General features: G+C 36.3%; 2 protein-coding genes and 2 long non-coding RNA genes across 4 annotated transcripts; all 4 read left to right on the top strand.

Moving 5' to 3' along the window:
• The first annotated feature begins 19,801 nt into the window (after window positions 1-19,801).
• Window positions 19,802-20,865, top strand: LOC141656790 (jasmonate-induced protein homolog). The gene is made up of 3 exons (XM_074463843.1): window positions 19,802-19,856; window positions 20,006-20,335; window positions 20,480-20,865. The coding sequence occupies exons 2-3, from the start codon at window positions 20,012-20,014 to the stop codon at window positions 20,669-20,671; spliced, it is 516 nt and encodes a 171-aa protein (XP_074319944.1). The 5' UTR covers window positions 19,802-19,856; window positions 20,006-20,011; the 3' UTR covers window positions 20,672-20,865.
• A 5,176-nt stretch (window positions 20,866-26,041) lies between these two features.
• LOC141655918 (uncharacterized) lies at window positions 26,042-26,804 on the top strand. The gene is made up of 2 exons (XR_012548241.1): window positions 26,042-26,233; window positions 26,369-26,804. It is a non-coding gene; the product is annotated as an uncharacterized LOC141655918 (long non-coding RNA).
• Window positions 26,805-31,583: 4,779 nt separating this feature from the next.
• Window positions 31,584-32,647, top strand: LOC141656789 (jasmonate-induced protein homolog). Its single transcript, XM_074463842.1, has 3 exons — window positions 31,584-31,640; window positions 31,790-32,119; window positions 32,255-32,647. Exons 2-3 carry the CDS (start codon window positions 31,796-31,798, stop codon window positions 32,444-32,446), a joined length of 516 nt encoding a protein of 171 aa, XP_074319943.1. The 5' UTR covers window positions 31,584-31,640; window positions 31,790-31,795; the 3' UTR covers window positions 32,447-32,647.
• An 8,884-nt stretch (window positions 32,648-41,531) lies between these two features.
• LOC141656788 (uncharacterized) lies at window positions 41,532-42,609 on the top strand. The gene is made up of 3 exons (XR_012548566.1): window positions 41,532-41,604; window positions 41,754-42,083; window positions 42,220-42,609. It is a non-coding gene; the product is annotated as an uncharacterized LOC141656788 (long non-coding RNA).
• Window positions 42,610-71,965: the final 29,356 nt, after the last annotated feature.

Here is a 71,965-nt window from a genome sequence, read left to right as displayed (position 1 = left end):
TGAGGGTCTCAGGTTTTACTGAAGGAGTTCTCCCTTTTAAGTACTTGGGAATGCCCATACAAACTACTAGACTTAAAAAAGTAGATTGTGCATGTCTCATTGAGAAAATATGTGGGAGGATCCATCATTATGGAGCAAGAAATTTTCATATGCTGGGAGACTTGTCTTGATCAAATCCGTCCTTAATACTTTGTACTCCTACTGGGCATCTATGTCCATCATACCTAAAGGTATCATTAAGAGTATAGAAGCCATCTGCAGGAATTTTCTTTGGGAAAATGGCACAGAATACAAGAGGGTTCCCCTAGTGGCTTGGGATAAGATATGCAAACCAAAGGAAGATGGAGGTCTAGGGATCAAGGATCAGGGGACGTGGAACAAGGCAATGGTTGGACGTTTGGTAAATTGGATTACTGAGAAAAGGGATTATATTTGGATACAGTGGGTACAATGGAATCATCTCAAAGGTAGGGATTGGATGGAGTATAGCCCCTCTGCAAATTCCAGCTGGGTTTGGAGAAGGATATATAAAGTCAAGCAGGAAATTACTCATGGGTTTGTGGATGGGGTTTGGGTGGTACAGCCGTCTGGATATACACCTGCTCGTTGCTATGAGTGGCTCAGAGAGGCTAGGCCACCTGTCTACTGGAGCAAGGTGATATGGAATAACTGGGCAGTTCAAAAACACCAGTTTATGGGATGGTTAGTGGCTCATGAGGCCCTCAATACAGTTGACAAGCTTGCTAGCTATGGGATTGCTGTAGATGATAGATGCCTACTGTGTGGTCAGTCAGGAGAATGCTTATCACATCTATTTTTTTTCCTGCCAGTACAGTAGGAGGGTGATATTAGCTATGCAGCAGAGTACTGGTTGCCAGCTTCCTCTGGTGACTGACCTGGTTTGGTGGTCAAGTAGGGGAGGTACTTCTGTCCAGAGAGGAGCTCAGATTGCTTTATTTCTAGGAGCACTCTATTTTATCTGGTATCAAAGGAACAGGTGCAGAATTGACAATGTTCTGATGCATCCGGGTAAGCTAGCAATGTAGATTGTTGATGGTGTGAAAAGCAGAATTAGAGGTCGAGAGAAGTTGAGTATGAATGTCAATGACTTAGCCTGGCTTAGTCAGAAAAATCTTATGTAATTAGAGGAGTGCCTGTTTAGGTATTTTTTACCAAGTTGATTGATTCGGGTCAATGCGGTCTTACTCGTTGGTTGGTTGTATGATCGTGCGTATGTTGATATTTAAATAACGAAATAAAGTACTTAATGTAAATTGACACGTAAGATTTGGTGACGCGGAAAACCCAATGTGGGAACAACCGCGGGAGGGATGGTACCCTGCCGAATATAGCACTATACTTTAATAGGAGGTTGATTACAATTGAGACGTAAAGCTAATCCTGCTGGCATGAGGTGTCAGGCCTGCAATATCTTCGGACGGATGTATATTTGTGTATGGGGACGTGCTAATTCTTTGGTGCAAATGTGCGTGTGGATGCGTTGTTGAATGTCCTTCTTGATTTGCTTCCTTGGCTATTTATAGGGTGAGAACCCTAGATATGTCCTACTTTGATTATGGAAAGGGAATATAATTTCCATAAGAACTCTTTCCATATTTGGCCGTCTCCCTCAATTCTCCCTGATCTCCCTAACTTCTCCCTAAATTCTCCCTAACTTCTCCCTGACTCTCCTTTTCTTAATCTGGACATTTTCTCTTATGGGCCCCTGGTCTTCTTTCAGCCCGTTCCCCCTTTTCCTAATCACGGGCTCCCTTCCTCCTTATCACTCCTCCCATAGCCTTTTATTTTATTAAGTGGGCCTTCCTTATCACGCTATTTTTAGCCCAAACAGTTTGCCCCAAATTTCTTGTGAAGTACGCTTCGAGGTGTCGAGCAAGGAATTTACGTAATCAAATGCTTAAACCCTAAGCCGTCATTTGTACTTCTTTTCATGCAGCTCCATCACGTCAGCCGCCCATTTCCTCTTTACTCGCACCCTACTCTTTCTCTCTTCCTTTATAATCTCAACCCCCACTTTGTACTTTCATTTATTCCAAATCATTTCAAAAACACTCCTTCTCTCTAAACCCTCAACCTTCCTTTTCTTCTACCTTGTCGTCTTCACTGTTCCGCTCTCCATCGTCACTTCCAACAGGTATTCTTCCCCTTTCCTCCTTTAATTTCCATTTTCTCTTTCTTCACCATGGGTAAAACCCATCAACCTCTGCACCTACTGACCGTAATCTTGACCCAACCTTTCCTTCTCGGGGACTCTTTAAATATCCCCACGACTGTGATTCTGCTTTGACTGCTGCTGACATTCCCATGATCAAGGGTTTGCTTGGTCTTGGTGACGGGGTGGATATTGTCATCCCTGAACCGGGTCAGAAAGCCGACGCCCTTCGTCCCGGATGGGTTTGTTTTTACTTGTACCCGTTTAAATATGGCCTCCGTTTTCCTTTTCCCAAACTCATCCAAGACTTCATCTTTACCAATAATTTCGCCATGGCACAAATTTTGGCTGCCATCTGGAGGGTTCTTCTTTACTCCCTGGCCGATGGTCAGAACACTGGTAAATCTATCACTCTGGGTGACCTAGCCCATATGTACAACATCAGGTCCCTGGGTTGGAGTCAATTCTCATTCCGGGGTCGTGGAGAGGCTCCCTTCAGGCATGTATCCAATTCCCGTGATGAGAAATGGTTTGAGGACTTCTTCTTCGTGGGGAAGGACACCATCCAGCCGCCTGCTGATTACATCTTTGAGAAATGGGTCATAACTTCGAGTAAGTAGTCTCCCTGTCACCTGGTTTATTTATCTCGCTGCTTACTAGCTTACTTCATCGTCCTCGTGCAGGCCCCTGTGACCTGACTCGCATTGGTGCCAAGATCCTTGCCTGCAGCAAATTATTTAGTATCTCTGAATCTGAGAGAAAGTTCCCAGACCTGCTCCCTGGTTTTTCATCTGCTTCCTCTTCCAACCCACTTCAATCAGCTCACAACATGTCTTCTGGCGAGCTTATCACAATCGTTTCAGCTTGCAACTTTTATTAATGCTTTATTTGTTCTGACGCCTGAGACTACATCTCCTTGCAGGTTCAAAAGTTGATCCTTTAGAAATCATCCTCCAAAGCGCCAACAGGAAGAGACCTTCTGCCAGCCCTGACGTGGCCTCTGCCTCCAAGAGGAGTGCTCCTGCTGCTTCCTTCTAGACTCCTCCTACGTATTCTAGTTCTGCTGTTCCTGAGCCCTTGGAAGTTGATCCGATGTCCCGTCATCCGCCTACTCCTCCTGTCAGTCTCCGTTCCTCATCCAACGGAGGTATTACTGCTCATTTCCAAGAGGGTTTTGGGAATGTAGACAAGGTACCATACTGGCCGGAGATCGACCAGCTGCTCTTCCCTCCTCTGAAGGAGATATTCTCAGAGTTCTCCCCAGAGGAGATGGCTGAGAATGACGTGCACAATGCCTTCATGGTGAATGCTCTTCATCTTCTACTTATTTGTTTTCTTTTGTTTAGATTCTGCCCTTTAACTTCCTTGTTGACTTCTGATTTTTCCTGCCCCAGACCCTCCAGTCTGCACTCTACAACAGGAAGATGATCAACATAGTGCAGACCACCAGCCGTGCCACCAACGCCAAAAACCAGGAGCTGAAGGGGACAATTGCCGATTTGGCGCAGCAGCGGTCTGATCTGAAGGAGCGTGTGGTGGGGTTGAAGACTGAGCTTGCTGTCGCCAAGAAGAAGCTGAAGGAAGGGGCTGATCAGCTGGCTCGCACTCAAGAGGTGTGCAGCACTTTCTCTGACTCCCTCAAGCGCTCTGACGAGAAGATAAGCGGGCTGATCTCCCTGGCCAACAATGTTGTTGCTTATGCTACCTGGCAGAGAAAAATCAGCGGGATGCGTGCTGCTCTTGAGGAGGCTCCCACCCAGCAGGCTGTAGAGGAGGAGGAAAAACAGCTGGTGATGCTCTACCCCACCCAACCTGATCTGAGTGCGCTGATGCCTGAAGTTGGGGAGGTGAATTCTCCTGCATTGGCTGAGCAAGCTGCTGGTGGAGATGCTTTGGAATGTTCCGGATCTTTCGATGGAGCTTTGGATGCTATGTCAGCTGAGGGTATGCAAGCTGGTGCGGTACCTGAAACAGGAGGTCGGCAGGCAGAGGATGTGCCAGAGGTGGAGGTCATCAATGTGACCGATAATTAAGTATTTCTTTTTTATGTTTTGATGAACTTTTGGCAGTCTGGCCCAGAGGTGGCAGACTTGTAAGTTTTAAAACTCTCTTTTTTTTTTGTGGTTGCTCCGCCAAGGTGGCGGTTAAAACTCAGGGACCATATTTTGGAATATCCTTGCCGCAGTTTTGGCAAGGTTTAATTTATATCTTGTGCTTTTTCCCTTAGGTTTCCTTAGTTTAGGAAACTGTCGTATCAGCCTGTTTGGCTGATTTAGGCGAGTCATGTCGTCCTGAGAAGGTCGACTTTCGACTCACTAGGCTGCCGTCGACTGATGGCTGATTTAGGCATATGCCGCAATGTAAGGAGGAGTGGCCGTGTCAACCTGAGAGGCTGATTTAGACCAGCCTTGTCATCCTGAAGAGGTTGATCAAGACTAAGCTAGCTGCCGTGTCAGCCTGATGGCTGATTTAGGCGTATGCCGCAATTTTGGATTACTTAACCTTGTTCATGACACAAGGTGTGTTCATCACGTTTAAAGCCAGCAGGGGCGTAATTTAGGCAAGTTTATCGTCATTCTAGGACCGATGGGACGCTGCAGGATTCTGGTAGCGCAGATATCCCTACGTTCTATGTTTGTGCATGCATGCTGGGGCCCTGATTAATTGTGATTAGTGCGAGCTACGTCCAGGGGTGGCATCAGGGGTAGCTGGATAAGCGTATTTAGCTGTCAACCAGGCTCCCTTTCGTATGTTCGACAGTCCGCCTGGTGAGGGTGCTCCTTGTGGAGAAAATAGGTTAGGCATGTTGGAGTGTCATGTGCCTTGTCACCCCGCGTTGGCAGTTGACAGTCCTGCTAGATATCCTTTCAATGTACCATAGACACTAGGATTCAAAGTGATGTACTTAGAGAAGCCTGAAAATAGGAAAATCTATTAAAATGATGTGAAGTACCTATCGCCATCTCATGGGGTACCAGAGCAATTGTGGTCCCCGGACGCTGTCAGACCACACCATCTAATAGTAGTTTAAAGTCTTAAAAATAACTAGAGACACCAGAAATAAAAGTGAAATTGGTAGTATGCCTACTACCGGATTTTTATCTTAACTTTAAAAATGACTTGACTTTTCATAGTACATCATTCTGAAGGCTAAAGTCTACTTATTATTAAAAGTAATATCTCTTCAGGTGAAGTATGTTCCATGGGCGTTGTATGATTTGACCGTCCATAGTCATCAGTCTGTATGCACCATGGCCAACAACTCCTTCTACCTGGTATGGTCCTTCCCATTTATAGGCAAATTTGCCCGCTTTTCGATTTTTGGTGTTTTGAAACACCTCTCGGAGAACCAGGTCTCCTACCTCCAGGAGCCTGACTTTCACATTCTTGTTGTAACTCCTGGCCACTGACTGTTTGTAGGCAGCCAGACGGATTTTTGCGTTTGCTCGCAGCTCGTCAATTGTGTCTAGGCTTCTGGCCATCTCTGCACTGTTCAGTTCCACTATCATATTTTCATACCTGTGAGTGGGAACTAGAACCTCTGATGGAATGACTGCTTCCGCGCCAAACACCAGGCTGAAGGGTGTTTGACCTGTTGCTATCTTTGGTGTCGTTCCGTCTAACCATAACACTAGTGGCAATTCATCTGCCCACTTTCCTCCTAACTCCTGTAACCTCCTTCTCAGATTGTCCATGATGATTTTGTTGCTGGCCTGGACTCAGCTTGCCCGTTGGACTTCGGGGTCCTGGGTGCTGACTTTTTTAAGGTGATGTTCCACCTGGCACAGTATCCCTCGGTATCGTTGGAGATGAATTGTGAGCCATTGTCACATATGATTTCTGATGAGATACCAAACCTGCAAATGATGTTTCGTTTTATAAACGAAATGACTTGTTTATCTTTTACTTCTGTGAATGCTTCTGCCTCTATCCACTTGGAGAAGTAATCTGTCATGACAAAGACATCCGTGTTCTGTTTCCTGTGGCTCGTGGCAGAGGTCCTACTATGTCCATGCCCCATGCCATGAATGGCCAGGGAGAAATGATAGGGTGCAAGGGTTCTGTTGGCTGATGGATCATTGGTGCGGAGCGCTGGCAGGCGTCACATTTGCGTGCCTACTCTGCTGCGTCTGCCTTAATTGTAGGCCAGTAGTATCCCTGCCTGAGGGCTTTATTTGCCAGACTCCTGCCCTCTGCATGGTTTCCACATTCGCCACTATGAAGAGCATGCAACACAGTCTGCGCTTCTCCCTTTTCCAGGCATCGTAAGTAGGGTCCTGCCAGTGATTTTCTGAATAGTATATCGTCAATAAGTATGAATCTGGAGGCCTTCACTCTGAAAGCTCTCACTTCTTTCTTGTCATCTGGTAGCTTGTTATGACGTGCTTGATCTAGGTAAGGTGTGCGCCGATCCTCTCTCTTTGCCGCTTGTTCGGTTTGTTTGGTCAAAGGCTTGCTGTTGGCGAGAGTTTTCACCTTCCTCTGTAATTGCTTGGACTCCTTCCCCGTTCTGTGAATCCTCCAGTTCCCCCTTATCTACTTCATCTGCCTTCTGGATGGAAGGCTCTAGCATGTGTGCTATTGGAATGCTGGATAGTTCTGTTGGCTTGAATGTTGCCCCCAGAGTTGCTAAGGCATCTGCTTCCACGTTCTGACTCTGGGGATCTGCTTAAGCTTGCAAGTTTCGAATTTCTGTTTTAACTCTTTCGCTACTTTTAGGTATGCAATCATCTTCGAATCTCTGGCTATAAACTCATCATTCGCGTGGTTGACTATTAGTAGAGAGTCACTGGATATGAGCAGATGCCTGGCCCCTAACTCCAGAGCTAGCTTCATTCCTAATATCAAGGCCTCGTACTCTGTTTCATTGTTGGTTGCCTTGAATTCACATCTTACTGCTTGTGCTATCAGGTCTCCCTGTGGTGATCGCAGGATTAACCCTACACCTGCCCCTCTTTGGTTGGAGGCTCCGTCAATGTGCATCTGCCAAACCTCTGTCTCCTTGCCCCCCTCTAAGGTGAGGATTTCCGCATCTGCCAGATTCTGGATGGTTGGGCTGAAGTCTGACGCGAAGTCGGCCAGTGCTTATGATTTGATTGCTGTTCTGGGATCATACTGGATATCGTACCCACTGAGGTGTACAGACCATTTTGACATTCTGCCTGATAGCTCAGGCTTCCTCATGATAGATTTCAGCGGGTAGTTGGTCACGACATGTATGATGTGGGACTCAAAATAGAGGTGCAGTTTGCGAGATGCCACTACCAGTGCTAGTACTAATTTTTCAAGAGATGTGTACCTGGTCTCTGCCGGCAGCAGAGACTTGCTTACGTAGTATATCGCTTCGCTCCTTTTCTTTTCTGCTCTCGACCGAAAAAGACTCACTTGCTACCTCTGTGACGGCCAGGTATAGGAATAGTGGTTCTCCTGGCTTCGACTTCGGCAGCAGCGGAGGGCTGCTGAGGTAGTGTTTCAACTCTCTGAAGGCTTGCTCGTGATTCGAGGTCCATTCAAACTTCTGGCTTTTCCTTAGTACGTTGTAAAACAGCCTGCATTTATCTGAAGATCTTGAAATGAACCTGTTCAGGGCTGCTACCTTTCCAGCTAGTCTTTGAACATCTTTAGGCTTCTCAGGTGACTCTAGTTGTAAGACAGCTTTGATCTGCTCGATGCTGGCCTCTATCCCTCTTTGAGTTACAATGTAGCCTAATAATTTTCCAGAAGATACTCCGAAGGTGCATTTAGATGGGTTTAGCTTCATTTTGTATTCCCTGAGGGTGCTGAATGTTTCTGCCAGATGCCGTATGTGATCTTTGGCTTTTTCTGACTTCACCACCATATCATCAATATACACCTCCATAGTTCTTCCTATCTGCTCTTTGAACATTCGGTTAACCAGCCTTTGATATGTGGAGCATGCGTTCTTTAGACCGAATGGCATGACATTGTAGCAATATATTCCTCTTTCGGACATGAATGTCGTCTTCTCTTGATCTACAGGATCCATCTTAATCTGGTTGTATCCACTCCATGCGTCCAGGAATGTTAACATCTCATGTCCAGCTGTCGCATCTACCATGGCGTCAATATGAGGCAGCGGGAAGGGATCTTTAGGGCATGCCTTGTTGAGGTCGGTGAAGTCCACACATACTCTCCACTTCCCATTCTTCTTAGGCACCACCACTACGTTAGACAGCCATTCTGGATATTTTACTTCTCTTATTTTCTTTGCTGCCAACAGACTATCTACCTCTTGGTTGATCACCTTGTTTCTTTCCGCTGCAAACTTTCTTCTTCTCTGCTGGATGGGTTTACACTTTGGGTCCACACTAAGCTTATGCATTATGATGGACGGATCTATCCCTATCATGTCATCGTGTGACCATGCAAAACAATCCATGTTATCCTGTAAGAACTTGACTAGTTGCTGTCTCAAGCTTCCTGTGCATCCTGCTCCAATGAGCACAGTTCTTTCTGGGTGCAGCTTGTCCAAGTTGATTTGATCCAGCTCTTCTGCTGGGGGTTCGATGTATTCATCCCGGACAGTCATTTGTTTAGAATCGCTATGCGAGAGGGTCGCGTGCACTTAAGTGCCCTCTTATAGCAGCCTCTAGCTTCCTCCTGATCTCCTCTTATTGTTTCTACTCCCCATGGTGTGGGGAACTTTATGCACTGGTGATATGTTGAGGGGACTGATTTTATCTGATGCAGCCATGGTCTTCCCAAGATGACATTGTAGGTGGAGGGGCCGTCTATAACCAGGTACCTGACTTGCTTGTTGGCTCCTCCCACAGGTCGGGATGACTATCTCGCCCAATGAGTTGGCTGTTTCCCCACTGAAGCCTACTAGCGGAATAGTCTTCTTCTGCAAATCCTTCTCGCTGAATCCCATGTTCTCTATGGTTTTCAACATGATCAAGTTGACCGAGCTACCTGTATCTACCAAGACTTTCTTAACTGTGCAATTGGCCATTGATTAGGTGATAATAAGTGCGTCATGATGTTCTCGTTCGTCGTATGTATCTCCTTCATCAAAGCTGACCGCTAGTAGGTCGCTGTGAGAAATTCTGCAAGAATTGGCTGGCCTGTCTCCTTTGGTCTCGGTGGCACGTCTCTTGGCTCGAGTATGTCGGCCCCGCTTAAGTCCGAGCCGCTTGTTATCACGTTTATGATTTTGGTGCATGTGGGTGGGTTTGCAGGCTTGGCGGTGCCTACCTTATCCTGCTGCTTGCCCCCACGTGGTAATAGGTGGCCCAGCTTTCCTTGCTCATACAGGCGCTTGATCTCTCTTTGTAATGTGTAGCAATCCTCAGTGTTGTGCCCAATATCACGGTGGAACTCACACTTCTTGTTGCTATCCTTTCTCCATGCTTACTCTCCCACTGGTGGGTTGGGCCACCTGACTCCATCTCCCATTTCCCTGAGGGCTTTCAGGATTCCTCCGATACCTGTAGTGAATCCATATTCTGCCAGAGTGGGGAGTTGCTGATTTTCCTCGATTCTGTTGACTCCCCTTCCATATGGTCTGTACCTCTCATCCTTCTTGCTGGTAGTTTGTTTTCTTCCTGATTTCTCCACGGCTGAGGTACTAGAAATACTTGGCGTGCTTAGTAAGCTGGCTCTGGCTAGGATATCTTCCTCCAATCTGATTGCGGCACGCCTTCTCTCCGCCTCGAAACTATGGCAGGAATGCATAGTCAGCTGCTTGTATAGGTCGGAGTCGTGGTGGAGGCCTCTTCTGAAGGCTTCTACTGCTGTTGAGACATCGCACTCTTGCACCGCTACCTTCTCATTGTTAAACCTAGTATTGTATTCTCCAATGCTCTCTCCGCCCGGACGATTCTCAGTACGGATCTCTGCGTGCTTCTCGCGGTTTTCTCGCTTTGCGAATCGTTGGGTAAATGCGTTTACCAATTCGGCAAAATGTAGATATCGACTGTTGGCGGGCTCACAAACCATCGAAGTGTCGGTCCTGTTAGGGTTGACCCAAACCCTTTGCACATGCAAGCCTCCTTGACTTGCCCTACAATTTATTCTTGTCATCATCTTCTTCAGTATCTTGGCTTATATGATCAAAGGGATCTGCTGTGCCGTCGAAGAGAGGCACATTTGGATTTTTGAATCCCTTTGGCATGGCCGTGATGGATATGGTGTCCACGAATGGTGAGTCGAATAGGCGTCCGATCTTTGCTTTCTCGAGTGGGGTGGCAACCACAGGACCTGCTTTGTATTTCTTTTAACTCCAATCTGCGATTTGTTATCTTTGCCTAAATCGGGTCCGCCCGTCGCCGCCCGTTGGTTCAATATACGCCTCCGATCCGAGCTCTTGAAGGTTCGATGTGTTTCGACTACTAGAGGAGTTGTTGTAACGACCGCCCTTCTTTGCCGATTCATTTGTTGGTTCGACTCGGATCCTGCTCTAGGTGTCTGATCGACCGTTGCGGGGCTGCTGACAGGGAGGCCACCTGCTCGTGCTTCCACACAGCTGGCCACAGGCCAGTCACCCGGCGTGAGGTATCCCAGCCCTCGTGGGGTTATCCTTCCATCTCGATGGTATTGTGGATGATCCAATCTCGTTATCGATTCGACGGTATCGTCGAAGTGGATTTCTGGCTGATGCTCCTCGCGTCGGATCTACTAGTGGAGACTTTCCTACGTGCCCGCCCGCTTGCCGGGGTGGCAGATCTATTTGTTTCAGATGTCTATCTGCGCCCAGAGCTCTCTGTCCCTCTTCCTTGCTTCGGCTTCAGCTTTCTTCTGGTCCTCTCTCATGTTTTCCATGGCTTTCTGGAGATTCTCTACGCCAGTGAGCAAGATTTGTGTGGGACTAGGTGGCGGGGTGATGCCTGAGCTCGACGTTCCTTTATCTGATCTGGCCTGGGTTGCGACAGCAGGAGTCCTAGGAGGTAGAGAGGTTTTTCTGTAGGTATGACTCTTGAGATGTGTCCGGGAGCCTGTGTAGCCACTGTTGATGTTGGATTTTGAGTAGAGGGCGGTGGTGGCGATGGTTGTCTGCTCCCTGACACGGCGTCCGATGCTTGCTTATCCATTGTGTATTTAGAGTATCAACGATTGACGACCACAATGCCCCACGGTGGGCGCCAAACTGTTTAGGTATTTTTTACCAAGTTGATTGATTCGGGTCAATGCGGTCTTACTCTTTGGTTGGTTGTATGATCGTGCGTATGTTGATATTTAAATAACGAAATTAAATAAAGTACTTAATGTAAATTGACACGTAAGATTTGGTGACGCGGAAAACCCAATGTGGAACAACCGCGGGAGAGACGGTACCCTGCCGAATATAGCACTATACTTTAATAGGAGGTTGATTACAATTGAGACGTAAAGCTAATCCTGCTGGCGTGAGGTGTCAGGCCTGCAAGATCTTCGGACGGATGTATATTTGGGTATGAGGACGTGCTAATGCTTTGGTGCAAATGTGCGTGTGGATGCGTTGTTGAATGTCCTTCTTGATTTGCTTCCTTGGCTATTTATCGGGTGAGAACCCTAGATATGTCCTACTTTGATTATGCAAAGGGAATATAATTTCCATAAGAACTCTTTCCATATTTGGCCGTCTCCCTCAATTCTCCCTGATCTCCCTAACTTCTCCCTAAATTCTCCGTAACTTCTCCCTGACTCTCCTTTCCTTAATCTGGACGTTTCCTCTGATGGGCCCCTGGTCTTCTTTCAGCCCGTTCCCCCTTTTCCTAATCACGGGCTCCCTTCCTCCTTATCACTCCTCCCATAGCCTTTTATTTTATTAAGTGGGCCTTCCTTATCACGCTATTTTTAGCCCAAACAGTGCCTATCTTGTAATTCTTTCTCGTTATGATATATATACTACTCACATTTCACCAAAAAAAAATAATAAAAAAAAGAAAATAAATATTCTTATGAAAAGTCATATTTAAATGAGCTTTGTTATTGTACATTAAATAAAATCAAGCAACATAAGTAAGAATAACTCACTTAGAGAAATCACGGATTTCAACTATTTTGCTAGTATTACACACTAGCTATTATCTTTGTGAATGAAAATAAGGGTATACCTCTTTTGAGAAATCGGTTGTTCTATTTGATAACCGTCAACAAACATGGATGTCTTTATATCTTCAAGACAATAACGAAGGTCCTAAAAATGGTCCACGTCAAATATATGAAGTCCCATATTAATAGTAGACTAAACGTCTTAGAGTAGTATATCATCTTTATATATGTTATTTGGATTTTATATATGAGTTCATATCATACACAACATGATTTAAATAACCTTTCTTAGAGGGGTTACAAAATTACAATGACCCCTTAAACACCCATTAACTCACAATTAAGATGAATGTCAATCTAGTCAACTTTAGACTATTATTAGTCTTATACATTATTATCGGGCAATCCATCCGTGTGAATCAATTTTGTGTCGCTGGGTGATTTAGTTTGTGTTTCGATTGGTTCAAAGAAGATTAATCCAGATATCAGTTTAACCTCGAGTCAGGTCGTTTTGGTTTACTCTACCAAATTTTGAGTTTTACTAGGTGGTTTTAGAATGGTGCAGATCGGATATCCTAAAATCATACAACCTTTTGCTTGTTATAGTCCAAGTAACCAAGACACCAACACAATACTTTTCCCGAGAGTTATGTTTTACTCTTTTTTCTAAAATTCTAGGGTAACTTATCTAAGAAATTTTCAACTATTTTTTTATGAACGTAATTCATTTTATCTTAAAATCGGATTAATACGCCCTCCGTTCTGGTCGTTTGTTTACTTATTTCATTTATGTGTGTTTCATTCATTTGTTTACTTCCCTATTGGAAATATTTCTGATGGGTAATGTGATCATCCTCATAACCTATTGTCCATTTGTCACTCAATAATAATACCCACAAATTATTGGAAATATATCTCCATTATTTTATGAGTTATCCACTCGTATCTTTTTGTATGCTCTAATAATAAATGTCCATATAACATTCCGTAATTTGCTTGTACACAATCTCCATTAATGACTGTATGTTACGGCTAGGTATAGGTCTCTTAGGCTCTTAGCTATGTCAGTTAAGCTTGTATAAATAAAGTCGTTTTTTACAACAAAAAAAATTCAAAAATTATCATTGCATTTCATTAGAAAAGAAATTACATTTGCAAAAACTATGAAACTATGAAACAAAACAAAATATATCCCGTCAAAAACAGGATAAAACCGAGATATATGTTATAACTAGGAACGTAGATGATTTATAAGCCTATGATGATCTTTCTGTTTAGTTTTCATGAACATTCAAATAGCCACCAGATATGGGATTTTCCTTTGGACAACAATTTTGCTTTCATGCATGCATGTTCACTATATTATTTATTCAATTCTTTCTTCTATCACAAATAGTATCCTACTCTTTCCGTTGTCTTTGTGCCAATTTCAAAGGTAGCAAATGCTCGGGATGGAGGGAGTACCACATTTAATGATTGCACAACTCTTTGTATTTGTATTGTACTTACAAAAGTATGTGGAAAATAGTCATTAGCTATTTAACTTGAGTCCCGATTTTTTTACGATTATCATAAGGTAGTCTCTTTAATTTAGATAAAGAAAAGAAATGAAGAATATGATTCTTGTTTTAAAGGAGGTGATAGAAAATTCTTACGCTATTGTGTAAATTAGAATATTGAATCTACTTTTTTATATCCGTTATTGCGCATAGATGGTTTGCACTATATAAATAACTTAGGTGGTAGTATGGTTGGGGCAAGCAAGAGGCAACGTTGAAATCATTAACATCTTCAAATATTTCAAGGTAAGAAGACTTTTGGTGCATAAAACTAATTAGTAGTGTTCTTGTTATTTATTAAATAAATTGCATTCTATTTGATTTTTTTACTACTTTCGCCGTTTTGAATGAAACTACGGGATTTCTTATACTTTGTGTAATATGTACCATTAAAGCTCGATATGGCTACGATGCAAGAACAAAATGTCACGGTTTGCGAGAAGACAAATCAAGCAACCACAAAATGGTACCCAAGCCACCATGAATAACCGGACCCATTTTGCTATGACCTTAGCTAGATCTCATAATCGGTCAGCGCTCCGCTTGGCACTTTTCCGGCCACAATTTTTCCCAATAGCGCTTCCATATTTACCCACTTGAAGGGAAACTTTTTTGGTTCCAAAGCCGCATGGTGTATAATGGGAAAAATGCATCGAGCACGGACTGTTCTTGGGTTTTGGCATGGCATGCACCTGCAGATAACACAGCCTAGATTCCTAACAGGGTAAATATGAATTATTTTAAAAGCACGCACATATTTATATTGGGTGATGATACGTTCATTAATCATTTCATCAGGTTGCAGTTTATTTTCCTCGATCATTCTTATTTTTTTTTTTTTTTTTTTTTGCTTTGTTTAAATGCAGGTATATGTTGTATGTGGTCCAAAGCAAGTCATTGCCAATCGACCTTTGATCAAATTCAAAAAAAGTTGGACACTTCGTTAACTTTTGATACTTCCACCGATCGGCTACCAAGACACGTGCTTGACGGCAACATTAGTGACGCAGCCCCCAGATTGCTACTCTTATCGCGGACTTTAAACTTATCCCATAAAGTCACGGACCCATAGTTGTCCATATATATAAAGTATTGTAATAATAAAGGGTCGAAAAATTACCGTGTAATCTATGCCTTCATGTTAGCTACCAGTGCATGTACACTGGTTGCTAATACTATTACCTATTAAGAAGGTTAAATAAATCACAAAATGGAGTAATAATTATGATAATGAACTTCATTGTTGTTTATTTACATTTACATATTTGCGAGGTACTCTAAGTGACCGCTCTTGACTCAGGTTTGGGCCGCGATGTTACAAATTGACAAGTACTGAAGAAGTATTGTTTTTTTCTAAAAGGACGCGTAGATATGAGTTTTCTCGTTAATTGTTTTTAAGTTCCACGCACTAATTTAAGGTAAAACATTTGAATTAAAAATTATAGTGAACGTTGAGGAAAATCATTAACCCCTAAACTATGACCCAAAACTTGCTTGTTCGACTATTGACCCGACTTAATCACCCACTGGAAATAGGACAAACCCGATTAAGGTGTGTAATTAAAATTACCCGTACCTAAGTCGAATTGAAACGAAATCAAATATTACCAGATATTCTTATTTTTAAACCCATTCGTTATATAAAAGACTATCATAGTTTCGGAAAAAGGGAACATTTCATCTCCCAATTATTTTCGTCTTTTTATTAAAACTACCGATTTCTAAAAAGATGATTAGTAACTACATAAAAATATATCGGACTATTTTAAATATAGGAGACAAGATAATTAACTCCATTATCAAATTATTCACTACTACAAATTCAGGCAACCACAACGGCCCCTTAACAACGCTTATTCACGAAAATCACTAAAAGACGTAGAATGGATAATTATCTTTGCACGAAATTTTACTAAACTTAATTACAACGGTTATGTGTTGTTAATCGTTGTTATTGGTTTTAACAACGGGACAAACTTGGACAACCGTTGTTAATATAAAAACTAATAACTACAGTTTACTCTGTAATACATTATAACTGTTGTTAATAATTTGGCGCAAAATTAGTGAAAAGTAATTACAACGGTTATATTAGAACCCGTTGTTAATACTTTTTAACAACGGTTGTCAAAGGAACCGTTGTTAATATATTCTCTAATGACAACAGGTTTATGTGTAATTACCGTTGTCAATACTTTCAAGCAAATACCACAATATATACCACACAAACACAGATCAGCTACAGCCAGAAACACAAACACACAACCACACTCTTTCTCATCGTCGCTTTATCATCTCCGTCACTGTTGTTGTCATCGTCTCTTTCTCTATCTAATTATCAGGTATATATCTATCGCTTTATGGTTTTAGGTTTTGTCATCTCCGTCATTATTGTTCTTTCTCTAATTATTTTATTTGCATGTGTTTTTCTCCGTCATTGTTCTTAATTTCTCTAATTATTATTCGCTTATTTTTTCTGCGTTTATTAGTAAAACAAATTAAATAAAATAAAACAAAGAAGATGATGGAGAGGATAGTAAAACAAATACACATTTAACATACATAAACTTAATTAATTGATATATATACACATAAAATTAATGTATTGCTAAAAATACAATTCTTAGATGTTCATATAGGGATGCATTCTCTTCTTTGATATTCATCGTCTTCTCGTTTGCTATTTGGAGGTTTTGTTCCGCAGATGCAATATCTTCATATAGTTGCATTATCTCATGCTCTAACAAGCCATTTTTTGGCGTCCTTGAGTGCGATCCGAGCATCCTCAAGGAAGAACCCTTTCCTCTCGATTTCCAGCAAGCGGCGTATGAAACTTTTGTTGTACTCGGTCATAATGCATGTTAAATGAATGGTATCATTCATTATTGAAGGAAGTTTGGAGTTTATTAGGTTTTAAAGATTTAGGGTTTGGAGTTTAGGGTGGAGATAGTGATATAATGGATTGGTTATTGAGATAGTGGAATGAATTTATAATTAGTAATGTGTCGTTTGAGTTGTTTTTTAATTAATATGTTTAGGGTTTGATGCTTAAATTAATACGAATTTTGTTTAGGAAGTTGTGTCATATCCCTGCTTCAAATCTTATAACCCTTCGCATTTCATATATTGTGTCCTTTCATGCAGGGATTTTGGCAGTAATAATGCATGCATCTAGTAATATATAATTAATTGATGCATGAGGGATTTTGGCAGTAATGCTTTGTTTTTTTTTTTTTTTTTTTTTAAAACCAATAACAACGGTTATTTAAAAAAAACCCATTGTCGTTAGTTATAACAACGGTTTTTTCTATTGTAACCGGTGTTTATAACTTTCTCACCAAAAATTAGTCACACTTTCCACAACGGTTATTTAAAAAAAACCCGTTGTCTTTAGTTATAACAACGGTTTTTTCTATTGTAACCGTTGTTATAACTTTCGCACCAAAAATTAGTCACACTTTCCACAACGAATGACTCGTAACAACAACGGTTTTTAACCGTTGTTAATAGTTTTCACAACGATTTTCTTAAAAAAAACCAACCGTTGTTAAAACCTTTAACAACGGACGCTTTAACAACGTCCGCTTTTTTATATACCAGGGTCTTTAACCGTTGTTATACCCTATATCTGTAGTAGTGATTATACGGATATATAAATGGGTAGAATAAGTAAAACTACAGTATTTATTGCGTACAATCATCTCACCCTATGAGACGACCCCTTTATGTAAAAACATAACCCATTTATTAATAATAAATGAACAAGTTTTTTTATAAAAGTGATCTTCTCACGATGTGAGACCGTCTTATATCATAAGTTGTGGTAAAACAATCTCTCACAAGCGTGTTATGTGAAAACATCACAAGTAGATTTTTGCAGAACACGTTATATCAATGAATGAAGTGTTACCGAAGATGTCTTAGTCTAGTGGTTAAAACGGAGGTATTGTGAATAATAAGTTCCATGTTCGAATCCCCCCTCCCTTTTATTATAATGCGATTAAGTGCGCATTTCAATTGAAAAAAAATGAATGAAGTGTTAGGCATTTCGGAATCATATGCCATATGAGTGGATTCACTATATGATCCAAAAGGGATTGAATCTACCATATGCATTACTACGTGTGTGGATATGTTTTGAGCGGAGATTGGTTGTCAATGGCCATATAGGGAATAAATTCCCCACTAAAATGATAAAATTCTCGATTAATACGAACAAAGAAAGTAAATATTCTTATGAAAAGTCATATTTAAATGAGCTACATTGTACATTAAATAAAATCAAGCAACATAATAAGAGAATAACTCACTTAGAGAAATCACGGATTTCAACTATTCTGCTAGTATTACACACTAGCTATTATCTTTGTGAATGAAAATAAGGGTATACCTCTTTTGAGAAATCGGTTGTTCTATTTGATAACCGTCAACAAACATAGATGTCTTTATATCTTCAAGACAACTATGAAGGTCCTAAAAATGGTCCATGTCAAATATATGAAGTCCCATATTGATAGTAGACTAAACGTCTTAGAGTAGTATATCATCTTTGTATATGTTATTTGGATTTTATATATGAGTTCATATCACACACAACATGATTTAAATAACCTTTCTTAGAGGGGTTACAAAATTACAATGACCCCTTAAACACCCATTAACTCACAATTAAGCTGAATGTCAATCTAGTCAACTTTAGACTATTATTAGTCTTATACATTATTATCGGGCAATCCATCCGTGTGAATCAATTTTGTGTCATTTGGGTGATTTAGTTTGTGTTTCGATTGGTTCAAAGAAGATTAATCCAGATATCAGTTTAACCTCGAGTCGAGTCGTTTTGGTTTACTCTACCAAATTTTGAGTTTTACTAGGTGGTTTTAGAATGGTGCAGATCGGATATCCTAAAATCATACAACCTTTTGCTTGTTATAGTCCAAGTAACCAATGACACCAACACAATAATTTTCCCGAGAGTTATGTTTTACTCTTTTTTCTAAAATTCTAGGGTAACTTATCTAAGAAATTTTCAACTATTTTTTTATGAACGTAATTCATTTTATCTTAAAATCGGATTAATACGCCCTCCGTTAAATTCGTTTGTTTACTTATTTCATTTATGTGTGTTTCATTCATTTGTTTACTTCCCTATTGGAAATATTTCTGATGGGTAATGTGATCATCCTCATAACCTATTGTCCATTTGTCACTCAATAATAATACCCACAAATTATTGGAAATATATCTCCATTATTTTATGAGTTATCCACTCGTATCTTTTTGTATGCTCTAATAATAAATGTCCATATAACATTCCGTAATTTGCTTGTACACAATCTCCATTAATGACTGTATGTTACGGTATAGGCCTCTTAGGCTCTTAGCTATGTCAGTTAAGCTTGTATAAATAATGTCGTTTTTTACAAAAAAAAAAATTCAAAAATTATCATTGCATTTCATTAGAAAAGAAATTACATTTGCAAAAACTATGAAACTATGAAACAAAACAAAATATATCCCGTCAAAAACAGGATAAAACCGAGATATATGTTATAACTAGGAACGTAGATGATTTATAAGCCTATGATGATCTTTCTGTTTAGTTTTCATGAACATTCAAATAGCCACCAGATATGGGATTTTCCTTTGGACAACAATTTTGCTTTCATGCATGCATGTTCACTATATTATTTATTCAATTCTTTCTTCTATCACAAATAGTATCCTACTCTTTCCGTTGTCTTTGTGCCAATTTCAAAGGTAGCAAATGCTCGGGATGGAGGGAGTACCACATTTAATGATTGCACAACTCTTTGTATTTGTATTGTACTTACAAAAGTATGTGGAAAATAGCTGTTAGCTATTTAACTTGAGTCCCGATTTTTTTACGATTATCATAAGGTAGTCTCTTTAATTTAGATAAAGAAAAGAAATGAAGAATATGATTCTTGTTTTAAAGGAGGTGATAGAAAATTCTTACGCTATTGTGTAAATTAGAATATTGAATCTACTTTTTTTATATCCGTTATTGCGCATAGATGGTTTGCACTATATAAATAACTTAGGTGGTAGTATGGTTGGGGCAAGCAAGAGGCAACGTTGAAATCATTAACATCTTCAAATATTTCAAGGTAAGAAGACTTTTGGTGCATAAAACTAATTAGTAGTGTTCTTGTTATTTATTAAATAAATTGCATTCTATTTGATTTTTTTACTACTTTCGCCGTTTTGAATGAAACTACGGGATTTCTTATACTTTGTGTAATATGTACCATTAAAGCTCGATATGGCTACGATGCAAGAACAAAATGTCACGGTTTGCGAGAAGACAGTAAAGCAACCACAAAATGGTACCCAAGCCACCATGAATAACCAGACCCATTTTGCTATGACCTTAGCTAGATCTCATAACTGGTCAGGCGCTCCGCTTGGCACTTTTCCGGCCACAATTTTTCCCAATAGCAGTTCCATATTTACCCACTTGAAGGGAAACTTTTTTGGTTCCAAAGCCGCAGTGGTGTATAATGGGAAAAATGCATCGGGCACGGACTGTTCTTGGGTTTTAGCATGGCATGCACCTGCAGATAACACAGCCCAGATTCCTAACAGGGTAAATATGAATTATTTTAAAAGCACGCACATATTTATATTGGGTGATGATACGTTCATTAATCATTTCATCAGGTTGCAGTTTATTTTCCTCGATCATTCTTATTTTTTTTTTTTTTTTTTTTTTTGCTTTGTTTAAATGCAGGTATATGTTGTATGTGGTCCAAAGCAAGTCATTGCCAATCTGACCTTTGATCAAATTCAGCAAAAGTTGGACACTTCGTTAACTTTTGATACTTCCACCGATGCGGCTACCAAGACACGTGCTGACGGCAACATTAGTGACGCAGTCCCAGAGATTGCTACTCTTATCGCGGACTTTAAACTTATCCCATAAAGTCACGGACCCATAGTTGTCCATATATATAAAGTATTGTAATAATAAAGGGTCGAAAAATTACCGTGTAATCTATGCCTTCATGTTAGCTACCAGTGCATGTACACTGGTTGCTAATACTATTACCTATTAAGAAGGTTAAATAAATCACAAAATGGAGTAATAATTATGATAATGAACTTCATTGTTGTTTATTTACATTTACATATTTGCGAGGTACTCTAAGTGACCGCTCTTGACTCAGGTTTGGGCCGCGATGTTACAAATTGACAAGTACTGAAGAAGTATTGTTTTTTTCTAAAAGGACGCGTAGATATGAGTTTTCTCGTTAATTGTTTTTAAGTTCCACGCACTAATTTAAGGTAAAACATTTGAATTAAAAATTATAGTGAACGTTGAGGAAAATCATTAACCCCTAAACTATGACCCAAAACTTGCTTGTTCGACTATTGACCCGACTTAATCACCCACTGGAAATAGGACAAACCCGATTAAGGTGTGTAATTAAAATTACCCGTACCTAAGTCGAATTGAAACGAAATCAAATATTACCAGATATTCTTATTTTTAAACCCATTCGTTAAATAAAAGACTATCATAGTTTCGGAAAAAGGGAACATTTCATCTCCCAATTATTTTCGTCTTTTTATTAAAACTACCGATTTCTAAAAAGGTGATTAGTAACTACATAAAAATATATCGGACTATTTTAAATATAGGAGACAAGATAATTAACTCCATTATCAAATTATTCACTACTACAAATCCAGGCAACCACAACGGCCCCTTAACAACGCTTATTCACGAAAATCACCAAAAGACGTAGAATGGATAATTATTTTTGCGCGAAATTTTACTAAACTTAATTACAACGGTTATGTGTTGTTAATCGTTGTTATTGGTTTTAACAACGGGACAAACTTGGACAACCGTTGTTAATATAAAAACTAATAACTACAGTTTACTCTGTAATACATTATAACTCTTGTTAATAATTTGGCGCAAAATTAGTGAAAAGTAATTACAACGGTTATATTAGAACCCGTTGTTAATACTTTTTAACAACGGTTGTCAAAGGAACCGTTGTTAATATATTCTCTAATGACAACAGGTTTATGTGTAATTACCGTTGTCAATACTTTCAAGCAAATACCACAATATATACCACACAAACACAGATCAGCTATAGCCAGAAACACAAACACACAACCACACTCTTTCTCATCGTCGCTTTATCATCTCCGTCACTGTTGTTGTCATCGTCTCTTTCTCTCTCTAATTATCAGGTATATATCTATCGCTTTATGGTTTTAGGTTTTGTCATCTCCGTTATTATTGTTCTTTCTCTAATTATTTTATTTGCATGTGTTTTTCTCCGTCATTGTTCTTAATTTCTCTAATTATTATTCGCTTATTTTTTCTGCGTTTATTAGTAAAACAAATTAAATAAAATAAAACAAAGAAGATGATGGAGAGGATAGTAAAACAAATACACATTTAACATACATAAACTTAATTAATTGATATATATACACATAAAATTAATGCATTGCTAAAAATACAATTCTTAGATGTTCATATAGGGATGCATTCTCTTCTATGATATTCATCCTCTCCTCGTTTGCTATTTGGAGGTTTTGTTCCGCAGATGCAATATCTTCATATAGTTGCATTATCTGCGGCTCTAACAAGCCATTTTTTTGGCGTCCTTGAGTGCGATCCGAGCATCCTCAAGGAAGAACCTGTACTTCCTCTCGATTTCCTGCAAGCGGCGTATGAAACTTTTGTTGTAATCGGTCATAATGCATGTTAAACGAATGGTATCATTCATTATTGAAGGAAGTTTGGAGTTTATTAGGTTTTAAAGATTTAGGGTTTGGAGTTTAGGGTGGAGATAGTGATATAATGGATTGGTTATTGAGATAGTGGAATGAATTTATAATTAGTAATGTGTTGTTTGAGTTGTTTTTTAATTAATATGTTTAGGGTTTGATGCTTAAATTAATACGAATTTTGTTTAGGAAGTTGTGCCATATCCCTGATTCAAATCTTATAACCCTTCGCATTTCATATATTGTGTCCTTTCATGCAGGGATTTTGGCAGTAATAATGCATGCATCTAGTAATATATAATTAATTGATGCATGAGGGATTTTGGCAGTAATGCTTTGTTTTTTTATTTTTTTTATTTTTTTTAAAACCAATAACAACGGTTATTTAAAAAAAACCCATTGTCGTTAGTTATAACAACGGTTTTTTCTATTGTAACCGGTGTTTATAACTTTCTCACCAAAAATTAGTCACACTTTCCACAACGGTTATTTAAAAAAAACCCGTTGTCTTTAGTTATAACAACGGTTTTTTCTATTGTAACCGTTGTTATAACTTTCGCACCAAAAATTAGTCACACTTTCCACAACGAATGACTCGTAACAACAACGGTTTTTAACCGTTGTTAATAGTTTTCACAACGGTTTTCTTAAAAAAAACCAACCGTTGTTAAAACCTTTAACAACGGACGCTTTAACAACGTCCGCTTTTTTATATACCAGGGTCTTTAACCGTTGTTATACCCTATATCTGTAGTAGTGATTATACGGATATATAAATGGGTAGAATAAGTAAAACTACAGTATTTATTGCGTACAATCATCTCACCCTATGAGACGACCCCTTTATGTAAAAACATAACCCATTTATTAATAATAAATGAACAAGTTTTTTTATAAAAGTGATCTTCTCACGATGTGAGACCGTCTTATATCATAAGTTGTGGTAAAACAATCTCTCACAAGCGTGTTATGTGAAAACATCACAAGTAGATTTTTGCAGAACACGTTATATCAATGAATGAAGTGTTACTGAAGATGTCTTAGTTTAGTGGTTAAAACGGAGGTATTGTGAATAATAAATTCCATGTTCGAATCCCCCCTCCCTTTTATTATAATGCGATTAAGTGCGCATTTCAATTGAAAAAAAAATGAATGAAGTGTTAGGCATTTCGGAATCATATGCCATATGAGTGGATTCACTATATGATCCAAAAGGGATTGAATCTACCATATGCATTACTACGTGTGTGGATATGTTTTGAGCGCAGATTGGTTGTCAATGGCCATATAGGGAATAAATTCCCCACTAAAATGATAAAATTCTCGATTAATACGAACAAAGAAAGTAAATATTCTTATGAAAAGTCATATTTAAATGAGCTACATTGTACATTAAATAAAATCAAGCAACATAATAAGAGAATAACTCACTTAGAGAAATCACGGATTTCAACTATTCTGCTAGTATTACACACTAGCTATTATCTTTGTGAATGAAAATAAGGGTATACCTCTTTTGAGAAATCGGTTGTTCTATTTGATAACCGTCAACAAACATAGATGTCTTTATATCTTCAAGACAACTATGAAGGTCCTAAAAATGGTCCATGTCAAATATATGAAGTCCCATATTGATAGTAGACTAAACGTCTTAGAGTAGTATATCATCTTTGTATATGTTATTTGGATTTTATATATGAGTTCATATCACACACAACATGATTTAAATAACCTTTCTTAGAGGGGTTACAAAATTACAATGACCCCTTAAACACCCATTAACTCACAATTAAGTCAATGTCAATCTAGTCAACTTTAGACTATTATTAGTCTTATACATTATTATCGGGCAATCCATCCGTGTGAATCAATTTTGTGTCGCTGGGTGATTTAGTTTGTGTTTCGATTGGTTCAAAGAAGATTAATCCAGATATCAGTTTAACCTCGAGTCGGGTCGTTTTGGTTTACTCTACCAAATTTTGAGTTTTACTAGGTGGTTTTAGAATGGTGCAGATCGGATATCCTAAAATCATACAACCTTTTGCTTGTTATAGTCCAAGTAACCAAGACACCAACACAATAATTTTCCCGAGAGTTATGTTTTACTCTTTTTTCTAAAATTCTAGGGTAACTTATCTAAGAAATTTTCAACTATTTTTTTATGAACGTAATTCATTTTATCTTAAAATCGGATTAATACGCCCTCCGTTACGGTCGTTTGTTTACTTATTTCATTTATGTGTGTTTCATTCATTTGTTTACTTCCCTATTGGAAATATTTCTGATGGGTAATGTGATCATCCTCATAACCTATTGTCCATTTGTCACTCAATAATAATACCCACAAATTATTGGAAATATATCTCCATTATTTTATGAGTTATCCACTCGTATCTTTTTGTATGCTCTAATAATAAATGTCCATATAACATTCCGTAATTTGCTTGTACACAATCTCCATTAATGACTGTATGTTACGGTATAGGTCTCTTAGGCTCTTAGCTATGTCAGTTAAGCTTGTATAAATAATGTCGTTTTTTACAAAAAAAAAAATTCAAAAATTATCATTGCATTTCATTAGAAAAGAAATTACATTTGCAAAAACTATGAAACTATGAAACAAAACAAAATATATCCCGTCAAAAACAGGATAAAACCGAGATATATGTTATAACTAGGAACGTAGATGATTTATAAGCCTATGATGATCTTTCTGTTTAGTTTTCATGAACATTCAAATAGCCACCAGATATGGGATTTTCCTTTGGACAACAATTTTGCTTTCATGCATGCATGTTCACTATATTATTTATTCAATTCTTTCTTCTATCACAAATAGTATCCTACTCTTTCCGTTGTCTTTGTGCCAATTTCAAAGGTAGCAAATGCTCGGGATGGAGGGAGTACCACATTTAATGATTGCACAACTCTTTGTATTTGTATTGTACTTACAAAAGTATGTGGAAAATAGTCTATTAGCTATTTAACTTGAGTCCCGATTTTTTTACGATTATCATAAGGTAGTCTCTTTAATTTAGATAAAGAAAAGAAATGAAGAATATGATTCTTGTTTTAAAGGAGGTGATAGAAAATTCTTACGCTATTGTGTAAATTAGAATATTGAATCTACTTTTTTTATATCCGTTATTGCGCATAGATGGTTTGCACTATATAAATAACTTAGGTGGTAGTATGGTTGGGGCAAGCAAGAGGCAACGTTGAAATCATTAACATCTTCAAATATTTCAAGGTAAGAAGACTTTTGGTGCATAAAACTAATTAGTAGTGTTCTTGTTATTTATTAAATAAATTGCATTCTATTTGATTTTTTTACTACTTTCGCCGTTTTGAATGAAACTACGGGATTTCTTATACTTTGTGTAATATGTACCATTAAAGCTCGATATGGCTACGATGCAAGAACAAAATGTCACGGTTTGCGAGAAGACAAGAAAGCAACCACAAAATGGTACCCAAGCCACCATGAATAACTGCACCCATTTTGCTATGACCTTAGCTAGATCTCATAATCGGTCAGGGCGCTCCGCTTGGCACTTTTCCGGCCACAATTTTTCCCAATAGCAGTTCCATATTTACCCACTTGAAGGGAAACTTTTTTGGTTCCAAAGCCGCAGTGGTGTATAATGGGAAAAATGCATCGGGCACGGACTGTTCTTGGGTTTTAGCATGGCATGCACCTGCAGATAACACAGCCCAGATTCCTAACAGGGTAAATATGAATTATTTTAAAAGCACGCACATATTTATATTGGGTGATGATACGCTCAATAATCATTTCATCAGGTTGCAGTTTATTTTCCTCGATCATTCTTATTTTTTTTTTTTTTGCTTTGTTTAAATGCAGGTATATGTTGTATGTGGTCCAAAGCAAGTCATTGCCAATCTGACCTTTGATCAAATTCAGCAAAAGTTGGACACTTCGTTAACTTTTGATACTTCCACCGATGCGGCTACCAAGACACGTGCTGACGGCAACATCAGTGACGCAGTCCCAGAGATTGCTACTCTTATCGCGGACTTTAAACTTATCCCATAAAGTCACGGACCCATAGTTGTCCATATATATAAAGTATTGTAATAATAAAGGGTCGAAAAATTACCGTGTAATCTATGCCTTCATGTTAGCTACCAGGTGCATGTACACCGGTTGCTAATACTATTACTTATTAAGAAGGTTAAATAAATCACAAAATGGAGTAATAATTATGATAATGAACTTCATTGTTGTTTATTTACATTTACATATTTGCGAGATACTCTAAGTGACCGCTCTTGACTCAGGTTTGGGCCGCGATGTTACAAATTGACAAGTACTGAAGAAGTTTTGTTTTTTTCTAAAAGGACGCGTAGATATGAGTTTTCTCGTTAATTGTTTTAAAGTTCCACGCACTAATTTAAGGTAAAACATTTGAATTAAAAATTATAGTGAACGTTGAGGAAAATCATTAACCCCTAAACTATGACCCAAAACTTGCTTGTTCGACTATTGACCCGACTTAATCACCCACTGGAAATAGGACAAACCCGATTAAGGTGTGTAATTAAAATTACCCGTACCTAAGTCGAATTGAAACGAAATCAAATATTACCAGATATTCTTATTTTTAAACCCATTCGTTATATAAAAGACGATCATAGTTTCGGAAAAAGGGAACATTTCATCTCCCAATTATTTTCGTCTTTTTATTAAAACTACCGATTTCTAAAAAGATGATTAGTAACTACATAAAAATATATCGGACTATTTTAAATATAGGAGACAAGATAATTAACTCCATTATCAAATTATTCACTACTACAAATTCAGGCAACCACAACGGCCCCTTAACAACGCTTATTCACGAAAATCACTAAAAGACGTAGAATGGATAATTATCTTTGCGCGAAATTTTACTAAACTTAATTACAACGGTTATGTGTTGTTAATCGTTGTTATTGGTTTTAACAACGGGACAAACTTGGACAACCGTTGTTAATATAAAAACTAATAACTACGGTTTACTCGTAATACATTATAATCGTTGTTAATAATTTGGCGCAAAATTAGTGAAAAGTAATTACAACGGTTATATTAGAACCCGTTGTTAATACTTTTTAACAACGGTTGTCAAAGGAACCGTTGTTAATATATTCTCTAATGACAACAGGTTTATGTGTAATTACCGTTGTCAATACTTTCAAGCAAATACCACAATATATACCACACAAACACGGATCGCTACGACCCGAAACACAAACACACAACCACACTCTTTCTCATCGTCGCTTTATCATCTCCGTCCATCATGTTGTTGTCATCGTCTCTTTCTTTCTCTAATTATCGGGTATATATCTATCGCTTTATGGTTTTAGGTTTTGTCATCTCCGTCATTATTGTTCTTTCTCTAATTATTTTATTTGCATGTGTTTTTCTCCGTCATTGTTCTTAATTTCTCTAATTATTATTCGCTTATTTTTTCTGCGTTTATTAGTAAAACAAATTAAATAAAATAAAACAAAGAAGATGATGGAGAGGATAGTAAAACAAATACACATTTAACATACATAAACTTAATTAATTGATATATATATACACATAAAATTAATGCATTGCTAAAAATACAATTCTTAGATGTTCATATAGGGATGCATTCTCTTCTATGATATTCATCGTCTTCTCGTTTGCTATTTGGAGGTTTTGTTCCGAGATGCAATATCTTCATATAGTCTGCATTATCTCAACGCTCTAACAAGCCATTTTTTTGGCGTCCTTGAGTGCGATCCGAGCATCCTCAAGGAAGAACCCAGTACTTCCTCTCGATTTCCAGCAAGCGGCGTATGAAACTTTTGTTGTACTCGGTCATAATGCATGTTAAACGAATGGTATCATTCATTATTGAAGGAAGTTTGGAGTTTATTAGGTTTTAAAGATTTAGGGTTTGGAGTTTAGGGTGGAGATAGTGATATAATGGATTGGTTATTGAGATAGTGGAATGAATTTATAATTAGTAATGTGTCGTTTGAGTAGTTTTTTAATTAATATGTTTAGGGTTTGATGCTTAAATTAATACGAATTTTGTTTAGGAAGTTGTGTCATATCCCTGCTTCAAATCTTATAACCCTTCGCATTTCATATATTGTGTCCTTTCATGCAGGGATTTTGGCAGTAATAATGAATGCATCTAGTAATATATAATTAATTGATGCATGAGGGATTTTGGCAGTAATGCTTTGTTTTTTTATTTTTTTTATTTTTTTTAAAACCAATAACAACGGTTATTTAAAAAAAAAACCATTGTCGTTAGTTATAACAACGGTTTTTTCTATTGTAACCGTTGTTATAACTTTCTCACCAAAAATTAGTCACACTTTCCACAACGGTTATTTAAAAAAAACCCGTTGTCTTTAGTTATAACAACGATTTTTTCTATTGTAACCGTTGTTATAACTTTCGCACCAAAAATTAGTCACACTTTCCACAACGAATGACTCGTAACGACAACGGTTTTTAACCGTTGTTAATAGTTTTCACAACGGGTTTCTTAAAAAAAACAACCGTTGTTAAAACCTTTAACAACGGACGCTTTAACAACGTCCGCTTTTTTATATACCAGGGTCTTTAACCGTTGTTATACCCTATATCTGTAGTAGTGATTATACGGATATATAAATGGGTAGAATAAGTAAAACTACAGTATTTATTATGTACAATCATCTCACCCTATGAGACGACCCCTTTATGTAAAAACATAACCCATTTATTAATAATAAATGAACAAGTTTTTTTATAAAAGTGATCTTCTCACGATGTGAGACCGTCTTATATCATAAGTTGTGGTAAAACAATCTCTCACAAGCGTGTTATGTGAAAACATCACAAGTAGATTTTTGCAGAACACGTTATATCAATGAATGAAGTGTTACCGAAGATGTCTTAGTCTAGTGGTTAAAACGGAGGTATTGTGAATAATAAGTTCCATGTTCGAATCCCCCCTCCCTTTTATTATAATGCGATTAAGTGCGCATTTCAATTGAAAAAAAAATGAATGAAGTGTTAGGCATTTCGGAATCATATGCCATATGAGTGGATTCACTATATGATCCAAAAGGGATTGAATCTACCATATGCATTACTACGTGTGTGGATATGTTTTGAGCGCAGATTGGTTGTCAATGGCCATATAGGGAATAAATTCTCCACTAAAATGATAAAATTCTCGATTAATACGAACAAAGAAAGTAAATATTCTTATGAAAAGTCATATTTAAATGAGCTACATTGTACATTAAATAAAATCAAGCAACATAAGAGAATAACTCACTTAGAGAAATCACGGATTTCAACTAATCTGCTAGTATTACACACTAGCTATTATCTTTGTGAATGAAAATAAGGGTATACCTCTTTTGAGAAATCGGTTGTTCTATTTGATAATCAAACAAACATAGATGTCTTTATATCTTCAAGACAACTATGAAGGTCCTAAAAATGGTCCATGTCAAATATATGAAGTCCCATATTGATAGTAGACTAAACGTCTTAGAGTAGTATATCATCTTTGTATATGTTATTTGGATTTTATATATGAGTTCATATCACACACAACATGATTTAAATAACCTTTCTTAGAGGGGTTACAAAATTACAATGACCCCTTAAACACCCATTAACTCACAATTAAGTCAATGTCAATCTAGTCAACTTTAGACTATTATTAGTCTTATACATTATTATCGGGCAATCCATCCGTGTGAATCAATTTTGTGTCGCTGGGTGATTTAGTTTGTGTTTCGATTGGTTCAAAGAAGATTAATCCAGATATCAGTTTAACCTCGAGTCGGGTCGTTTTGGTTTACTCTACCAAATTTTGAGTTTTACTAGGTGGTTTTAGAATGGTGCAGATCGGATATCCTAAAATCATACAACCTTTTGCTTGTTATAGTCCAAGTAACCAAGACACCAACACAATAATTTTCCCGAGAGTTATGTTTTACTCTTTTTTCTAAAATTCTAGGGTAACTTATCTAAGAAATTTTCAACTATTTTTTTATGAACGTAATTCATTTTATCTTAAAATCGGATTAATACGCCCTCCGTTACGGTCGTTTGTTTACTTATTTCATTTATGTGTGTTTCATTCATTTGTTTACTTCCCTATTGGAAATATTTCTGATGGGTAATGTGATCATCCTCATAACCTATTGTCCATTTGTCACTCAATAATAATACCCACAAATTATTGGAAATATATCTCCATTATTTTATGAGTTATCCACTCGTATCTTTTTGTATGCTCTAATAATAAATGTCCATATAACATTCCGTAATTTGCTTGTACACAATCTCCATTAATGACTGTATGTTACGGTATAGGTCTCTTAGGCTCTTAGCTATGTCGCTTAAGCTTGTATAAATAATGTCGTTTTTTACAAAAAAAAAAATTCAAAAATTATCATTGCATTTCATTAGAAAAGAAATTACATTTGCAAAAACTATGAAACTATGAAACAAAACAAAATATATCCCGTCAAAAACAGGATAAAACCGAGATATATGTTATAACTAGGAACGTAGATGATTTATAAGCCTATGATGATCTTTCTGTTTAGTTTTCATGAACATTCAAATAGCCACCAGATATGGGATTTTCCTTTGGACAACAATTTTGCTTTCATGCATGCATGTTCACTATATTATTTATTCAATTCTTTCTTCCATCACAAATAGTATCCTACTCTTTCCGTTGTCTTTGTGCCAATTTCAAAGGTAGCAAATGCTCGGGATGGAGGGAGTACCACATTTAATGATTGCACAACTCTTTGTATTTGTATTGTACTTACAAAAGTATGTGGAAAATAGCTGTTAGCTATTTAACTTGAGTCCCGATTTTTTTACGATTATCATAAGGTAGTCTCTTTAATTTAGATAAAGAAAAGAAATGAAGAATATGATTCTTGTTTTAAAGGAGGTGATAGAAAATTCTTACGCTATTGTGTAAATTAGAATATTGAATCTACTTTTTTATATCCGTTATTGCGCATAGATGGTTTGCACTATATAAATAACTTAGGTGGTAGTATGGTTGGGGCAAGCAAGAGGCAACGTTGAAATCATTAACATCTTCAAATATTTCAAGGTAAGAAGACTTTTGGTGCATAAAACTAATTAGTAGTGTTCTTGTTATTTATTAAATAAATTGCATTCTATTTGATTTTTTTACTACTTTCGCCGTTTTGAATGAAACTACGGGATTTCTTATACTTTGTGTAATATGTACCATTAAAGCTCGATATGGCTACGATGCAAGAACAAAATGTCACGGTTTGCGAGAAGACAGTCAAGCAACCACAAAATGGTACCCAAGCCACCATGAATAACCAGACCCATTTTGCTATGACCTTAGCTAGATCTCATAACTGGTCAGGCGCTCCGCTTGGCACTTTTCCGGCCACAATTTTTCCCAATAGCAGTTCCATATTTACCCACTTGAAGGGAAACTTTTTTGGTTCCAAAGCCGCAGTGGTGTATAATGGGAAAAATGCATCGGGCACGGACTGTTCTTGGGTTTTGGCATGGCATGCACCTGCAGATAACACAGCCCAGATTCCTAACAGGGTAAATATGAATTATTTTAAAAGCACGCACATATTTATATTGGGTGATGATACGCTCATTAATCATTTCATCAGGTTGCAGTTTATTTTCCTCGATCATTCTTATTTTTTTTTTTTTTGCTTTGTTTAAATGCAGGTATATGTTGTATGTGGTCCAAAGCAAGTCATTGCCAATCTGACCTTTGATCAAATTCAAGAAAAGTTGGACACTTCGTTAACTTTTGATACTTCCACCGATGCGGCTACCAAGACACGTGCTGACGGCAACATCAGTGACGCAGTCCCAGAGATTGCTACTCTTATCGCGGACTTTAAACTTATCCCATAAAGTCACGGACCCATAGTTGTCCATATATATAAAGTATTGTAATAATAAAGGGTCGAAAAATTACCGTGTAATCTATGCCTTCATGTTAGCTACCAGTGCATGTACACTGGTTGCTAATACTATTACTTATTAAGAAGGTTAAATAAATCACAAAATGGAGTAATAATTATGATAATGAACTTCATTGTTGTTTATTTACATTTACATATTTGCGAGATACTCTAAGTGACCGCTCTTGACTCAGGTTTGGGCCGCGATGTTACAAATTGACAAGTACTGAAGAAGTTTTGTTTTTTTCTAAAAGGACGCGTAGATATGAGTTTTCTCGTTAATTGTTTTAAAGTTCCACGCACTAATTTAAGGTAAAACATTTGAATTAAAAATTATAGTGAACGTTGAGGAAAATCATTAACCCCTAAACTATGACCCAAAACTTGCTTGTTCGACTATTGACCCGACTTAATCACCCACTGGAAATAGGACAAACCCGATTAAGGTGTGTAATTAAAATTACCCGTACCTAAGTCGAATTGAAACGAAATCAAATATTACCAGATATTCTTATTTTTAAACCCATTCGTTATATAAAAGACGATCATAGTTTCGGAAAAAGGGAACATTTCATCTCCCAATTATTTTCGTCTTTTTATTAAAACTACCGATTTCTAAAAAGATGATTAGTAACTACATAAAAATATATCGGACTATTTTAAATATAGGAGACAAGATAATTAACTCCATTATCAAATTATTCACTACTACAAATTCAGGCAACCACAACGGCCCCTTAACAACGCTTATTCACGAAAATCACTAAAAGACGTAGAATGGATAATTATCTTTGCGCGAAATTTTACTAAACTTAATTACAACGGTTATGTGTTGTTAATCGTTGTTATTGGTTTTAACAACGGGACAAACTTGGACAACCGTTGTTAATATAAAAACTAATAACTACAGTTTACTCTGTAATACATTATAACTGTTGTTAATAATTTGGCGCAAAATTAGTGAAAAGTAATTACAACGGTTATATTAGAACCCGTTGTTAATACTTTTTAACAACGGTTGTCAAAGGAACCGTTGTTAATATATTCTCTAATGACAACAGGTTTATGTGTAATTACCGTTGTCAATACTTTCAAGCAAATACCACAATATATACCACACAAACACAGATCAGCTACAGCCAGAAACACAAACACACAACCACACTCTTTCTCATCGTCGCTTTATCATCTCCGTCACTGTTGTTGTCATCGTCTCTTTCTCTCTCTAATTATCAGGTATATATCTATCGCTTTATGGTTTTAGGTTTTGTCATCTCCGTCATTATTGTTCTTTCTCTAATTATTTTATTTGCATGTGTTTTTCTCCGTCATTGTTCTTAATTTCTCTAATTATTATTCGCTTATTTTTTCTGCGTTTATTAGTAAAACAAATTAAATAAAATAAAACAAAGAAGATGATGGAGAGGATAGTAAAACAAATACACATTTAACATACATAAACTTAATTAATTGATATATATATACACATAAAATTAATGCATTGCTAAAAATACAATTCTTAGATGTTCATATAGGGATGCATTCTCTTCTATGATATTCATCGTCTTCTCGTTTGCTATTTGGAGGTTTTGTTCCGCAGATGCAATATCTTCATATAGCTGCATTATCTGCGGCTCTAACAAGCCATTTTTTTGGCGTCCTTGAGTGCGATCCGAGCATCCTCAAGGAAGAACCTGTACTTCCTCTCGATTTCCTGCAAGCGGCGTATGAAACTTTTGTTGTACTCGGTCATAATGCATGTTAAACGAATGGTATCATTCATTATTGAAGGAAGTTTGGAGTTTATTAGGTTTTAAAGATTTAGGGTTTGGAGTTTAGGGTGGAGATAGTGATATAATGGATTGGTTATTGAGATAGTGGAATGAATTTATAATTAGTAATGTGTTGTTTGAGTAGTTTTTTAATTAATATGTTTAGGGTTTGATGCTTAAATTAATACGAATTTTGTTTAGGAAGTTGTGTCATATCCCTGCTTCAAATCTTATAACCCTTCGCATTTCATATATTGTGTCCTTTCAGGCAGGGATTTTGGCAGTAATAATGAATGCATCTAGTAATATATAATTAATTGATGCATGAGGGATTTTGGCAGTAATGCTTTGTTTTTTTATTTTTTTTATTTTTTTTAAAACCAATAACAACGGTTATTTAAAAAAAAACCATTGTCGTTAGTTATAACAACGGTTTTTTCTATTGTAACCGTTGTTATAACTTTCTCACCAAAAATTAGTCACACTTTCCACAACGGTTATTTAAAAAAAACCCGTTGTCTTTAGTTATAACAACGATTTTTTCTATTGTAACCGTTGTTATAACTTTCGCACCAAAAATTAGTCACACTTTCCACAACGAATGACTCGTAACGACAACGGTTTTTAACCGTTGTTAATAGTTTTCACAACGGGTTTCTTAAAAAAAACAACCGTTGTTAAAACCTTTAACAACGGACGCTTTAACAACGTCCGCTTTTTTATATACCAGGGTCTTTAACCGTTGTTATACCCTATATCTGTAGTAGTGATTATACGGATATATAAATGGGTAGAATAAGTAAAACTACAGTATTTATTGCGTACAATCATCTCACCCTATGAGACGACCCCTTTATGTAAAAACATAACCCATTTATTAATAATAAATGAACAAGTTTTTTTATAAAAGTGATCTTCTCACGATGTGAGACCGTCTTATATCATAAGTTGTGGTAAAACAATCTCTCACAAGCGTGTTATGTGAAAACATCACAAGTAGATTTTTGCGGAACACGTTATATCAATGAATGAAGTGTTACCGAAGATGTCTTAGTTTAGTGGTTAAAACGGAGGTATTGTGAATAATAAGTTCCATGTTCGAATCCCCCCTCCCTTTTATTATAATGCGATTAAGTGCGCATTTCAATTGAAAAAAAAATGAATGAAGTGTTAGGCATTTCGGAATCATATGCCATATGAGTGGATTCACTATATGATCCAAAAGGGATTGAATCTACCATATGCATTACTACGTGTGTGGATATGTTTTGAGCGCAGATTGGTTGTCAATGGCCATATAGGGAATAAATTCTCCACTAAAATGATAAAATTCTCGATTAATACGAACAAAGAAAGTAAATATTCTTATGAAAAGTCATATTTAAATGAGCTACATTGTACATTAAATAAAATCAAGCAACATAAGAGAATAACTCACTTAGAGAAATCACGGATTTCAACTATTCTGCTAGTATTACACACTAGCTATTATCTTTGTGAATGAAAATAAGGGTATACCTCTTTTGAGAAATCGGTTGTTCTATTTGATAACCGTCAACAAACATAGATGTCTTTATATCTTCAAGACAACTATGAAGGTCCTAAAAATGGTCCATGTCAAATATATGAAGTCCCATATTGATAGTAGACTAAACGTCTTAGAGTAGTATATCATCTTTGTATATGTTATTTGGATTTTATATATGAGTTCATATCACACACAACATGATTTAAATAACCTTTCTTAGAGGGGTTACAAAATTACAATGACCCCTTAAACACCCATTAACTCACAATTAAGCTGAATGTCAATCTAGTCAACTTTAGACTATTATTAGTCTTATACATTATTATCGGGCAATCCATCCGTGTGAATCAATTTTGTGTCGCTGGGTGATTTAGTTTGTGTTTCGATTGGTTCAAAGAAGATTAATCCAGATATCAGTTTAACCTCGAGTCGGGTCGTTTTGGTTTACTCTACCAAATTTTGAGTTTTACTAGGTGGTTTTAGAATGGTGCAGATCGGATATCCTAAAATCATACAACCTTTTGCTTGTTATAGTCCAAGTAACCAAGACACCAACACAATAATTTTCCCGAGAGTTATGTTTTACTCTTTTTTCTAAAATTCTAGGGTAACTTATCTAAGAAATTTTCAACTATTTTTTTATGAACGTAATTCATTTTATCTTAAAATCGGATTAATACGCCCTCCGTTCTGGTCGTTTGTTTACTTATTTCATTTATGTGTGTTTCATTCATTTGTTTACTTCCCTATTGGAAATATTTCTGATGGGTAATGTGATCATCCTCATAACCTATTGTCCATTTGTCACTCAATAATAATACCCACAAATTATTGGAAATATATCTCCATTATTTTATGAGTTATCCACTCGTATCTTTTTGTATGCTCTAATAATAAATGTCCATATAACATTCCGTAATTTGCTTGTACACAATCTCCATTAATGACTGTATGTTACGGTATAGGTCTCTTAGGCTCTTAGCTATGTCAGTTAAGCTTGTATAAATAATGTCGTTTTTTACAAAAAAAAAAATTCAAAAATTATCATTGCATTTCATTAGAAAAGAAATTACATTTGCAAAAACTATGAAACTATGAAACAAAACAAAATATATCCCGTCAAAAACAGGATAAAACCGAGATATATGTTATAACTAGGAACGTAGATGATTTATAAGCCTATGATGATCTTTCTGTTTAGTTTTCATGAACATTCAAATAGCCACCAGATATGGGATTTTCCTTTGGACAACAATTTTGCTTTCATGCATGCATGTTCACTATATTATTTATTCAATTCTTTCTTCTATCACAAATAGTATCCTACTCTTTCCGTTGTCTTTGTGCCAATTTCAAAGGTAGCAAATGCTCGGGATGGAGGGAGTTGTTAGAAAAAGTGGAGCAATATATTACCGTAAATAATATTACAACAATATAAAATAATATAAATGACATAAATAAAAGAATAATAATATAAAATAGAGTAGAGAAGAAAGATGTAGCCTGGGTCGAATCGCGCTAGGCGCTTTCCTAAGAGAGATAACGCCTCCACTGCACTGGTTACCAAATAGTGCGTTCCTCTCCCAAGATACGACAACCCGTTGGACTCCTTCGGTAGCAGCAAGAGGAGCCCCCGAACCGATGACCGCCCGATGCTCAATAATATTTTAATAACGAAAGTAACTTTTACGCATTATAGAATAAGGATTTGTAAAATAATATAGTATATAAATATACATCGACTTGTGTCGGAATCTATTTGCAAGTATGCGTAGTTTCTTATATCTTGATATTATGAGCCAAAACCAGTAAAGACCACTCCATGGCAAAAATCATCACATGTTGTTTAAATAGTCAAGACTCCATATCAACGTAAAGATAGCAATTAAACCATAATCACATACGTTACAAATGTAACGTTGGATTTAGCAATCAAGATCAACATAATAAACGGTCATTAAAAGACCTCAATAATCAAATACACGATTATCTGATAAATACCATTTGACCAAGTCTAAACAACTTTTGTAACTCATAAACATAAATGATTATTATTCCATAATTTTATTACTTGGCCAAATATTAAAACTCACAATTAAATATAATTCTTAAATCATAAATTTTCCAACAATCCCCCACATGATTTAAGAATTTTAAAACATTTTAAAAAAATAAATAAATAAGATTTTAAATCCAAAAAGAAGAAATATCATTTTATAAAATAATAATAGTGAGCATATTATACCGCGTAATAGGTGTAGGTACCTTTCGGGTTTGAACCAACACTTAGTGTAAGTGAGCTTGCACTCGAAAGAACCATAGTAGTATAAATACTTTGAACTAGGTCCCTTAGATCAAGTTTGGACTCACCACACACACGGCACGGGCAATCGATCAGGTTCTATCAGTGGTGCGCGTTAATGGTCATGCGTAGGTATCTTGTATCATGAGTGTCTCTAGGGAGTTGCCCACGTCCCATAGTAGCGACCACACTACGAACACTCACTAGGTGAATCCTCCAAGGGTAGGTGTGACATCCACCCCGCAAAAAATTATGCCTTCGGATTCATTAAGAGTCAATGCTCAACCTCAAACCGTCACAACCAAAAACATTGAGAGCACCTCATAAAACACAAATATCACACTTCGCCATAGGAATGAGACGCGGACCAAAATAAAATATCCGCCAAATAAATGGTGCTCTCCTTAATTAGCCCACCCACAGCTTCGTTATTACCCGTTGAACTTCTTTCATGGGATCTCCAATCTTTGAAGACGGGTTTCCACTGCGATGGCTACCACATGGGCAATAAGTCTCATTCCCCTCGACGATTAAATTCTCATAATTCAAGTACGTACTTGCTGGCCAGCTTTCTCATAAATGGATCCGTGATATCACTTTCTGAATATTCAAATAAGACCACCATCATGATGGAAAAATACGTGTCTCAAAGACCACGTCTCAAATATCTCATTTTCTCATCAAACTTTGCGATTTTAGCTTTTATCTAAAAATCTTCCACCACATAACAATGGAATAGGAAGGATAGGCGGCTCGAATAATATAAGTATATAGAATATATCTCGATAACTCTTTGATCATTTCGCTTCCAAGCTCGTGGTATCCAATATAATATAATAATAATAATAATCCACAACGAAAATTTCCATGATACCGCATCTCCGTAAAAATAAATAGCCATGATACCAAACCTCCGCCATATAAAAATAAATAGCCATGAGAAGGGTCATCCACCATATAAAAATAAATATAATATATAACCATGGTGGCCTTTGGTCTCAAAAATAAATGACCATCTCCCTTTAACATTCCTTCAAGTAAAGAAAGAAAAACACAATTAGCTAGTGAGATATATAATTTATGTCCCAAATTCTATGCATGCTTTCACCATATTTAACTAGTACATGTGATAAAATCTCATGAATATACGTCACCAATTTAATAGTGGTAAAAAAAATCACACACCAAGCCAAAACTCTAGATGTTCTCAATACATCACATATCAAAGCTAAATAAACATGGTGATAAGATTAATATTCAAACAAACATTACTCTTTTAGCATTTACAAAATATTCATTGATAATAGACAATGATAAAAGCATTAGCAAGTCACCCAAAGCATACATATGGTACATGTATAGTTTACCACCATTATCACCTCATAAATCATAGCTAGTCAAGTATAAAACACAATGACTTTCGACATTAACCAAACATCATATGGAGTAGTATTGTAGTAAACAAATATAGCAACATACTTAGCTTTTATTTACGGCACAAATTAAACGAGAACAAAACAAATTCATAGGTAAAAGTACTCCCACCATAATATCTTGGAGACAAATAAATATGGTCAACAACTCTATAAAGTAAATGATCTATTTGCACAAACGCAAATAACTCATAACCTAATTCTCATCACCCAAAAAAAAAAAAAAAAAAAAAAAAAAAAAAAAAAAATTAATTTTTGCGCCCAAATTAATTCGCTAACCACTGAAATCAAAGATCATACAAAATTGTAGATCGAAAACAACCCCCACATTAATCAAGTCCATCACTAAAAGATAAATAAATAAATAAAAATTAACTTTGTAGAATATAAACCAATTTAAATTATATGAGAATATCACCCAGGCAAAACACAACCAATTCAAATCACATCAACTATCATCAAAATAAAAACTTGGTAACAGCCGGTACGCAACAAGCAAGTTCTAGAAACAAATGTAAGCTATGGACTCATGCTATAATCAGAGAGTATTAAGCCATGTATCACAACTTTGTAAAACAAATGTTGATAAACAGATAAATAAATTAGCTTACTAAAATTTGTATATGAGCGACTATCTCTACGCGAAAGTACTCGTATGATTTATACAATATACATACACAAATTATTAATTACGGAGTATGTTATTACGGAAAAAGCATTATCAAATTCACCGATTCTGTGATGAACAAACCGAGAATACTCGTATGAGTGTATGACACAACATTCAAACACAAACAAAACACTAGATTAAATCATTAACAAAAAAAACTAAGACAACTAGACAAACTTCATGCAATTTATTAGACGTTTTGTTTAATCCTACATACTGGCAAAATCACATCCAACTACTCATTAGGTTGGCCCCTAATAAAAAAGTACGGTGTAATATTATTTACGATAATGCCTTATCTCTCTTAGATTGTTAGAAAAAGTGGAGCAATATATTACCGTAAATAATATTACAACAATATAAAATAATATAAATGACATAAATAAAAGAATAATAATATAAAATAGAGTAGAGAAGAAAGATGTAGCCTGGGTCGAATCGCGCTAGGCGCTTTCCTAAGAGAGATAACGCCTCCACTGCACTGGTTACCAAATAGTGCGTTCCTCTCCCAAGATACGACAACCCGTTGGACTCCTTCGGTAGCAGCAAGAGGAGCCCCCGAACCGATGACCGCCCGATGCTCAATAATATTTTAATAACGAAAGTAACTTTTACGCATTATAGAATAAGGATTTGTAAAATAATATAGTATATAAATATACATCGACTTGTGTCGGAATCTATTTGCAAGTATGCGTAGTTTCTTATATCTTGATATTATGAGCCAAAACCAGTAAAGACCACTCCATGGCAAAAATCATCACATGTTGTTTAAATAGTCAAGACTCCATATCAACGTAAAGATAGCAATTAAACCATAATCACATACGTTACAAATGTAACGTTGGATTTAGCAATCAAGATCAACATAATAAACGGTCATTAAAAGACCTCAATAATCAAATACACGATTATCTGATAAATACCATTTGACCAAGTCTAAACAACTTTTGTAACTCATAAACATAAATGATTATTATTCCATAATTTTATTACTTGGCCAAATATTAAAACTCACAATTAAATATAATTCTTAAATCATAAATTTTCCAACAGGAGTACCACATTTAATGATTGCACAACTCTTTGTATTTGTATTGTACTTACAAAAGTATGTGGAAAATAGCTGTTAGCTATTTAACTTGAGTCCCGATTTTTTTACGATTATCATAAGGTAGTCTCTTTAATTTAGATAAAGAAAAGAAATGAAGAATATGATTCTTGTTTTAAAGGAGGTGATAGAAAATTCTTACGCTATTGTGTAAATTAGAATATTGAATCTACTTTTTTATATCCGTTATTGCGCATAGATGGTTTGCACTATATAAATAACTTAGGTGGTAGTATGGTTGGGGCAAGCAAGAGGCAACGTTGAAATCATTAACATCTTCAAATATTTCAAGGTAAGAAGACTTTTGGTGCATAAAACTAATTAGTAGTGTTCTTGTTATTTATTAAATAAATTGCATTCTATTTGATTTTTTTACTACTTTCGCCGTTTTGAATGAAACTACGGGATTTCTTATACTTTGTGTAATATGTACCATTAAAGCTCGATATGGCTACGATGCAAGAACAAAATGTCACGGTTTGCGAGAAGACAGTCAAGCAACCACAAAATGGTACCCAAGCCACCATGAATAACCAGACCCATTTTGCTATGACCTTAGCTAGATCTCATAACTGGTCAGGCGCTCCGCTTGGCACTTTTCCGGCCACAATTTTTCCCAATAGCAGTTCCATATTTACCCACTTGAAGGGAAACTTTTTTGGTTCCAAAGCCGCAGTGGTGTATAATGGGAAAAATGCATCAGGCACGGACTGTTCTTGGGTTTTGGCATGGCATGCACCTGCAGATAACACAGCCTAGATTCCTAACAGGGTAAATATGAATTATTTTAAAAGCACGCACATATTTATATTGGGTGATGATACGTTCATTAATCATTTCATCAGGTTGCAGTTTATTTTCCTCGATCATTCTTATTTTTTTTTTTTTTTGCTTTGTTTAAATGCAGGTATATGTTGTATGTGGTCCAAAGCAAGTCATTGCCAATCTGACCTTTGATCAAATTCAGCAAAAGTTGGACACTTCGTTAACTTTTGATACTTCCACCGATGCGGCTACCAAGACACGTGCTGACGGCAACATTAGTGACGCAGTCCCAGAGATTGCTACTCTTATCGCGGACTTTAAACTTATCCCATAAAGTCACGGACCCATAGTTGTCCATATATATAAAGTATTGTAATAATAAAGGGTCGAAAAATTACCGTGTAATCTATGCCTTCATGTTAGCTACCAGTGCATGTACACTGGTTGCTAATACTATTACCTATTAAGAAGGTTAAATAAATCACAAAATGGAGTAATAATTATGATAATGAACTTCATTGTTGTTTATTTACATTTACATATTTGCGAGGTACTCTAAGTGACCGCTCTTGACTCAGGTTTGGGCCGCGATGTTACAAATTGACAAGTACTGAAGAATTTTTGTTTTTTTCTAAAAGGACGTGTAGATATGAGTTTTCTCGTTAATTGTTTTTAAGTTCCACGCACTAATTTAAGGTAAAACATTTGAATTAAAAATTATAGTGAACGTTGAGGAAAATCATTAACCCCTAAACTATGACCCAAAACTTGCTTGTTCGACTATTGACCCAACTTAATCACCCACTGGAAATAGGACAAACCCGATTAAGGTGTGTAATTAAAATTACCCGTACCTAAGTCGAATTGAAACGAAATCAAATATTACTAGATATTCTTATTTTTAAACCCATTCGTTAAATAAAAGACTATCATAGTTTCGGAAAAAGGGAACATTTCATCTCCCAATTATTTTTGTCTTTTTATTAAAACTACCGATTTCTAAAAAGGTGATTAGTAACTACATAAAAATATATCGGACTATTTTAAATATAGGAGACAAGATAATTAACTCCATTATCAAATTATTCACTACTACAAATCCAGGCAACCACAACGGCCCCTTAACAACGCTTATTCACGAAAATCACCAAAAGACGTAGAATGGATAATTATCTTTGCGCGAAATTTTACTAAACTTAATTACAACGGTTATGTGTTGTTAATCGTTGTTATTGGTTTTAACAACGGGACAAACTTGGACAACCGTTGTTAATATAAAAACTAATAACTACAGTTTACTCTGTAATACATTATAACTGTTGTTAATAATTTGGCGCAAAATTAGTGAAAAGTAATTACAACGGTTATATTAGAACCCATTGTTAATACTTTTTAACAATGGTTGTCAAAGGAACCGTTGTTAATATATTCTCTAATGACAACAGGTTTATGTGTAATTACCGTTGTCAATACTTTCAAGCAAATACCACAATATATACCACACAAACACAGGATCATTACGACCAAAAACACAAACATTACACAACCACACTCTTTCTCATCGTCGCTTTATCATCTCCGTCACTGTTGTTGTCATCGTCTCTTTCTCTCTCTAATTATCAGGTATATATCTATCGCTTTATGGTTTTAGGTTTTGTCATCTCCGTTATTATTGTTCTTTCTCTAATTATTTTATTTGCATGTGTTTTTCTCCGTCATTGTTCTTAATTTCTCTAATTATTATTCGCTTATTTTTTCTGCGTTTATTAGTAAAACAAATTAAATAAAATAAAACAAAGAAGATGATGGAGAGGATAGTAAAACAAATACACATTTAACATACATAAACTTAATTAATTGATATATATACACATAAAATTAATGCATTGCTAAAAATACAATTCTTAGATGTTCATATAGGGATGCATTCTCTTCTATGATATTCATCCTCTCCTCGTTTGCTATTTGGAGGTTTTGTTCCGCAGATGCAATATCTTCATATAGTTGCATTATCTGCGGCTCTAACAAGCCATTTTTTTGGCGTCCTTGAGTGCGATCCGAGCATCCTCAAGGAAGAACCTGTACTTCCTCTCGATTTCCTGCAAGCGGCGTATGAAACTTTTGTTGTACTCGGTCATAATGCTTGTTAAACGAATGGTATCATTCATTATTGAAGGAAGTTTGGAGTTTATTAGGTTTTAAAGATTTAGGGTTTGGAGTTTAGGGTGGAGATAGTGATATAATGGATTGGTTATTGAGATAGTGGAATGAATTTATAATTAGTAATGTGTCGTTTGAGTTGTTTTTTAATTAATATGTTTAGAGTTTGATGCTTAAATTAATACGAATTTTGTTTAGGAAGTTGTGCCATATCTCTGCTTCAAATCTTATAACCCTTCGCATTTCATATATTGTGTCCTTTCATGCAGGGATTTTGACAGTAATAATGCATGCATCTAGTAATATATAATTAATTGATGCATGAGGGATTTTGGCAGTAATGCTTTGTTTTTTTATTTTTTTTATTTTTTTTAAAACCAATAACAACGGTTATTTAAAAAAAACCCATTGTCGTTAGTTATAACAACAGTTTTTTCTATTGTAACCGGTGTTTATAACTTTCTCACCAAAAATTAGTCACACTTTCCACAACGGTTATTTAAAAAAAACCCGTTGTCTTTAGTTATAACAACGGTTTTTTCTATTGTAACCGTTGTTATAACTTTTGCACCAAAAATTAGTCACACTTTCCACAACGAATGACTCGTAACGACAACGGTTTTTAACCGTTGTTAATAGTTTTCACAACGGGTTTCTTAAAAAAAACAACCGTTGTTAAAATCTTTAACAACGGACGCTTTAACAACGTCCGCTTTTTTATATATCAGGGTCTTTAACCGTTGTTATACCCTATATCTGTAGTAATGATTATACGGATATATAAATGGGTAGAATAAGTAAAACTACAGTATTTATTGCGTACAATCATCTCACCCTATGAGACGACCCGTTTATGTAAAAACATAACCCATTTATTAATAATAAATGAACAAGTTTTTTTATAAAAGTGATCGTCTCACGATGTGAGACCGTCTTATATCATAAGTTGTGGTAAAACAATCTCTCACAAGCGTGTTATGTGAAAACATCACAAGTAGATTTTTTCAGAACACGTTATATCAAAAAATGAAGTATTATCGAAGATGTCTTAGTCTAGTGGTTAAAACGGAGGTATTGTGAATAATAAGTTCCATGTTCGAATCCCCCCTCCCCTTTATTATAATGCTGCGCATTTCGATTGAAAAAAAAAATGAATGAAGTGTTAGGCATTTCGGAATCATATGCCATATGAGTGGATTCACTATATGATCTAAAAGGGATTGAATCTACCATATGCATTACTACGTGTGTGGATATGTTTTGAGCGCAGATTGGTTGTCAATGGCCATATAGGGAATAAATTCTCCACTAAAATGATAAAATTCTCGATTAATACGAACAAAGAAAGTAAATATTCTTATGAAAAGTCATATTTAAATGAGCTACATTGTACATTAAATAAAATCAAGCAACATAAGTAAGAATAACTCACTTAGAGAAATCACGGATTTCAACTATTCTGCTAGTATTACACACTAGCTATTATCTTTGTGAATGAAAATAAGGGTATACCTCTTTTGAGAAATCGATTGTTCTATTTGATAACCGTCAACAAACGGGTCAAACTTGCACAACCGTTGTTAATATAAAAACTAATAACAACAGTTTACTTTGTAATACATTATAACCGTTGTTATTAATTTGGCGCAAAATTAGTGAAACGTAATTATAACGGTTATATTAGTACCCGTTGTTATTACGTTTTAACAACGGTTGTAGACGCAATAACCGTTGTTATTGATGTTATGAAGATTAAAAGAACAAACACCATGTACAGATCGCTTTATTCTGTTATACGCTACAAAACACAAACACAAGCTAATACTGCTACACAAATATCATCCTTCATTCCTCCCTGATCGTCTCTCTCTGTCTTCATCTCCGCCACTATTGTCACCGTCTTCTCTCCCTGATCGTGTTTATCAATCAGGTATATATGTTTCTTATTAACTATTTCTTATTAAGATTTTCAAGCTATATATATAGGATTGTTCAATTTCCTGGCCTATGAATGTCGATTATTTTTGAATTTGCGAATTTGTTGGGTTATTATCTAATTTGTTGGTAATTTAGCTTAATTGATTTCCTGAATTTCGTTTATTTGTTTGCCTATTATTGGATTTTCTGAATTAGTTGCCTATATATTACGAATGTAGAAAAATGACTTGAACTTGGAGGATTGATGCAAATATGAGTGACCCCAACTATAAGGATGGTTTAGCTGAATTTTATGAAGTCGTTGCGAACAATTTGAAAGGTTCTTCTAGTATTCCATGTCCTTGTGAAAGATGTGGTAATATTAGGTATATGGCTTTTCCGGACGTTAAAATACACCTAGAAAAGTATAGTTTTAGTCGATCCTATACACGTTGGATTTTTCATGGGGAGCCATTAGAGGACGAGAATAGCTTTGAAGAAGATGATGTTGAGGTATACGAAAGGCTAACTGATGATCCTGGGTTTGCCGAGTTTTTTGAGTTGGAAGAGTTGGAAGCAGACAAGTTGAATGTTGGGTATATAGATAATGAAGAGAATGATGATGAGTCGAATGCTTTTCAAGATGTAGGTGATGACACTATTAATTGGGATGACCTTAACAACATGTATGAGAAGTTGTGTGAGTCTGAAGCACCTCTGTATCCTGGTTGTAAGTTCACAAAAATGTCGGCTGTGGTAAAGTTGTATAATATCAAGGGGGCAAATGGGGTGAGTGACACGTGTTTCACTAGTTTTTTAGCCTTGATAAAGGAGTTGCTTCCAGATGGTAATGTTCTACCTGTTAAGACATATGAGGCTAAAAAACTAATAAGAGGAGTGGGTATGAAATATGAGAAAATACATGCATGTCCAAATGATTGCATATTGTATCAGAAATTATATCAAAACTTAACCAATTGCCCTAAATGTTTGGAGTGGCGTTATAAGGATAAGGAAGGGATCCCGAGAAAGGTGTTGTGGTATTTTCCAGTGATACCAAGATTCATAAGGATTTATGCGAATAGCGATGATTCAAAAATGTTAACTTGGCATGAAACTGGAAGAATAAATGATGGAAAACTAAGACACCCGGGAGATGGTATGCAATGGAAATAGTTCGACGCCAAGTATCCCGAGTTCGACAATGAACCTAGAAACTTACGTCTAGCGCTGTTCACTGATGGAATGAACCCACACGGAAACATAAGTAGTCAACATAGTACTTGGCAAGTAGTGTTGGCTATTTATAACTTACCTCCATATGTGTGCATGAAAAGAAAGTATTTGATGTTGTCGTTGTTAATTTCCGGCCCTAAACAACCTGGAAAGGATATAGATGTCTATTTGGAACCTTTTATAGATGATTTGCGAATGTTGTGGGATAGTGGGATAGAAGTATTTGATGCATATAAGAACGAAACTTTCAATTTGAGAGCGATGTTATTGTGTACAATATCTGACTATCCAGCTTATGGCGACCTTTCTGGGCACACAGTTCATGGGAAAGAGGCTTGTCGAGGATATCGAGTCTGAATACTTGAAGTCTTCTCGTAAGTATGTGTATATGGGAAATAAGAGGTTCTTGTATCATGATCATTGTTATCACAAGAAGCAGAAAGCATTAAATGGAAGTCAAGAACTTCGTCAACCTCCTAGAATTTTGAGTGGGCATGAAGTGTATCAGAAAGTAAAGCATATTGAGATAGATTATGGGAAGAAGAGCGGCTCTAAATTGTCTACTCGTGGGTATAAGAAAAGATCCATTATTTTTGATAAACTTCCATATTGGCCTGATCTGGAGGTCAGGCATTGTCTCGATTTCATGCACATTGAGAAAAATGTTTGTGATAATATTATCAATACCCTTATGAATGTTCCCAGTAAAACAAAGGATAACGCCGCAGCTAGGGAAGATATGCAAATGATGGGTATTAGGCTAGAGTTGGCACCACAGAAGAGAGGTAATCGTACATTTTTACCGCCAGCAGCTTATACCCTTTCACGGAATGAGAAAAAAAGAGTTTTGTGCATGCTTGAATGGAATTAAAGTGCCACATGGTTATTCGTCGAACATCAAAAACCTAGTGTCGATCCAAGACCTAAAACTCACCGGGTTAAAGTCACATGATTGTCACACTTTGATGCAACAATTACTACATGTGGCTATTCGTTCCATTTTACCTGAAAAGGTAAAATATTCTATAACTAGATTTTGTCTCTTCTTCCAGTCCATATGCAAGAAAGTCATCGATCCCGATGACGCAGATTCATTGCAGGACCTCATTGTAACCTCTCTTTGTCAATTGGAAATGTATTTTCCACCCTCTTTCTTCACTATCATGATTCATCTGACCATTCACTTGGTTAGGGAGATTTTGTACCTTGGGCCCGTGTACTTGAGATACCAGTATCTTTTCGAAAGATTGATGAAAGTCTACAAGGATTATACATCTAATCGGTATCGTCCGGAAGGTTGTATTGTTGAACGCGCTATTTTAGACGAAGCTCTTTCATATTGTTACGCTCATCTCTCCCCTGAGGAGTTGATTGGCGTTCCTAATAATCGTCATAGTGACTGGATGACCGGAAAAGGTATTAGGGGCCGGGTTGAAAAAATTGTGACAAATGAAATGTTGCATTTAGCACATACGTATGTGCTAAACAATGAAGATGAGGTGCAACCTTATATTCAACAACACAAAGATGAGCTCAAATACGATCACCCAAACAAGACCGAGAAGTGGATTACAAACGAGCATACGAAGACGTTTGGAGAGTGGTTTAGCAATATTGTCTTAGAGTATAAGAATCAAACTGGTGATGACATCTCTCCTAGGATACTACGTCTTGGTTTAGGTCCAAATGCCAAGGTCACCTTTTACAGCAGTTTTGCCATTAATGGATATACTTTTTACACCCGCGAGCAAGATGAGTTGAGCACAATGCAAAATAGTAGTGTGAGCTCTGAATTTGAGGCAATGCACTTTGCTACTTCAAAAGATAAAAAGCCTATTTGGGGAAAATGCCTTTATTATGCTGTTATTCAAGAAATATTGGTATTAGATTACATTGATTTCACAATGCCTTTGTTTCAATGTAAGTGGGTTGATAACAACATCCATTGTGTCCGAAAGGATAATATGGGATTTAAGTTGGTCAATCTGGGTAAGGTTGGCAATAATAAGGATGATCCTTTCATAATGGCATCCCAAGCAAAACAAGTATTCTATGTCACCGATACTATGGATAAGAAGTGGTCTGTTGTACTGTCTATAAGGAGTAGAAGGAGTAGTGCATCCGATAATGGTGATGATGATCAGGATGTCGTTTTTGAGGGAATGGATCACTCTACCACTGTATTTTATTTCGACGATGTTGACACTGATCATGAGGACACTGAAAGCATCTATATGCGTGATGACCATGGTGAAGGTATTTGGGTTAACGAAGAAACTATGACATCCAAGAAACGTCCCCGGTCCTGAGATGGTCTATAATGTAAGTTATTAGCTTTTATTTTTTGTAGATACCTCATTTCTGCACCTCCCGCAAACCACCCGGTGATGATTGAGCCGCATGTTTGGTACGCGGAACGATTTGTGATAGTTCGTAAGTTTATCATCAAGTGATTGCTCAAACATTTATGTCTATCTCTTAGTTGTCATCTACGCGCCGATACGGTCGTTTTGACAGTAATTAGATTACATTTGGAGTCCGGGCCTAAAACCGTCTTCATTTTCTGATAACCGCAAAATCCCGAGTCAGAATGTTCTGGAATGTTCCGGATATTTCTATTCCATATTTTTATAAATCTTTTACAATCTTTTAATCTTTGGTAAAGAATTTCCGGTAATATTCATACAAAATATTAAGGAAAATAAGATTAATCCGTTATTCCATAAATTAAACACGGAAATCTTTCTTCCGCAGGAGGAAACCACTTGGGAACAGACGCAGTAGGTGCTGCGCCTCTTCCAAGAGACGCACTTGTGGGGTAATATCCGTATAAAACCCTTAAATTTTAGGACTATAACGTAAGTTTAACATGCGATTTATGGTCATAAACGAAAAACAATAGAGAAACGATAAAGAACAAGAATCAACCTCGGGTCCTTTGTGAATGCGGCCTAAGAACAGAAATCAATATAGATTTCCTCCTAATCGTTGCACCCAAGACCGTCTGAGACTATGCCCCTTGTGCTAGAAAGTACTCTCTAATTGCTTTGCAATATTGAGAGAGTTTTTGTGAGGTTTTCGATGTGAGATCTAGGTTTCAGAGAGAATGCCTCCAAAACCTAATTTTTGTGCAAAAATATGCTTAGGTCAAAAGGAGAGAAAGCTCTCCTTTTGTTTGTTTCGGCCTAAACCGTGAGCTTCATGGGGAAGTGGGCTTTCACTTCCTCCTTATTTTAACTCGTGGTCCGACTCGAAAATGCTAAAATGTATATGACGGGATTTTATTATAAATCGTCATCGGTTATCGGTTATTAAAATATCGACTAGTAACATGGATTAGTCGACATATTAATACTTGTCCGACAAAGACAATATTGTATAATTAATTCAATATACATCAATTAAATATAATCGTTTATATTCAATTTACGAATTAACCGCTTAATTCGTCTTAGCCATTGTTATTTAATCCGTATTAAATAATTATCTCAACATCGCGTTTGACTAATTATTAGTCAATAACTTCGACTAACTGCTTAGTCATATTAGGCATCAATATGACTGTATTTTCATACCGTCACATCTCTCAAACGTATCCTATAGGTGTGACTTTTAGGGACCAGTTGATCACCGCCATCTGTATGACAATAACGTCAAACTTATCTAGCAAGCCAACCGTTATTGATAAACGTGGACCAACTGATAATAATACAAAAGTATACCCTTTGATCCTTTTAGAGATTTATATGTCATTGCACTAACTGTAGAGGACACCAGCCCCAACAAGCTCCCACTTGTCCGTACAAGTGTACGTGCAATAACGTTATCCGCACTAACTGGAGGACACCGGCTCCAACAAACTCCCACTTGTCCGTACAAGTGTATGTGCGATAACCGATTCTCATATCCATTTAAAATTTCTCCCACTCAATGTAAAACAATTTGCAGATCCGGATCCGCAAAGGTCGTATTTTACAATCGATCTGTATCAAGAGTGGTTTCCCCGACTAGAGAGTAACTTAACTGATAAAACGAATTCGTATTCGAGCATGGCCATGCATTTCAGTTACAGCTCCTCGAGTGGCCCTGAGAAATATCGAGTACCTGATAAAGGCTGAATATTTCCTTCAACTCGACTCCTGCCGATCTAAGCACAGCATGAAATGACCCAGAAAAAATCTACTTGGCCCCCTGTTACGGATGACCGTGAGAAAGAAACCAAAGTCACCCAAAATCTGCCTTAATCTCAAGAGACAGTCGATAGTCAAAAGAATCGACTCTTAGGATCACCATGGAGGTCCTATCCACGACCTGGCACCGAATGTTATAAAACATTTAGGACTCCACGTCGATGTCACAATTGTGTCCTACGAGATATCCGTATAACTCTCCTCTGTGATTGGTCAGTCAACCGTTTGACTTATGGCTCGTTGAACCCACCATCAACCAACGTCACAAAATAATTGCCAGAGTTATCAGCTCACGTGGGCAATTAAGGACCAAAAATATAATGTTTGTTCAGTTCACTTTGTGGTGTTCAAAATTGTCGTACAAATCCACATGAAAAACAAAATATATAAATATCAAAACGATGATGTCGTATAGAGTACAAAAGAGAATGAATCTAATCCATAAAAGAGTACTACAACTCAGGAACACGTTTAATTCCCATGGAATTAACATGCCCTTCATGCTTATCTTGTCGTAATGGTTTAGTGAGAGGATCTGCTATGTTATCCTCAGTAGCAATCTTTTCTATCACTACTTCCTTTTGCTCCACGTAATCTCGGATTAGATGAGCTTTCCGTTGTACATGTCTAGACTTGTTGCTAGACTTAGGCTCCTTAGCTTGGAAGATGGCACCTCTATTGTCGCAATAGATGGTGATCGGGTCATTCGAACTAGGCACTACGGATAGTCCTTGTTAGAATTGACGCATCCATATCGCTTCCTTTGCAGCTTCGACGCGGCATAGTACTCGGACTCGGTCGTAGAATCTCTTTGTAACACTTTGTTTGGAACTCTTCCACTGATCGCAGCGCCATTAAGAGTACAAACGAATCCAGACTAAGATTTCGAGTCATCTCGATCCGTTTGGAAGCTAGCATCTGCATAACCGGTTGCGCATAGCTTTTGTTCGCCTCCATAAGTCAATGCCCAATCTTTAGTCCTCCGTAGGTACTTAAGAATGTTCTTGACAACCATCCAATGTGATTCACCTGGATGCTGTTGGAATCGACTTGTCATACTCAATGCATATGCCACGTCCGGACGTGTGCATATCATGGCATACATGATTGATCCTATAGCCGAGGCATAAGGAATCCGTGTCATGCGCTCTTTCTCTTCCGGTGTCTCTGGTGCCTGAGACTTGCTCAAATGCACCCCTGGAGCCATAGGAAGAAACCCCCTTTTGGAGTTAGTCATGTTGAATCTCTCTAGAATCTTGTCTATATAAGACTCCTGACTGAGAGATAACATCCGACGTGATATATCTCGATAGATACGGATGCCCAAAATTCTTTGTGCCTCACCCAGATCTTTCATCCGGAAATGGTTTTTCAACCATACTTTCACCGAAGTTAAGAGAGGTATGTCATTCCCAATCAGGAGTATGTCATCGACATACAATATTAGGAAGACAATCTTGCTCCCACTCGACTTGATATATAGACATGGTTCCTCGACCGATCGAGTAAATCCATTTTCTTTTATCACTTGGTCGAAACGATGATTCCAACTCCGAGAAGCTTGCTTAAGTCCATAGATGGAACGCTTAAGCTTGCACACTTTCTTAGGATGTTCTGGATCGATGAAACCTTCGGGTTGTACCATGTACAACTCTTCCTCCAAATAACCGTTTAAGAAGGCGGTTTTCACATCCATCTGCCAAATTTCATAGTCATGAAAAGCGGCAATCGCTAAGATAATCCGAATGGAACGCAGCATGACTACGGGTGCAAAGATTTCATCGTAATGCAAACCTGGCACTTGGGTGAAACCTTTAGCAACTAGTCGTGCTTTATAGATATCTTGTTGACCTTCCACAGAATGCTTTATCTTGTAAAGCCATTTGCATTGAAGGGGACGAACCTTAGCAGGTAAGTCAACAAGATCCCATACGTTGTTCTCATACATGGAGTCCATCTCGGATTGCATGGCCTCAAGTCATAGCTTTGAGTCGGAACTAGTCATGGCACCTTTATAGGTTGCGGGTTCACTACTCGTTAAGAGTAGAATGTCATCTATGTCATGTTCCTCGACCATACCAATGTATCTGTCCGGAGGAATAGAGACTCTTCCCGACCTCCTAGGTTCCTCAGGAATATTAACCGCAGCCGGGATTGAAGAAACTGGTTCCTCCAATGGTTGCTCGGTATTTGGTTCTGGAATCTCCGATAGCTCGAAGGTTCTATTACTCTTCGCATTCTCGAGAAATTCCTTCTCTAAGAATGTCGCACTAGCCGCAACAAATACACGTTGTTCGGTTGGCGAATAGAAGTAATGACCAAGTGTTCCTTTAGGATAACCTATAAAGTATGTCTTGACCGATCGCGGGCCGAGCTTATCCTCGTGTCTCCACTTGACATAAGCCTCGCAGCCCCAAACCCGTATAAAGGACAAGTTAGGGACCGTTCCCTTCCATAGTTCATATGGAGTCTTGTCAACAGCTTTAGACGGACTTCGGTTAAGTATTAGAGCAGTTGACAGAAGAGCATAACCCCACAATGAATCAGGCAACACGGTGTGACTCATCATGGATCGAACCATATCAAGTAGTGTTCGATTTCTCCGTTCGGACACACCATTCAACTGAGGTGTTCCAGGTGGAGTTAACTGCAAGGCAATCCCACAGTCCTTAAGGTGTTGATTAAACTCGTGAGAAAGATACTCGCCACCACGGTCTGATCGCAGTGTTTTAATCTTTCTACCAGTAGGTTCTGTACCCGATTCTGGTATTCTTCGAGTAGACTGATTCATCTGATTCATGAAGATCCGAAGCCAGGACTCACGGTCCAATGTGACACTTGGCATTGGGTCGTCAGCACGGCCAGCCATTATGTTATTAGCAGTTTAAATTATCGTGATCTACACTGAAAAAGAAAGGAAAAACAAAACGAAATAAGCAACTCATCGAGGTGATTTAAGTCTATTTAAAATTCATTTTAACGTGTAGACTCATTGCACTTGTATAATCGATCTACCTCAAGAATTATACAAATGATCCCAAGACTCAATTTCCGTAAATTGATAAGCCAACTGTTTAGCTAGTTCTATCGTTAGAACTCTTGGTCGATAGATTTCCGTAAATCCTATCTATAGTCCACCATAATCACAGGATCGTACGAGTGACCATAGTGTTGAGATAAAATAGGTCAATCAGTTCCAACTTACCCGACGTAGAAGGGGTCATATTATGCCTACCGACGAAGAAGGGATTCATTGGAGTTTGACCTATAAAGACTATTCTCAATTTTGGTTATATGAGGAAGATCCCATCAACTTAGTTTTAATTCATTTTCAGTGAACGAAAAACTAGCATTGCGTGAATGAATTAATTTAGGTGATGGCTTATAAAAACGTGTGATATCTGTATATCATAGAAAACTAACGCGTGACCTCTATATGAGTCAGTTTTCATGCAATTATTAGGTGGTTTGGTTTTAGGCGGAATATGATGCAAACTATCGTTACGATGAAAACATAAATAAAAAGCAATACGTAAATAAAAATTCCTAGTGTGGCCTATCCTAGTAAAAAGAACATAATACAACTTTGGAATCCACCGTTGGACCCGAGAAGCTTGTCTTGATGTTCCATCTTTGTTCATTCAGCGGGAGTGAGCATCCGATCTCCATCTTTGGTCTTCTCAAAATTACAATTTAAAAAATTACAAAATATAAACCTATTTACATTCTAAATTAAAACTGTAATTACAAGGAAAAATCAAAACGGAGATGCGAGATCTCAAAATACAACCAAGACCGTGTTCCATCATTACGGTAACACGTTCTACTAAGGCCACAATAAGTTACAACCGTTTGTAAAATTAAATACGTAATAAAAAAAAATCATTCATGGCATTCAAAAAGTAACGATAAATAAAAAAATGTATCAACTAAAACAAAATTTATTCGTGACATAATTCCGTAATTATGTTAAATTTATCCAAACCACCTTTTAACAATTAAAATTATGTGACAAAACCGCTTCTATCAACTTAATTTTAATTCATGATAATCCGTTACTTTAAATCGCTTTAAAATAACTAAATGGTACGTGAGTGAACCGTTTCACTATCAAGCGATTGTACAAAATCCGTATTATGCACATTATGGCCGAGAGAAAAAAAAATAAAAACACGAAAAATATATTTTTCTTTCTTTCTTTCACGGCTGGACCGTAAAAAAATTTTTTTTTTTTTATTAATCAGCTCATGCCGAGAGCAATAACACGAAAAAAAAAATTAAGCTGCCTCATGCCGTGAGCAACAACAGCCAAACAAAAAAGAAAACACCAATTGCAATTTGAACATAATCCGTATTAAAACGAAATTACAATTGACAAATTTTTAACATATTGCTATGATTATCGTTTAAAATAACAATATGCAAAGAACAAATCAAAAAACAAAATCAGACGATTGAGACTGATCAGCAGTAAGCCGTGTGGCACGACTTCCAATGCAAAAAAAAAAAATTAAAAAACAGCCGTGAAAAAAAATCTGGCCGCACGTTTTTTTTTATGCAAAAATTTATCGATTCAATTCGTTTAATGAAAATCAACATGGAAAAATTACGTGGCCTCGCTCTGATACCACTTGTGGGGTAATATCCGTATAAAACCCTTAAATTTTAGGACTATAACGTAAGTTTAACATGCGATTTATGGTCATAAACGAAAAACAATAGAGAAACGATAAAGAACAAGAATCAACCTCGGGTCCTTTGTGAATGCGGCCTAAGAACAGAAATCAATATAGATTTCCTCCTAATCGTTGCACCCAAGACCGTCTGAGACTATGCCCCTTGTGCTAGAAAGTACTCTCTAATTGCTTTGCAATATTGAGAGAGTTTTTGTGAGGTTTTCTATGTGAGATCTAGGTTTCAGAGAGAATGCCTCCAAAACCTAATTTTTGTGCAAAAATATGCTTAGGTCAAAAGGAGAGAAAACTCTCCTTTTGTTTGTTTCGGCCTAAACCGTGAGCTTCATGGGGAAGTGGGCTTTCACTTCCTCCTTATTTTAACTCGTGGTCCGACTCGAAAATGCTAAAATGTATATGACGGGATTTTATTATAAATCGTCATCGGTTATCGGTTATTAAAATATCGACTAGTAACATGGATTAGTCGACATATTAATACTTGTCCGACAAAGACAATATTGTATAATTAATTCAATATACATCAATTAAATATAATCGTTTATATTCAATTTACGAATTAACCGCTTAATTCGTCTTAGCCATTGTTATTTAATCCGTATTAAATAATTATCTCAACATCGCGTTTGACTAATTATTAGTCAATAACTTCGACTAACTGCTTAGTCATATTAGGCATCAATATGACTGTATTTTTATACCGTCACATCTCTCAAACGTATCCTATAGGTGTGACTTTTAGGGACCTTTGATCACCGCCATCTGCATGACAATAACGTCAAACTTATCTAGCAAGCCAACCGTTATTGATAAACGTGGACCAACTGATAATAATACAAAAGTATACCCTTTGATCCTTTTAGAGATTTATATGTCATTGCACTAACTGTAGAGGACACCAGCCCCAACAGCAGTGACTGTTGCGCCTCTTCCCAGGTCCTTTTCTGCGTATTTTTCATATCTTTTCGAGATTCACTTCCAAAGTTTCTCCGAAAACCCTATTCCTCCACGTGATTAGTATAAATAGGAGCCTTCGCTCCTCATATTTCTCACGCGAGTGTCCGCCCTTCTCTTCTCCCTTTGCATTCTAGACCACGTTCTTACTTTTTGGCGTCTACGTGCTTGAACTTTTGACCACGTAAGCTCGGATCTTTCTGAGTACCAGCCTCGTTTTGCATGACCGACCAATTTGACCAACTCCACAATCAATCAACTTAATCAATCTATTTAATTCCTCCTAGAGGGCACTTTCGTCGTACATTCGAGTCGAGCATCACTAAACGTTAACTTAGTTCATCTCGTTTCGTCAAACATGTAAGTCTGAGGGTGTAAATCCCTATTTTATTATTGTTCTTTATTTTTTGTAATCATAATGTAAGATTTATGTCGAAAGTATTCTTAAAACCGATTTGTAAAACCTTGTTTAAAAACCCCTTGTACGGATTATCAGAAGACAACCGTCGAAAAAGGACGCAAAGAATCGCTACGCCTCTTGAAGGACGCAGATCACTGCTGCGCCTCTTCGTGAGGGCCGCCAGCGATTCTCGCTTCCTTTCTTCTTCCTTCGTCTTTTGTTCGTCCTATTGTTTTTGTTTCGTCTTTCAATTGTTCATATTTCTTTTAGCACAATAATTTCTAATATGATAATTTTAACATGTAAATCTTTATTATTTAATTCATTAAATTCCGACTTAAATCCCTTATAATCCAATATTTGCGGGTTTTCGTCATTAAAATCAATTCGGATTTTAGAGGTTCGATTTACCCATATTGAATCTCTGGAATTCATCTTTGATATATTTGCATCTGTTATTCATCCGTCACCATCATTAATTCGTCATTAATAACCTGTTTAGTCTAATTAATTTGATTAATTTGATTAGTTTGTTAGTTTATATTCATTAATTAATCTCTTAATCTTGTATTAATTCGTATTATTTAGTTTCATTCATGTTTTCTCGTTTTTTATGACCTCATTCATATGTAAATAATCTGCTAATCACTTCCATCCGAGTCAAATAATATTAATCGATCATTAAAATCACCAACGAATATTAACGATTTGCAATTCCGGCTTCACGACGGGCGAGCCAAGAACGGACGGACGCGATCATTGCGCCTCTTCTTCAAGGACGCAGCTCTCTTGCTACTTTGTTCTGGTTGATTTCTGTCCCTGAACTCCCGTTTTGCCTTGACCTAGTTTATTAGTTTACGTATTAATTAACTATTATTCGTATTATCACCCTAATTCCTGTTCGTTAATTCATTTATTTATTCTTTCTCAAATTATCCGTTTTAAAAGTATTTTCGACATAAATCATTAATCCAATGTAATTATTGTAAGTTTCTTTATTTTCTTTATTGTATTTTTGTATTGTATTTCTTTTATCGTATTGCTTGTATGTCCTCACATGTAATCAACCCTAAATTCCTACTTTGACATTAATGTATGCTAAATTACGTGTTCACCGACTTAGTATTAATTCTCACATGCTAGGATTAATCTAATGGATGTTGCATTGCATGCATATAAACCTTCAACATATCGAGTATGAATAACTTCCCTAATCATTAGTAGAGGCCGCTATCGAGGCGGGCGGGATTAGGTGTTCGATCAAAAGAGCTTCCTAATACGTACCCTCACTCCTTACTCCAGATCTTTGTGAACATCTGTGTTCATTGACATTCACGAGAGTCATTCTAGACATAGAATGCTAAGGGTAACGAGTTCTTGGTGTTCATGTCACTACTTTGTGTCTTGACATGACACGAGGTATTCGAACGGTTACAATTTTCCACAATAAATTGGTGGCGACTCCACAAATGCAAACGCTTATTCCCAAGCGCCCCCGTGGGCCCGCGTCCACATTTTTATTTTTATTTTTTAAATATATATATCTTCCTTTTAGTTTTTTTTTTTAAATAACTATCTCCACTGAACAGATTTGCATTTAGGAACTGCATATTTAATACAAACGTAAAGCACTGATACTCTCGACGCTACTTATACAACAGTACTGGAAATCTTACAAGACCACAGGGTTACACATTACCTTTATTTAAGTTGCCTTATCATACAGGCCCACGACACTGCTTATGATAGGCGGATACAGACACACACAGTTTGACACTCAACAAATACACACGACGTTGTTTGAAAGTTTCAACCATAGACACAGACACATTTTGTAGGGGTTTTAGGGGTACATTGCTTGGAAAACAGCCACAACCTGGTTGTGGGCATCGACATTTTCTGAACTGGCCGACTGCTGCCCATCAAAGATGGTTGCATACGGCACTTGGACATAGTCCATGGTATTCTTCAGAAGCTCGGTATCCTGGTCTGTGGCTACCCAGAGGTATGATTCGAGTGTTGATCGATTCGGAGCATTCCAGTCGTTCCTGCCATGGCCTTTGAGTTGAAACATCATGTCAAGCTTAAATGCTGATTCTGCATGTGCAAGTGACGTTCCAAACCGAATGAGTAGACTCCCTTTGAATCCCCATGGCCCCCATTGTGGCTTAATTCTGCTGACCGAGTATCCCAGCTCAATAAGCTTATTCCTCAAAGGATTAAAGCTTTTGGCAGCAAATTTTCAATTGTCTATATCTATGTGGCCTGGGACATTCATCAGGACACTGTGATATGGACGACCAACATTTTGAGTCATTTTCAGACCAATAATTTGATGGTTTATTTGTGAGTTGTAGGGAGCTAATGGATACTGAGCTAATGGGATGCCTCTTTTCTGAATTTATAGCAAGTTTGAGATGTGTTCCGGGAGTGTATGTATGTTGTCTTTAGCTTTGGTAGCTAATGGCCATTGTTAAAGATTCCAAAATTTGGCATGATAAATCCTGTAGATATGCAGTATGCTTGCTGTTGTTGTTGTCTTATTTTCTTGATCTTATTATTAGATGTGGATGCTGTTGTTGAAATTGCTGATTAATGTTGCAGTATATAGTGCTTCATTGTTTACCATTTTCTTCTATTACGATTTGTGATGTTCTTTGTATTGTTCTGATTTGGACTGTAATGCAATTACAGTAATTTAAAAAAAAAGAGTTAAACAATAACAACGGTTATATTGACATTACCCATTGTAATTACTTTCAACAACGGGTTATAACACAGGAATCGTTTTTATTGGTTTATTAGATTCAAAAAAATGAGATAGGAAGTGACAACGATTGTAGTACTTCTACCCGTTGTCATTGCTTTTTTTGTCTCATTTCATATTGGCGCAAATTGGGTGAAAATATATTACAACGGGTATATTTTAACCGTTGTCATAACTTTATTACAACGGTTGACTTTTATTGGCCCGTTGTTATTAACATATCACAACGGTTTTGTTTTAAGGATCCGTTGTCAATAGTTTGTCTTAATAAAAAATTAATTTACAAACACATACAGGTATACAACATACCACACAAATACAACACAAACACACACAACAGTTCAACCGTTGGTATCCCGAGTTTATTCTCTCTCCCCCGCTTTCTACATTCTCGTTGCCGACCGTCGCCCAGTTTCCGACGCCCAGATTCCGTCGCCTTCCCTTATCATCCCGCTCGTTCTCTTTATCATTATCATCATCAGGTTTGTTCACTTTTGTGTTTCGTCATTAGGGTTTTAAAATCATCTTTTTTTGTTTTTCATCTGTTTGTTTTTCGTCTTCTTTGTTATCTTTATCATCCCGCATCATCTACTTCATTCCTCTTATTAGGGTTTTAGGATTTTAGAAGCTCAAACTGTTGTTTTAAATTTTCATTGCTCCTTAGGGTTTTAGATACTCTGCATGTCTTTGTTCATTTCCTATTTCATTCATATTTAGGTTTTTAGGATTATCATGGGTGAAAAACGGAAAAGAAGTCAAAAGGATAATAAGCCTGGGGATAATAAGCCTGGTGAGAGGGGTGCTACGAAGTGCCTGCCCGCCCCCTGCACTATAGCGGCTAAACAACCGCTTAGTATAACATGGAACGCGAAGGGTTTGCCTACTGGTCCAAATGCGAAGGATTTATCCACTTGGATTGGAGTTGTAACAAGACAGTTTGTGCCTATCCATTTAGATGAAATGAGGAATTTGAATCCTGTATTGGAGAAGTTACTCTTGGATCGTATAAAGGTATGATAACTTATGTGGCGAAACAACATTTCATTTTGGAGGTAAATTGAATGTTATGTAAATTGAATGATATGATGATGCAGGAAGCCTTTGATATTGCCGAATGCTATGATAAGTATTTAATAAAGAAGGCATGATCTGTCTTAAGGCAGTGGAAGTGTGACGTTGGTAAGTATTGGTTGTATGTTGACAAGGAGACGGGGGAGATGCGTAAGAGCCCACCGTCAAACAAGTGTCCCACCATCACTCAGGAACAATGGGATATTTTCAAAGCGATTCGAGCTAGTGAGAAGTTGGAGGTTAAGTATCCTCGCCTTTTAATGATTTACCTATCATTTTTTTAATTAATGAGTTCTCTATAATTTTTTTATTATCTCATCTACTTGCGCTTTTATATAATTTGAAGGCCGTTAGAAAAAGAAATCGTGCTAACATTTCATGCAAGAAGGGGTTATGGTATGGTTCTCGAGGCGGTTACAGATTGATAGAAAACCAACTCGTAAGTAGCATCGCCTGTTTATTTGATTTTTTTAATCACACTTGGACTTGATACACACACACACACACACACACACACACACACACACACACACACACACACACACACACACACACACACACACACACACACACACACACACACACACACACACACACACACACACACACACACATATATATATATATATATATATATATATATATAAATGTTACCATGTTAATGTGTAGGTGTCAAAGGGAGTGACCGACTTGAATCGGCACGTAACTTATAAAGAAGGGCACACGCCTAAAGGATCCCGGCCGTGTGACAAATATAATCAGGAAGTGTTGGCCAACATAGTAAGCCTAAGTCCCTAGACATGCCAACTACCTCGTCGAAACAACAACTTGATGAAGTATTTAATTAACTTCTCCATTTTTTTAAAAACCTCTTTTTATTTATATTTTTTCTGTATTTCTAAAAAGCATGGAAATTTTGTGTAGGGGACAAAAAAGACGGATAAGCCTAAGTCCTCAGACATGCCAACTACCTCGTCGAAACAACAACTTGATGAGGTATTTAATTAACTTCTCCATTTTTTTTAAAAACCTCTCTTTATTTATATTTTTTCTGTATTTCTAAAAAGCATGGAAATTTTGTGTAGGGAACAAAAAAGACGGATAAGCCTAAGTCCCCAGACATGCCTACTACTGCCTCATCATTGAAAGAGCAGGTTGATGAGGTATTTAGTTAAGTACTCTTTTATTTTTATTACTCCAACTAGGATATGTTACCTTTGGATTTTTTATTATTTTATTTATCTACATGTATAGGCTGGTAGTAGCACAAAAAGAGAAAAGCATTATTTCCCCGAACTGAAAGATGTTAGGAGTATAACCTCCACTAATTTTTCTGGGAAGGAATACATGCAAAAAGTAAGAACGATGACGATGACGGAACTGTATATGGAGGCTAGCCGTCGAATAGCAAACGAGCAATTGATAATTATTTCGCTCGATGAGGATATTTTAGGGATTGAGCGCGAAGCAATTCTGTCATGGGAGCTGCTAGCCATTTGAACTGGCCTTCTCGAGATTGATGTCCAACCCCTATTTGTTTGGACGAAGTAAGTTTCTTTATAAATCATTTCATATTCTAATATTCTGACTAGATAGTGTTTTAAATACCGGAATTAATACCGTAATAATATAGGTTCTTGAAATCGAGAGTGATCCCCGAGAACAAGATTCCATGTGATCTATACGGATTCCTGTGCCCCTATATTTTATCTATGCATATCAAGTTGATTTCGTACGAAGATCGGGTAGATTATATTGCTCGGGAATTGGCGACAAACAAAAAGCTCATTTTTGCCCCTTATAATGAAATCGGATAATAAACAAATTAATATTACGATTCCACCTACAATTGCATTTTCATAACTAATATATGTACTTGTTAATAATGATGATTTCTCTTGATTTAGGAGACATTGGGTGCTAGCAGCCATCATGCCGACCAAGAAGAATGTTTTTTGGTTGGACTCTTTGCATAGAGTATCAAGCGAGACCTTTAAGGCCTTGATTATTAAGTAAGTTTATAATACTGATTTATTTATAATAATATTAAGTTTCATTTTTTATTTATAGCAAAAAGCTCATTTTTGCCCCAAAAATATGAGTTTCTGCCTTTTTTTTTTTTAAATAAAAAAAAGGGCCTTTGAGAAGAAAAGAGCTAACGAGGATCAACCCACGAAAGATTCTGATGATGGCCCTACTTTTATTACGATAACAGGGGTACGTGCTCAAATACAATACCTTAAGTGAAAAAATCTGTCTTTAATAATAATACGTGCGCAAATACAAAACCTAAAGTGCAAGATTCTGATGTGGGCCTTCTCGTCTCTTCGTTTTTTATGTAATAATAGGTCCTCGCCAGCCGGATAGCATACAATGTGGATACTACGTTTGTCGGGTTCATGTTGGAGGTTATTACGCGAAGATATATCCTTATTCCAGAAAAGGTTAGTAATTTAATAATGTGTTTATTAATTTTTTAAAATTAGAGCTGATGTTGTCTTGCTTGCTGCTATACCATGATGTTACTATGCTGAATGATGTATGTTGTTACACTAATGAACAACACTAATGTTGCTGTCAATCAATAATGTCTTGTCTTTGTTTTTTCCGCAGTATGTAATCAACGCGCCACAGGTACCTGAGTACAAAAGGCACCAATTAGACGAGGTAAGGGACTTGTTGGGGAAATACGTCTTAGAACATTGCAATGAAGACTAAATGCATGATACTTAGAGCTTAGATCAGCTTAGTAAATTTTTTGTTGAAGTTAGGAAATGATCTTTGTAGATAGAGCTAGGGGGATGCACAGTTTTAGGAATCTTAGTTCATGTAAAGTGATCAAATTGTTAGTATGAATTAATCTGAAAGTGAAACAAATTGTAAGTATGATGCTGTTGTTGTGGTTGAATTGTATCTATTGAGTTAAGATGAACCCAAATGTGATTTATCTTTGATCTTTGATATATGCAGGATTTTGAATGGCATGAAACAAATTTAATTTTAAAAAAATTTACGAAAAAGTAATAAAAACGGTTACTAAAAAAACCGTTGTAAATACCTTTCACAAATACCCGCGCATAATATTCAACAACAGGTTTTAAAAGAACAACCGTTGTAAATACCTTTCACAAATCCGCTCATAATATTCAACAACAGGTTTTAAAAGAAAAACCGTTGTTACTAACAATTTCAAAAACGGTTATGTTCCGTATACCCGTGTTGTTAAAAGTCTTCACAATTTTGGTGGGAAAGATACAACAACGGTTTTTTATATTATAACCGTTGTTATATCTTTCCCACCAAAATTTTGTCAAACTTTCCACAACGACTTACTCACAACAACAACGGTTTTTAACCGTTCTAAATAATTTTCACAACGGTTTTAGTAAATAACCTAACCGTTGTAAATACCTTTTACAACGACCGCTTTAACAACGTCCGCTTTTTGTTTTAACAACGATTTTTACCCGTTGTTATAGCATGTATCTGTAGTAGTGTTACCAGATATTCTTACTTTAAACCCATTCGTTGTACAAAATAATATCATAGTTTCGGAAAAAGGGAACCTTTCATCTCCCAATTATTTTCGTCTTTTTATTAAAACAACCGATTTCTAAAAAGATGATTAGTAACTACATAAAAATATATCGGACTATTTTAAATATAGGAGACAAGATTATTAACTCCATTATCAAATTATTATACGGATATATAAATGGGTAGAATAAGTAAAACTACAGTATTTATTGCGTACAATCATCTTACCTTATGAGACGGCCACTTTATGTAAAAACATAACTCATTATTAATAAATGAATAACTTTTTTTATAAAGTTATCGTCTCACGATGTAAGACCGTCTTATATTATAAGTTGTGGTAAAACAATCTCTCACAAGCGTGTTATGTGAAAACGTCACAAGTAGATTTTTGCAAAACACGTTATATCAATGAATATTGTGTTATCGAAGATGTCTTAGTCTAATTGTTAAGACGGAAGTATTGTGAACAATAAGTTTCAGGTTCGAATCCCCCCTAGTGTAATGCGACTACGTCCGCGCTTCGATTGAAAAAAAAAAAGAAAAGAATGAAGTGTTAGGCATTTCGGAATCATATGCCATATGAGTGGATTTACTATATGATCCAAAAGGGATTGAATCTACCACGAATTACTACGTGTGTGGATATGTTTTGAGCACAGATTGGTTGTCAATGGCCATATAAGGAATAAATTCTCCACTAAAATGATAAAAATTCTCGATTAATACGAATAAAGAAAGTAAATATTCTTATGAAAAGACGCATATTTAAATGAGCTACATTGTACACAAAATAAAATCAAGCAACATAAGTAAGAATAACTCACTTAGAGAAATCACTTGCTAGTATTACACACTAGCTATTATCTTTGTGAATGAAAATAAGGGTATACCTCTTTTGAGAAATCGGTTGTTCTATTTGATAACCGTCAACAAAGATGGATGTCTTTATACCTTCAAGACAACTATGAAGGTCCTAAAAATGGTCCACGTCAAATATATGAAGTCCCATATTAATAGTAGACTAAACGTCTTAGAGTAGTACATTATCTTTGTATATGTTATTTGGATTTTATATATGAGTTCATAGCATACAAAACATGATTTATATAACCTTTCTTTGGAGTCGTTTGGTTGGATGTACGAATTTGTATTGCCTAGTAAGTCATAAAACATGTGATTTTAGAATTCATGTGAATTAGAAAATATTGTTTGGTTGTCATGTAAGAAGTGCAATTCATGTAGCCATTGCCACTTACCTAGGGGGACCTAGATAAGTCACTTTCTCCATTATGGAGGAATTGGAATTCATGAGATCCCAATTCATGTGAATTTGGGTAACCAAACAATATGTCAATTTTTCAATTCACATGAATTTAAATTCCTGTGTTGTTTAGTGGGTAACCAAACGACAATGACCCCTTAAACACCCGTTAACTCACAATCAAGATGAATGTAAATCTAGTAAACTTTAGACCGTTATTAGTCTTATACATTATCGGGCAATCCATCCGTGTGAATCAATTTCGTGTCGCTGGTTGATTTAGTTTGTGTTTCGATTGGTTCAAAGAAGATTAATTCAGATAAAAGTTTAACCTTGAGTCGGGTCGTTTCGGTTTAATCAACCAAATTTTGAGTTTTACTAGGTGGTTTTAGAATGGTGGAGATCGGATTTCCTAAAATCATACAACCTTTTGCTTGATATAGTCCATGTAACCAAGACACCAACATAATACTTTTCCCGAGAGTTATGTTTTACTCTTTTTTCTAAAATTCTAGGGTAACTTATCTAACAAATTTTCTAAAATTCTAGGATAAAAGTTCTAAGATCCTATAACCAGTTGTACCCAATTGTATGTTATAGAACTCGAGCTATATAATAAAGTTTTCGAGTTTTGTTTTAAAAAAGGCGAGCTATACCCTAAAATTTCTGAACTACTCACTTAAACATGAAAAAAATTAACTATAAAAAAGCTCAAAAAAAAAATACACATAAGCTCGATAAGATATAACTTTTGGAACAAATAGTAAATCCACTCAAAACATATCGACACACGTAGTAATGCATGGTAGATTCAATCCCTTTTGGAACAAATAGTAAATCCACTCATATGGCATATGATTCCGAAATGCCAAACACTTCATTGATTGATATAATGTGTTTTGCCCAAAATCCACTTGTGTTGTTGTCACATAACACGCTTGCGAGAGATAGTATTATAAGACGGTCTCACACCGTGAGACGGTCACTTTTATAAAAACGTTATTCATTTATTGTTAATAAATGAGTTATCTTCTTACATAAAAGAACCGTCTCATAGTATGAGACGGTTGTACACAATAACAATCGTGGTTTTAGTTATTTTACTCATTTATATATATATATATATATATATATATATATATATATATATATATATATATATATATATATATATATATATATATATATATATATATATATATATATATATATATATATATATATATATATACGTATATTAATTTGATAACGTAGTTGAGAATTTTGTCTCCTATATTTACAATAATCTGATATATTGTTTTGTAGTTACTAATCTTTTTAGAAATCAATAATTTTCATAAGAAGGCAAAAAGAATTGGGAGGTGAATGGTTTCCTTTTTCCGAAATTATGATATACGTTTATACAATGAAATGTTTCAAGTAAGAATATCTTGTCAAATCTAATTTTGTTTCATTTTGATTTCGGTATGGGTCATTTTAATTAGACACTTTAATCGGGTTGTCTTATTTCCAATCGGTGATTGAGTCGGGTCAAAGTCGATCAAGCAAGTTCTGGGTCATAGTTTAGGGGTTAATGATTTTCCTCAACGTTCATTATAATTTTCAATTCAAACGTTTTACCTTAAATTCGTGCAACTAAAATACAATTAACGCCAAAACTCATAACTAGGCGTCCTTTTACAAGAATCAAAACTTCTTCAGTGCTTGTCAATTTGTTGAGTTAGACGTGTTCAAGTGTATTAGATGACTTACCTTGTTCCTACTAAATTAAGTCACTAGTGAGTAGTCCATATCTTACGACAAGCGTGTAACATTTAATGGTATGTCCAAAAATAAATTTTGCTTTAGCAAACTTTGTACAAGAAAAGAAATTAGCCTTGATCATGGCATAAACACCTACGACATAAGTATGAGTTTAGCGAACTAAAAGAGCTGAGTAATGAGTAAACACTACGCCAAATAAGATATCCAATAACGGTCAAATAATGCAAATTACCGTTTTTAAATAGAAACACGGGAACGTTATTGTAACGACGGTTGTTAAATATATACCACGGTTGTACAAATAACACGCGACCGTTATATAACATCAAGAACCGTTATAAAATCTTTTAAGAAACCGTTGTTAGATCTTAAGAACGGTTTCAAATCTGTTGTCGTAGTTTACTATTGACAACGTCTTATCGTTCCAAAATCGTTTTTAAATATTATATATGATAACGTTCATTTCGTTATCTTATTTAATTGAATGTCAAAATTTAACAACGGCTTTATTGCGTACAAAACCGTTGTTATATTCATCTGTTGACAACGGTATGTAACCGTTATCTATTTTTATTGATAAAATTTTGTTATCGGTTCTGCTTAAATAAACTGTTGTAAAAGTTTTGAACTCGACAACGGTAATCGTTCGTTATCTTATATTTTTGGCGGTTTGAATGGGAGGGAAAATATGTCAACGATATTTATCTAAATAAAATCGTTGTCAAATAATTGTTTGCAACAGGTTATTTTTAACCGTTATCGTTTTTAATTATTCTTTTTAAAAAAAAAAATTTAGCCTGTTCTAGCAGCTGCTGATATGCTATTTTTTCAGCAGCTGCTGAAATGCTATTTTTCAACTACTGTTGCAAAATAGCATTCCAGCAGCTGTGCAGTGCAAAAATTCAATCCTGTATCAAAATATTACACCCCACAATCAATTAAACCCAGTTTAAAAACAGTACAAACAGGATTATCAACAGCCAAACAGTACGTGTATAGTGTCTGTGGTTGTTGGTGTATTTCTTCAGTTACTGACCTTGTGTGGTTTTGTCTTGTTGTTTGTTTCTGTTGTGTCTGCCGTGATCCCTTATGGTGAGCAGTCAGTCTTAGCAGGTTGTGATCTGGATGTTAGCTGGGTGCTTGGCGGGATGAGTCTCTCACGAATCACGACATAAGTAGTTCATAGAGCTGATAGTGGTTTTGAGTTGTATCTTATTTATATCAGTAGTTTCGTTAATCACTGTAATATAACTTAATTGTTCTTTTATCGACATTTGATTATTACTGTCGTCGGGCAACCGAGATGGTAACGGCCTTATATGCTAGGGAAAATCTTGTTAAGGCTCCTTGGTATATGGGTGTGTTACATTTATGGAATAAATATCCGGAATATTCTAAGACATTCCGACCCGGCATTTTAAACGGTTTCTTAGAAAAATGAAGCGGTTTTTGACCCGAACTCCAAATGAACTCTAATTACTGTCAAAACGACCGTATGGGCGCGTAGATGACGACCAAGGGGTAGACACGAGTTTTTGAGCTATCACTTGATGATAAACTTACGAACTGTCATAAATCGTTCCACGTACCAAACATGTGGCCCAATCATCACCGGGTATTTGGCGGGAGGTGAAGAAATGAGGTATCTACAGGGTAATAAAGTCATGATCCCGCTATTAGGTTGTTTGAGATGGAAATTATGGGGTTCTTTGAGGATATTAAGTTTGAGTGGAAGAAAACGTTATGGACATTGTCTTAAATCTCCTTGTACATGATCATAAGATCAATTCGGTAGAACAAACTCAAATACCTCACGAACCAATTTGTTAGATGATCCACTTAATAAGGATAAATTCAACTACATTAGTTACATTGTTCCTATATGGATAACAATGTAATGAAAGACTAAAACTTGCATTAAGAGTTAGATAATGGATGGTAGAGATGATTGATAACGCTTTATTTTACCTCTTTTTAACTCACGTTTTATCTCTTATTTAGTCGAATTAATAACCCGAGTTGAGTTTATTCACTCATTTTAGTCTTATATAGCACATTAGCCGACTAGTTTTAAATAATGAAATTATAGTACTATTTTTGGATGTTGGCACTCCTTTCGTCTTTTTATCTTATAGGTACCAAGTTCGAGTATGAAAAACGGTTCAAAACGGATTAAAGAAAGACGAAGCCGAAATGAACAAGTTAAAGACTTGACTCCACAATTTCAAAGGCACCTTATTTCTCTTGTTGGGCTGTTACTTTCGTCTTGCAAAATGTATATGGGCCCATGCATTGTAATGCTCCTAGTCCACTAGTCCGATTTCGAAAAGAGAACAAGGAATAGGCAGCTCCACAATTTGGAAATATATGCATTTATTTTGGTTCCCAGGGGACACGTGGAAAGGGGAGCATCACATTTTTTTGGAGAGGAGAACAGCTTGATTTTGGGGGTCTGTTTTTCGGACAAGGAGCTGAGCAGAGAAGAGGAAAATAGGAGCAGTAGACTAGTTTAGGACTGTTACGATTTTGTTCTTCCAATATCAAACATTCACATTTTCTTGATTGTTCCTTAGTCTAGATTTAGATTATCGTCTTAATTCACAACATGGTATGAAGATCTATCCTTTCAATTTCTTTTTAATTCAAGTTGGTATTATTTTCTCTCTTTCCTTTTCTTATTGTTATTTAATTATAGTCATGTTTTTAGTTAGTGTAATTACTTTAATTAGTTAAAGTTTTAGTCTTTATTACTCTTGGTATGTTTAGTGTTAATTTATTTATGTTTAATTCTTAGATTGGTTCAAGTTTTAGTCTTCACCATATTTAGTGTAGCTTATTCATGTTTATTAGTCATTAAATTATGTTAAAGTTTCAATCTTTATCACTTTACTTTGTTTAATTTTATGTTTAGAATAATTATAAATGTGTTTAATGTTAGTTTAGTAATGATTAGTGAGTAATTTTCTCACTAGGGTTCGATTAGTCCCAAACATGTGTTGTTTACATGACTAAATTCCAATTTTGATTAGTTGTTGGGTAATTGGTTTGGGTTAATTAAAGGATTTGACTTGTTATGTTTCACTTGGGATTGTTGTTGACTTTTGACCCTTGACCGTCGACGAGAGTTGACTAGGTTAGAAGTCGGACCACCTCACTTAGACTAGTCGCCAACTTGAGTTGAACCCGGGAGGGAGAACTTGAGAAGGGTGCCTTTAATTTTCGGTTTGAAATCGACCATTGGGAAAGGGAGTGGGATGACCGGGAATCTATCGTAGTCTTAATGACCTTGACCAATATTTGAGTTGGGGAAATCGAGTCATGAGCCCGGGAGGGAGTTGAGTCGATACTACTAGTGTCCTATTATGAGCCCGGGAAGGAGTTAATAGGCGAATTAGAGGCGTTTTCCCTTGACTATTTCCCTAACGATTAATTAACGGGATTTATGATGGTAGATGAGCATGTTAGTGGATAAATCGGACCCTAGGCTTTCCTTATTGCTTAAATATTTATTTCATTACTTGTTTATTTAGTTTAGTAGTCTTAATTAGTTTAATTTAGTTAATTAGTTTAATATTAATCAATTTCATGATGCGCGTAGCTAACTTATAATTTGAGACAAAACTAATGCTCAATCCTTGATCTCCTTTGTGGTTCGACCTCGACTACCCTTACTAGTTGAGTTAAATTGTTTGATCGGGTACGACGACCTCTACCCCGTTTATCAAAAATGGCGCCGTTGCCGGGGAGGTCAATAGGTTGATATTAGTTTAGTTTTAGGTTTGTTAGACTACGTATTTGTTACTTGTTACTTGTTACATGAAACTTGTTGCATGTTACTTAAGTGTTGCATTACTTGTTTTCTTGTTACTTGTCTTTTATTTGTCACTTCTTTGAGCACACATGACAATGTCTTGCATACGCGATCATTGTAGAC

This window comes from Silene latifolia, chromosome 5 (assembly GCF_048544455.1).
Source record: "Silene latifolia isolate original U9 population chromosome 5, ASM4854445v1, whole genome shotgun sequence".
Classification (NCBI taxonomy): Eukaryota; Viridiplantae; Streptophyta; class Magnoliopsida; order Caryophyllales; family Caryophyllaceae; genus Silene; species Silene latifolia.
This window is presented reverse-complemented; position numbering and strand designations above follow the sequence as displayed.

What these genes read in the sequence shown, in the direction of transcription:
- LOC141656790 (XM_074463843.1), top strand. Translation starts at nt 20,012, where the DNA reads ATGGCTACGATGCAAGAACAAAATGTCACGGTTTGCGAGAAGACAGTA. An exon ending in CAGCCCAGATTCCTAACAGG is followed by an intron (nt 20,336 to 20,479) that starts GTAAATATGAAT and finishes GTTTAAATGCAG; the next exon opens with GTATATGTTGTATGTGGTCC.
- LOC141656789 (XM_074463842.1), top strand. Translation starts at nt 31,796, where the DNA reads ATGGCTACGATGCAAGAACAAAATGTCACGGTTTGCGAGAAGACAGTC. An exon ending in CAGCCCAGATTCCTAACAGG is followed by an intron (nt 32,120 to 32,254) that starts GTAAATATGAAT and finishes GTTTAAATGCAG; the next exon opens with GTATATGTTGTATGTGGTCC.